The sequence below is a fragment of the Pan troglodytes genome, chromosome 20 (assembly GCF_028858775.2).
Source record: "Pan troglodytes isolate AG18354 chromosome 20, NHGRI_mPanTro3-v2.0_pri, whole genome shotgun sequence".
Taxonomy (NCBI): domain Eukaryota; kingdom Metazoa; phylum Chordata; class Mammalia; order Primates; family Hominidae; genus Pan; species Pan troglodytes.
Genome location: NC_072418.2, coordinates 22641399 through 22702346, shown reverse-complemented (window position 1 = coordinate 22702346; position 60948 = coordinate 22641399). Strand labels below are relative to the sequence as shown.

At 42.6% G+C, this 60948-nt stretch overlaps 1 protein-coding gene across 4 annotated transcripts; it reads left to right on the top strand.

The window, feature by feature from the left end:
• The first annotated feature begins 3869 nt into the window (after positions 1-3869).
• Positions 3870-41328, top strand: ZNF682 (zinc finger protein 682). 4 transcript variants are annotated; one of them, XM_063801434.1, is made up of 5 exons: positions 3870-4061; positions 21593-21719; positions 22893-22988; positions 29862-29930; positions 38465-41328. In XM_063801434.1, the coding sequence occupies exon 5, from the start codon at positions 38467-38469 to the stop codon at positions 39733-39735; it is 1269 nt and encodes a 422-aa protein (XP_063657504.1). In that variant the 5' UTR covers positions 3870-4061; positions 21593-21719; positions 22893-22988; positions 29862-29930; positions 38465-38466; the 3' UTR covers positions 39736-41328. The 4 variants fall into 4 exon arrangements, with proteins under 4 accessions (XP_063657504.1, XP_016792592.2, XP_003953469.3 ...); XM_016937103.4 differs by lacking the exon at positions 29862-29930; XM_003953420.6 differs by lacking the exons at positions 3870-4061; positions 29862-29930 and adding an exon at positions 4148-4230.
• Positions 41329-60948: the final 19620 nt, after the last annotated feature.

The window sequence follows — 60948 nt, the reverse complement described above, 5'->3', positions numbered from 1 at the left end:
CAGGCACCTGCCACTGTGCCTGGCTAATTTTTGTATTTTTAGTAGAGACGGGGTTTCACCATATTGGCCAGGCTGGTCTTGAACTCCTGACTTCGTGATCCACCCGCCTCAGCCTCCCAAATTGCTGGGATTACATGCGTGAGCCACTGTAACCGTTCCTATATGAAAATGTTTTATTGTGAGGGAGCATTTCTATGAAAACAATAGTAGGAATTTTGCCAATTTGCATTATTAAAATAATAAAACTTTTTGGTGAGTTTATATTTTTCTTAACCAAATGCTCCTACAGATAGCATATTGCACAGATGTTTTGATTTGTCCTTTCACCTTAGGTCAATTTTTCTTAATTTTATTCATCCAATTGTATTTACTTTAGATAAAAGAGACTCTGTAGTTACCATGTGCTCTATGGATCCGTACTTTGTTAGAAATATGAATTCTCAGTCCAAACTCAGACCTATTTTATAAAAATCTAGATTTTAAATAATACTTTGAGGTAACTTATGGGTACATTAATGATTGTTAAGTGGAGTAATTCTGTTCTTAAAAGAGGAGATGTTTATATGAGTGAGTTGATTTGTCCAAAAGGTACAGTTAAGATCGTACCTTTCAATGTATATACATTTTATCTTAAAAAAAAACTAAAAAATTAATAAAGGGATGGGAAATGGGTTGAAATATCAATGAAACAAAAATGGCACATGTCAAGTTGCTGTTAAAGCTGGGTGACAGGTCTATTATACACCTTCTTTGTATTTTGGATATGTTTTTAATGCTTTATAATAAAACACTTCTACAAAATGACAAAGTTGATCTACACTTAGCTCTTAAGCTCTTACTTTTGTGAAGAGAAGGAGAAAGTGACTGTCGGGCATGAGCAAGTCTGATTCTATTTCTTGGTTACACGAGTTTGGTCTGTAATAATTCATCAAGTTTTCCATAAATGTTTTGCACATATATTTATGTATGCATGCTATACAGCAATCAAAATTTAAATATTACATGTTTGCATAATAGTTATAAATTAATATTTGAGAATAATAGTAATGCTTTATTTTGTTTTCTTTTAAAGGCAGACACGTGGCTGGGTGCAGTGGCTCACGCCTGCAATCCCAGCACTTTGGGAGGCCGAGGCAGGCGGATCACCCAAGGTCTGCCCAACGTAGTGAAACCTCGTCTCTACTAAAAATACAAAAAATTAGCTGGGCGTGGTGGTGCATGCCTGTAATCCCAGCTGCTGGGGAGACTGAGGCAGGAGAATCGCTTGAACCTGGGAGGCAGAGGTTGCAGTGAGCCGAGATCCGCGGCACTGTACTCCAGCCTTGGCGACAGAGCAAGACTCTGTCTCAAAAAATAAAAATAAAATAAGGTAAGATAAAATAAAATAAAATGGACATGTGTGCTTAGGGCACCATCAGATGTATATTAATATTCCAAGTTATTGATTCATGTTCTAACCTTTGGGTGACCCCCTAGGTCTTTTAATTTTCACCTCAATTCGGTAAGTAGCATGGTTTTTTGTTTTTGTTTTTGTTTTTTTTTTGAGACGGAGTCTCGCACTGTCGCCGGGGCTGGACTGCAGTGGTGCAATCTCGGCTCACTGCAACCTCTGCCTCCCAGGTTTCAAGGATTCTCCTGCCTCAGCCTCCCAAGTAGTTCGGATTACAGGCGCCCGCCCCCACGCCCGGCTAATTTTTTGCATTTTTTGCATATTTAGTAGAGACGGGGTTTCACTACGTTAGCCAGGCTGGTCTTGAACGCTTGACCTCGTGCTCCACCCGCCTCGGCCTCCCAAAGTGCTCCGATTACAGGCGTGAGCCACTGCGCCCGGCCAGTAGCATGATTTTAACTTTTTGGGATGTGATTTTGTTTTCAGCAAGGTTCTCCCCCGAGAATGATGCTCACCGGGACCAGGGCACACAGCACAGTGCCCTGTGCATAGTATGCACTGAGCACACATGGAACCAGGTTCAATCAGGAACAAAGCGAGTAGCAGAGGTTGGTTCTGCAAAGTATAGTAAGTGGGAAATGAGTTAAGATTGCAAGGTCACAACTCAGTAGCAAACGTTTTTACATGCATTTGAAAAACCATTTATAACTAATTCATCAAAACTGTTGATGAAGGCCAGGTGCGGTAGGTCACACCTGTAATCCCAGCACTTTGGGAGGCCGAGGCGGGTGGATCACGAGGTCGAGAGATCGTGACCATCCTGGCCAACATGGTGAAACCCTGTCTGTACTAAAAATACGAAAAGTTAGCCGGGCGTGGTGGCAAGCGCCTGTAATCCCAACTATTTGGGAGGCTGAGGCAGAAGAATGGCTTGAACCCGGGAGGCGGAGGTTGCAGTGAGCCGAGATCGCACCATTGCACTCCAGGCTGGGCAAAAAGAGCAAAACTCTGTCTCAAAAAGAAAAAAAAAAAGAAAAAGCTGTTGGTGAAAAGCAATAGTTTGGGTACTTGGCTACACACTGTAATCACCCTGAGAGCTTTAAACCATATTGTTGCCCAGATCCAACTCCAAGGATTCTAATTTAATTGGTCTGTTGCAACTTGGGCTTCAGGGATTTTAAGTTTACATCCTGCCCCGCCCCTCCAGTCATTCTCCACACCCCCTGCCGCCACCACCACCCTCCCCACGAAGTCTCACTCTGCAATGGCGCGATCTCTACTCACTGCAACCTCTGCCTCCCACGTTCAAGCCATTCTCCTGCCTCAGCCTCCCGAGTAGCTGGGATTACAGGCGTGTGCCACCATGCCCGGCTAATTTTTGTATTTTTAGTAGAGATGGGGGGGGGTTTTCACCATGTTGGCCAGGCTGGTCTCGAACTCGTGACCTCAGGTGATACGCCCGTCTCGGCCTCCCAAAATGCTGAGATTACAGGCGTGAACCACCGCTCCCAACCCCGCAGGTGATTTTTTATTTGCCAGGGGTAAGAAGCACTGGATCTGATGAGGAATGCATTAGCTGTGAGTGATTTTCATGTATGCTGCGGGGATTTGCCCCATGGCAACTCTGGAGACTGGGGTTTTAGAAAACATCCTTGCCCTGTTAAAAATTAGAAGATGACTTCAAGACATACTCAACTGCTTGGCTAAATTGCAGAAAGAGAAAATGCCTTCTTCAGAGATCTTTTTTTTTTTTAACTTGGTTTCACTCTGTCACCCCGGCTGTAGTGCAATGGTGTGTGATCGTGGCTCACTGCAGTCTTGGTCTCCCAGGGTCAAGTGATCCTCCCGCCTCAGCCTTCTGAGTAGCTAGGACTACAGGCGTGCACCACCAGACTTGGCTAAATTTTTAATTATTTTTTGTAGAGATGGGATCTCGCTATGTTGCCCGGGCTGGTCTTAAAACTCCTGGCCTCAAGTGATGCTCCCGCCTCAGCCTCCCTAGTAGCTAGAACTACAGGCACAGGCTACCACGCCTGGTTTCTTTTTTTAAATGTGGCTACTAGAAAATGTAAAATTCATATGTGCTTCACAGTTTATTTCTTAGAGAATTGTCTCCCTGGCGACATCTTAGGCTGCCTGCTCAAAAGACTGGAGGCTAGGAAAATGATGAAATCTGAGATTTTAAAATAATTGTCCTTATATTGTTTCCATTTGTGAATAACATATGTATACTATTCACAAATAAAGATAACTTTATATACAAAGTTAAATGCAAATGTTCCCCAGGAAGGGCCAGTTTCCAATTCAGGAAGGAAGCGCGCCAGAAAAGGGTTCACGAAAAACCTGTAACTCTTGCCTTATTCAACGCATTCTCAGATCACGCCTCCTGTCACTTATGACCTGAGGGGGCGGGGCATGGAATTGTATCCAATCATGGGCGCTGGAGTGGGAACTGTCCAATCAGGTGCGCAGCCAAGGTAGAGGGGGCGGTGTCCTGGAGCTGGCGGGGCCTTTGTCTCGCTCCAGCCAGAGCTCAGGGTCCATCTTCATTGCTTAGTATCCTCTGCTCTAGTAGGTCCCGGTGACTGTCGCAGCCTCTGTTGCCCTCTGACTTGCAGATGCTGTGAGATCCAGAGCTAAGACTCCAGGACATCCCGGAAGCCGAAAAATGGTGAGTGTGCCAGGCCGCGCATCCCGAGGTGGGGGCAGGGCTGGTTGAAACCGGCCGGAACCGGCAGTGACGGGACCGGGGCCTCCCAGCTGTCAGCTCCGGAGTCTGCGGACTGGAGTCCCGGCAGGCACAGCTCGGCCCTCGGTCACCTCCGGGCACAGGATGCGAGGTGGGCCAGCAGCCGGGACCCTGGGCGGGCATCCCGTTCCGTTCTCCCGCTTCCCGCCCGGAGCCCACCCTGAAGCGCCCCGCGCGTTCTTGCGTCTGCCCCGACTGCGGGGACAATGGAAGCGTCCTCAGGGCAGAGTCCAGACCCCGTGTGTGGTTTGTGCGTGGGAAGTGCTGTGATCCCGGGGGTCCTCAGTCTTTTCCTTCTCCTGTTTAAAAACAATGGGAGTCACCTTTAAAATGGTGAAAACTTATTGAAGTTAACAGTGATTCATGCTCAGAGAGCACCCAGCCACGGTTTGTGGTTGGGGGTCCAGCCGAAGGGCTTGAAGGAAAGTTTTTTATAAAGTGCAGGATGAAGCAAACCGAATTCAGTAACTGACTCGTTCCAGTTATGTAGTCATCTTATTTAGACTATTCAGGTTGTCATTGCCTGGTTATGTAATCAGAAGTTAATTGAAGGTTTGTGGTTGCTTAAATCTGAAAAATCTGAATTTTGTTTCCCCCTAAGGTAGCAATTTACAAGAAATGTATTTGCCTTTGATTTTTTTTTTTTTTTTTAATGTAGGAACTCAGGGCACTAGAGCCACCTCAGTCTAACTGCCTGCTATTTATTTAACACTCCACAGAAGTGGTTTTCTCTTGGATTTTCCAAATGTGTGACAAACACAATCTCAAATCTACCACTTTGTTGCCCCAGCCTAACTCTGACTTGCAGCTGAATTTTAAATTTTCAGTTCTTTCCTGACATTCTTCAACACCAACTTCCCCTCTCTAATTCACAACATTATCAACTATTAGTCCTTTTTTGTACATTTCAGATAGTATTTTGATTGATCATTATTTCAAAGAGCAGCGGATGGCACTTTTTAGAAAAAAGAATTGTTTTTCATTTGCAAACATTTTACAGGAGATGAAAGCAGAGAATAATCCCAACACTCCACCATAAAAAAAAAAAAAGACCAAAAAACAAAAACCTTTGTGCCAATCTCCCTTTAATCTTTCCTAGGCACAGACACCTTATCAGAATGTTTTTGGGTTGAGGTTCCACTTTGGAAACTTCACAGGGCAATGTATCCTCAGCCACCCTGTGTTATTTTCCTGGTTTTGAGTTTCAGAACTGTCTGGGGATGACATGAGATGCCCACAGTGGCTGTGTCTCCTGAGGTGTCTAGTGAATATCAGCCCCTGGGCCATCTCCTCTCAGGGGCAACCCTGCGAGGTATGGGAATGTGGCCTCTCTGTGGAGTAGTTGGTGCATTGTGCCTGGGAGAAATCAGGTATACCTTTCCTCTGAAAGCAAATCCATTAGGACATTAAGATTTTCTTCCCCAACTCCCAGTTTCCATTTCTTAGAGATACAGTGCTGGCCAGGCAATTTGGATGCTGGTATTGAGGAGAAAATTTTCTCAGATTGGTGAAGAGAGAAAAAAAATATCCCCAAGGACAAGGAACACCCAACCCAGTGAGGCAGTGCAAAAACCTGCAAAGCAAAATGCATCTAAGGGACACAGTGGGGCACAGCACAGTGGCTCTTGGTAGAATGGTTATTGTCCACTTCAGTGAGCAGGATGGGGGCGGGAAAATGTCCCAAATGATAGAATGGCTTGACTTGACATCTGAGTCAGATATGTCTGTGTTCCAATCAGCATTCCGCTTCCTGAGTTTGTCACCTTGGAAAGATTTCTTTGCTTATTTTAACTTCAGTTTTTAATTAAGTGTAAATTGCATTTTATCAGTAGAGCTTGAAAGGTAGTCTGTACTGGCAACCTGGTTTTTTCACCAACCCAGGCTTCTGTGCCACCTGATTATAGTCTCATCTGCCTGCATGGACACAGGAAGAAGTCAGAGCATAGCCTCTCCTGGGACACAATCTATAGCATGAACCAGTCCTTCCCTAACCCTGCACTGTCCCACCCATGGCTTCTAGATAGCAACTTTCCCTCGTTTGCCTTTTAGTTCCCCCACAAACCCTTTTTTTATGTGCACACAGTGTGCCCAACGCCACCCCTCAGTTGTCAGATGTCCAGTAGTTCAAGACCATGGGCCTAGACCTACCTTTTGCAGAAGCAAATACAAATTAGAAATAAGGGGCTTCATTCCCCCACTTGAAAATGAGGGAAGACATTTTGTTCTTTTGCCTTTTCCTGAAGGATATAATTTAGAAAACTTTTATTATTGATTGATTGATTTTTTTGAGACAGAGTCTCACTCTTTCACTTAGGCTAGAGTACAATGGCATGATCATAGCTCACTATAACCTTGAACTCTTGGGCTTAAGCAGTCTTGCTACCTCAGCCTCCCAATTACCTAGGACTATAGGCATGCACCAATTTGCCTGGCTAATTTTTTTTTTTTTTTTTTGATAGAGACAGCATCTCATCATGTTCCCGGAACTGGTGTCAAACACCTGGCCTCAAGTGATCCTCCTGCCTTGGCCTTCCAAAATGCTGGGATTACAGGCATGAGCCACCATGCCCGGCCTAGACAACTTTTATATGTACCATTTTTCTCTGCTTCTTCAAAATATATGTAAATCTTTTTTTTTTTTTTTTTTTGAGATGGAGTTTCACTCTTGTTGTCCAGGCTGGAGTGCAGTGGCACAATCTCGGCTCACTGTAACCTCTGCCTCCTGGGTTCAAGCAGTTCTCCTGCCTCAGCCTCCCGAGTAGCTGGGTTTACAGGCGCCTGTCACCACACCTGGCTAATTTTTTGTATTTTTAGTAGAGACAGGGTTTCACCATGTTGGCCAGGCTGGTCCTGAACTCCTGACCTCAGGTGATCTGCCCACTTCACTCCAGCCTGGGCAATAGGAGCAAAACTTTGTCTCAAAAAACACGAAGGATAGGATTTAATTCAGCAATCCAGAAAGCTAAAGGGTCACAGATACAGAAGGGTATCTCTTCAGTATCTGGAGAGATAAAAACGATAGGTGTTTTCAATAGAAAACTGCTGCTCCAAGGTAATTACTAATATGTGCAGGCTGAAGGGCTTATGCTGCGATAGCAAGACCAGCTCAGAGTACGCCCTGTACCTTGGTTTCTATTTATATTTTAAGAACAGTTGGCATAGTTATATGTACTCTTGTGTAGACAAACTGCATCCATTTAAATTAAAGAGTATTTTTTCGGCTGGGTGCAGTGGTTCACACCTGTAATCCCAGCACTTTGGGAGGCTGAGGTGGGAGGATCACCTGAGGTCAGGAGTTCAAGACCAGCCTGGCCAACATAGTGAGACTTCGTCTCTACTAAAAATACAAAAATTAGTTGGGTGTGGTGGCGAACGCCTGTAATCCCTGCTACTTGGTAGGCTGAGGCAGGAGAATTGCCTGAACCTGGGAGGCAGAGGTTGCAGTGAGCCAGGATCACACTACTGCACTCCAGCCTGGGCAAGAGAGTGAGACTCCATCTCAAAAAAAAACAAACAAACAGTATTTTGTACAATAGTGTGAATATAACAGCACAATATTTATTTTGGACAAACTGCTTTAAAATAATGATTTTAATATTCTGTAATCTTTTGAAATATAAATTATTTTAACTGAATTAATATTACAGATAATTTTCTAATACTACGTACATTATGACTAATATGTTAAAATTGTTTATCCTAAGATATTTATATCTTATATCAAAAGAAAATCGGCCAGGTGCGGTGGCTCACACCTGTAATCCCAGGAATTTAGGAGGCTGAGGCGGGTGGATCACGAGGTCAGGAGTTCGAGACCAGCCTGGCCACCATGGTGAAACCATGTGTCTACTAAAAATACAAAAAGTTGCTTGGCGTGGTGGTGGGCGCCTGTAATCTCAGCTACTCGGGAGCCTGAGGCAGGAGAATTGCTTGAAACAGGAAGACGGAGGTTGCAGTAAGCCAAGATCATGCCACTGCACTCCAGCCGTGGCAACAAGAGCAAAACTCCGTCTCAAAAAAAGGAAAAAATATAGTAACAAATTGTTACAATAGATATTAACCCCACCTCTGTCACATCAATTAATATGCTTATTAATTAATCCAACAGGTATGATTATAGGTCAGCATGATTTTAGTGTCTATATGTATATAAGTATTTGAGACAGAATTTCAGTCTGTTGCTTAGGGTGGAGTGCAGTGGCATGATCTCCGCTCATTGCAACCTGTGCCTCCCAGGTTCAAGCGATTCTCATACCTCAGCCTCCTGAGTAGCTGGGATTACAGGCACGCACCAACATGCCCGGCTAGTTTTTGGATTTTAGTAGAGACAGGGTTTCGCCATGCTGGCCAGGCTGGTCTCGAACTTTGGACCTGAGGCTATCTGCCCGCCTCAGCCTCCCAAAGTGCTTGGATTACAGGCATGAGCCACCGGGCCTGACCTTATTTTTTCTTTTCTTTCTTTTTTCTTTTTTTTTTTTTGAGAGGGAGTTTTGCTCTTGTTGCCCCAGACTGGAGTGCAATGGCACAATCTTGGCTCACCGCAACCTCTGCCTCCCAGGTTCAAGTGATTCTCCTGCCTCAGCTTCCTGAGTAGCTGGGATTACAGGCATGCGCCACCAAGCCCGGCTAATTTTTTTAGTAGAGAGGGGGTTTCACCATGTTGGTCAGGCTGGTCTCAAACTCCCAACCTCAGGTGATCCGTCCGCCTTGGTCTCCTAAAGTGTTGGGATTACAGGCGTGAGTCACCGCGCCTGGCCCTATTTTTTCATTTTACTAACTTAGGCATGCAGCATTTACAGAACTAATAAATGCAACGGATGCAGTCACCCACCCATGGATATAATAGCTCTTCAGTTAGCTATGCCGCAAGCTCAGATATAATTCCAATATGTGAACAACGTTGGTTTCCTATTCCTCATCAAAAGATGCCGGTGGCAGCCACCCCATCCAGGAGGGAGGTGGGGGTCAGCCCCCACAAGGCCAGCCGCCCCGTCCGGGAGGGAGGTGGGGGGTCAGCCCCCCACCCGGCCAGCCGCCCCGTCCGGGAGGGAGGTGGGGGGGGTCAGCCCCCCGCCTGGCCAGCCACCCCGTCCGGGAGGGAGGTGGGGGGGGGGGTCAGCCCCCTGCCCGGCCAGCCGCCCCGTCTGGGAGGTGAGGGGCGCCTCTGCCTGGCCGCCCCTACTGGGAAGTGAGGAGCCCCTCTGCCCAGCCAGCTGCCCCGTCCGGGAAGGAGGTGGGGGGTTTCAGCCCCCCGCCCGGCCAGCCACCCCGTCTGGGAGGGAGGTGGGGGGGTCAGCCCCCTGCCAGGCCAGCCGCCCCGTCCGGGAGGTGAGGGGCGCCTCTGCCCGGCCGCCCCTACTGGGAAGTGAGGAGCCCCTCTGCCCGGCCAGCCGCCCCATCCGGGAGGGAGGTGGGGGGGTCAGCCCCCCGCCCGGTCAGCCGCCCCGTCCGGGAGGTGAGGGGCGCCTCTGCCCGGCCGCCCCTACTGGGAAGTGAGGAGCCCCTCTGCCCGGCCAGCCGCCCCATCCGGGAGGGAGGTGGGGGGGGTCAGCCCCCTGCCCGGCCAGCCGCCCCGTCCGGGAGGTGAGGGGCGCCTCTGCCCGGCCGCCCCTACTGGGAAGTGAGGAGCCCCTCTGCCCGGCCAGCCGCCCCATCCGGGAGGGAGGTGGGGGGGGTCAGCCCCCTGCCCGGCCAGCCGCCCCGTCCGGGAGGTGAGGGGCGCCTCTGCCCGGCCGCCCCTACTGGGAAGTGAGGAGCCCCTCTGCCCGGCCAGCCGCCCCGTCCGGGAAGGAGGTGGGGGGGTCAGCCCCCCGCCCGGCCGCCCCTACTGGGAAGTGAGGAGCCCCTCTGCCTGGCCAGCCGCCCCGTCCGGGAGGGAGGTGGGGGCGTCAGCCCCCCGCCAGGCCAACCGCCCTGACCAGGAGGGAGGTGGGGGGGTCAGCCCCCCGCCCGGCCAGCCGCCCTGTCCGGGAGGTGAGGGGCGCCTCTGCCCGGCCGCCCCTACTGGGAAGTGAGGAGCCCCTCTGCCCGGCCAGCCGCCCCGTCTGGGAGGGAGGTGGGGGGGTCAGCCCCCCTGCCCGGCCGGCCGCCCCTACTGGGAAGTGAGGAGCCCCTCTGCCCGGCCAGCCGCCCGGTCCGGGAAGGAGGTGGGGGGGTCAGCCCCCCGCCAGGCCAGCCGCCCGGTCCGGGAAGGAGGTGGGGGGGTCAGCCCCCCGCCAGGCCAGCTGCCCCATCCGGGAGGGAGGTGGGGGGGTCAGCCCCCCGCCCGGCCAGCCGCCCGGTCCGGGAGATGAGGGGCGCCTCTGCCCGGCCGCCCCTACTGGGAAGTGAGGAGCCCCTCTGCCCGGCCACCGCCCCGTCTGGTAGGTGTACCTGGCAGCTCATTGGGAATGGGCCATGATGATAATGGCGGTTTTGTGGAATAGAAGCGGGGGAAAGGCGGGGAAGGGATTGAGAGATCGGATGGTTGCCATGTCTGTGTAGAGGGAGGTAGACACGGGAGACTTTTCATTTTGTTCTGTACTAGGAAAAATTCTTCTGCCTTGTGATCCTGTTGATCGGTGACCTTACCCCCAACTCTGTGCTCTCTCAAACATGTGCTGTGTCCACTCAGGGTTAAATGGATTAAGGGTGGTGCAAGATGTGCTTTGTTATACAGATGCTTGAAGGCAGCATGCTCGTTAAGAGTCATCACCACTCCCTAATCTCAAATACCCAGGGACACAAACACTACGGTAGGCCACAGGGTCCTCTGCATAGGAAAACCAGAGACCTTTGTTCACTTGTTTATCTGCTGACCCTCCCTCCACTATTGTCCTATGACCCTGCCAAATCCCCCTCTGTGAGAAACACCCAAGAATGATCAATAAAAATAAATAAATTAATAAAAAAAAAAAAAAAAAAAAGATGCCGGTGGATGTTGTTAGATGGCTTCCAATATAAATCCCTAGTCCAATGGCCAGCGGATGAGACAGCAGCAAAGATGGAAGAAAAACCTCTAGAAATTCTAGATAGAATATGTATCTGTTCTTAAGAATGCGTGTGTTTCTCATGCTGAGAGTAGCTGTGCACTTTGGTTCTTTAAAGAGAAACATTGGGGGGAATTTTTTCTTGCTCACTTAACCAATCCCGTATCTAATCTGAGTATTCCTTCAATATGCTTTCAATTTCTTTCTTTCTGTCAATATAATCTTCCACAGACTAATAACTGTTTTTCTCTCCAATGCCTTGGGTGTTTCAGAAGCTCTGTTGGTTCCTTGTGTCTGTGAGTGAGATGGGCTGTCACGGTGACAACTCGTGGAGCAACTCCATCCAGACTTCTTGCTGGGCATCCAGTAGTACTTTTTCCGTGTCATCGTTGTCAGTAGAAACTGAGGCTGGAGGCCGGGCGTGGTGGCTCATGCCTGTAATCCCAGCACTTTGGGAGGCCAAGGCAGGAGGATCACTTGAGGTCAGGAGTTTGAGACTAGTCTGACCAACATGGCAAAACCCTGTCTCTACTAAAAATACAGAAAATTAGCCAGGCGTGGTGATGGACGCCTGTAGTCCCAGCTACTCGAGAGGCTGAGGGAGGAGAATCACTTGAACCTGGGAGGCGGAGGTTGCAGTGAGCCGAGATCACGTCACTGCACTTTAGCCTGGGTGACAGAGCGAGACTCCGTCTCAAAAAGAAGAGAACCCCAGAAACTTAGGCTGGAACACCACTTTCATTTCCATTATTGTGAAAATACAATTCTAACCAGGAGTGCTCCAGGCCCTCCTCCTGCAGCCCAGGGCTCTGCTCTGTGGCATGGTGCTGGAGCGCAGATGCAGCAGTGAGGGTCTGTGTGGGCTGCAGGCTGTAGGCTAAGCTTCACGGGCAGAAGCACCATGGCCCAGTACTCTGAGTCAGGAACCATTGATTTAATATATAAAGAGCCAAGAACATAGATCCCTCTTCCACAGTTTCTTTTTTCTTTTTTTTGAGACAGAGTCTCCCTCTGTCACCCAGGCTGGAGTGCAGTGGTGTGATCTCGGCTCACCGCAACCTCCACCTCCCAGGTTCAAGTGATTCTCCTGCCTCTGCCTCAGCCTCCCAAGTAGCTGAGATTACAGGCGCCCACCACAATGCCTGGCTAATTTTTTGTATTTTTAGTAGAGACGGGGTTTCACCACGTTGGCCAGGCTTGTCTCGAACTCCTGATCTCAGGTGATCTGCCCACCTCGGCCTCCCAAAGTGCTGGGATTACAGTAGTGAGCCACCGCACCTGGCACCACAGTTTCTACAGAGAAGTAAAACCCTACCTTCAACAGGTACCTGAATTTGGCTCCAAGTTGCAAAACTACCTCCTGTCATGAAGATGTGGGAAGTTTATCTTTCATAGAATATAATCAACTGACCTCCCCAATTCCCAGGTGGGTTTAGGATAAACTACCTACGACAAGTGAGTGCTGTCACATGGTCTTCTTGAGGACTAATTATGACAACCTTCTTTCTATCTTTGCAATCTCTTAGCAAATTGCCTGCAATTAATGTCACATTCTGGCTTAATTGTGTAATCATATGGTTTTTGCTTTGTGTTCTGCCATTGTGGAGAGTTTTTCTGGGGTTGGAGATGATTGTACTTTTAATTACATTTTTGAAAACACTGTCTGAAATGACCAGGTATGATACAAACATGTAAGGTACCCATCAGACCTCACCCTAGAGGGTCTTTCCCTCTTGGGCTTCAAGTCACAACCCACAATTGTGCAAACCCCAGATTGCAGGCAAAATGGTCTCTCTGCCTATTTGTGATCTATAGTCCCTTGTAGAGCAGTCAGATCAGATTTCTACAAAAATAACCTTACAGGGCAGCAACCAACCATTCCACCTCTTTCAGTGTCCCTGGCATCTTCAAATCTGAAATGAATTCAGAGACAAACCCTGTCAGGGTTACACATATGCATTGATTAGACCTAAGAATTTAAAATGTTCTTTTCCTCCTCCTGTACAAATGCCTGAGAATGTGCAGAGGGCACCTGCTACTTTCCCATACCTCTGAAACCTAAATCTGAAACCCCCAAATTTGAATCCAGGCCCTGGGATTTGAGAAAGTAAAAGAACTTTTATCTGAGGGATGCAAGTTCTGTTAGTTATCAGGCTCAGAGAGACATTAAAATGAATCCAGAATTATGTCCTACTTCTCCTTTGAGCAATGTATTCATCTCTTGAAACTGCTTGTTACTGCCACACATAGCTATAAATTAATCTAATAATGCCACACAGGACACTATAGCCCACACCTTCTAGCTTAACCCTGTATGGCCAATCACTAATCAATGTTATTCCTGTAAACTAATGAGAATCCTTGACAAAGAACTTTTTATCAGCCCACTTTCTATTCCCCTTTTTTACCTTTAAAAATCTACCTCTTGACTGGGCGCAGTGGCTCACGCCTGTAATCCCAGCACTTTGGGAGGCCGAGGTGGATGGATCACTTGAGGTCAGGAGATCGAGACCAGCCTGGCCAACATGGCGAAACCCCGTCTCTACTAAAAATATAAAAAAAATTAGCCAGGCATGGTGATGCATGCCTGTAATCCTAGCCACTCAGGAGACTGAGGCAGGAGAATTGCTTGAATCAAGGAGACAGTTTGCAGTGAGCTGAGATCATGCCACTGCATTCCAGCATGGGTGACAAAGTGAGACTGTCTCCAAAAAAAAAAAAAATCCGTTTCTTATTGCTGCCATTCAAAGTGTACATTCAAGCCAACTTGAATCTATGCTCCTGGGTTGCTATTCTTGCTATTCTCAAACGTGGCACATATAAACTCTCTCTACTTATATTAATTTTACCTCTTTCTTTTTTGGTTGACATATCATTTATTTATTTTTATTTATTTATTTATTTTTTTGAGACAGAGTCTTGCTGTTGCCCAGGCTGGAGTGCAGTGGCGCAATCTGGGCTCACTGCAGGCTCCGCCCCCTGGGGTTCACGCCATTCTCTTGCCTCAGCCTCCCGAGTAGCTGGGACTACAGGCGCCGGCCACCTCGCCTGGCTAATTTTTTGTATTTTTAGTAGAGATGGGGTTTCACCGTGTTAGCCAGGATGGTCTCGATCTCCTGACCTCGTGATCCGCCCACCTCGGCCTCCCAAAGTGCTGGGATTACAGGCGTGAGCCACCGTGCCTGGCCGACATATCATTTATAATGTGTTAGAGCAGTCTCCATGACAGGATCTCTCCTCTGGTTTTGCGCAGCGTGCTATAACACCCAATAATGCACAGCCAGGTTGATGTCACTAGAATCTGCATATAAGCACTGGCTTCTGGGACTCATGAGACAGGACCTGAGTTTGGATTGAGAATGTACAGAAAGCCCATAGGAAACATTTTCTGCATCGTGACAGGTCAACATCGACATTTTAGAGCCCCACCCTTCAAAGTGTGGTCCTTGAAAATTTCCAGATCTTGTCCTCTGACCTGCTGCAGTTGTGTGAGAGGCTCTTGGTGTAAATAGAATCTGATGGCAGAATCACCCCAGCAGTGGGGGGTCCAGGCCACAAAATATCTACAGCCATGACCGTAACAACCACACCTACCTGTAAGCTGTGATACTGGAGTAAAATATTCCTGTCATTCTCTTACCCAAGCTAACTGATTAAGGACAGGTGATATCACATATGGGTTTAGGATCTGAAGCTCTACCAGGGAAGTTCCATTGTCTATTCTGTTCCCACAGAATCAGTCTCAGTGTTTCCTGTTTGCATTGCCATGGGGACATCAACCCAGAGTGACTGTAGACCCTCTTCCCAGCACCTGAGAGTCTTTGAGACATTTGAGGTTGTTGTGTGCAGACTGGGGTGAGGCTGACAAGAGGGTCTAATTCTGCTACCATCTAAGAGGGAGGGGAATAAGTCATTCAGTGTTTCTTCTCTTTGTCACAAAAATAATCTCTTTGGTTGGTTCCTAGATGGGAGTTGTTCCAGTTTTCACTTGGGTGAAAAACAAGGAGAGCTGGAGACTGATCAACCAATTACTTTCATTTCATATGGCGATTAGAAAAACAGATGAGGCAATCATAATCTCTGCAATCCAGGAACTGTGTCTGTGGCAAATAAATAAATGGCTGAATTTCACACCATGGAGTCAGTACAAAAAAGGGACGTGTGCAGGGGATTTAGGGCCACTTTCCTTATGTTGGGAACTCTGATGTCACCATCTGAAGGGCCACTCATGAACAGAAGAGTTGTTATTATAGTTATTTTTTCTTTTCTATTTTTTGAGGTGGAGTCTTGCTCTGTTGCCCAGGCTGCAATGCAGTGGTGCAATCTTGGCTCACTGCAAACTTCGCCTACCGGGTTCTAGTGATTTTCTCCTGTCTCAGCCTCCTGAGTAGCTGGGATTACAGGCGTGCACCACTACGCCCGGCTAATTTCTGTATTTTTAGTAGATATGGGATTTCACCATATTGGCCAGGCTGGTCTCGAACTCCTGACCTTAGGTGATCCACCCACCTCGGTCTTCCAAAGTACTGGGATTACAGGCATGAGCCACTGCGCCCAGCCCTATAGTTATTATTTCTATTGCTTTTACCTTGTGAAGACTAAATATTTAGCTTCTAATATACATGTCCTAGAAAACACTATGCATTTTGGTTAAATTCCTTGTTACTGTATGTTATAAAATAGACAGGGAATTGGGTGAAATAGATTAAAATCACACAAACTTGGGGAGTCAAGTTTCTCTTGGGCAGGCTTAGAAAACACAGAATTGGAAATACCCCAGTGACACAGAGATCAGAATTCTACCTAGGGCCCTCTCCCTGTCCCAGCCTTACCCACATTTCACCTCTTCTGAGGCCTCCTCCAGGTCCGGCTCCACCTTGGAATCTCCATACAGAATTGGTTAAAGGAGATCAGAGTTTGGCTCCTGCTGCCTCTCCAGAGTGGTTGTTCACAATTCTTCCAAACCCAAAAGCAGATAAATGGAAGCAAATAACTAAATATTTTTGGTCTTTAATTTTTTTTTTTAATTAAAACCAGTGTTTCTAGAGGCATACCACCTAGCAAACCATTTTCTATTCCTGCATATCCAGCAGTTGCTCCAGGAATCACAAGAAAGTAAATATAAACCCAATGCTGAGAAATCCCTTTGAACTACACTTAATTTTCCCGTTCTGTATTTCATTCTTGGGTCTATCTTCAGCTTTTATTTCAAGCTTTTTTATTTTTTTTAATTTTTTTTTTTTGAGACAGGGTCTCACTCTGTCACCCAGGCTGGAGTGCAGTGGTGTGATCTCTGCTCGCTGCAACCTCTGCCTCCCAAGTTCAAGCAGTTCTCCCACCTCAGCCTCCCAAGTAGCTGGGGCTACAAGTGTGTGCCACCACACCCAGCTAATTTTTGTATTTTTAGTAGAGATGGGGTTTCACGATGTTGGCCAGGCTGGTCTCAAACTCCTGACCTCAGGTGATCCACCTGCCTTGGCTTCCCAAAGTGCTGGAATTACAGGCATGAGCCACCGTGCCTGGCCTATTCCATGCATTTAAAAAAAAAGAAAACAAAAGAAAGGCTGGGTGCGGTGACTCACGTCTATAATCCCAGCACTTTGGGAGGCCGGGGCATGGGCAGATCAACTGAGGTCAGGAGTTCGAGACCAGCCTGGCCAACATGGCGAAACCCCATCTCTACCAAAAATAGAAAAATTAGCTGGGCATGGTGGCAGGCAACTATAATCCCAGTGACTCAGGAGGCTGAGGCAGGAGAATTGCTTGAACTGGGGAGGTAGAAATTGCAGTGAGCCAAGATCATGCCACTGCCCTCCAGCCTGGGCAACACAGCAAGACTCTATCTCCAAAAAAAAAAAAAAAAAATCAGTGATAGAACAAGAAGAAATTTAAATGCTGGGCTTTTCGTATAAATCTAGGGAATTATGGGACAGTTAGTACCCACCTCCCAGGGTGTTATGAGGATAAATTCACATTATGTCATCTTCCCAGCACAATGCTCTATAGTGTGCTTCTGAGCACACAGCGCATGCTCCATAAATATCGCATTAATGCATGTGCGCATGTTGTTTTCCAAATGCAGACTTACTCAGACATGAGCTGCCTCTGGAAACTTTAAAGGACCAACAGAGAATGCCATGTTTTAGAATAGTGATTGGTGGTTTTTATTTTGGACCAAAAGCATTTGTGTTCTAAGAAGAGTGTAGGTATAAGGGACTGTGTGCTGTGGCACTTTGTCTAGTTGAATGCTGTTATAAGTGATCTAGGGCAAGCAGGGTCAGCATTAGCTGTGAATGAAGCCAATCCATGGACCCCTTTCAAGCCTGCAGAATTGGCTGGGCACGGTGACTCACACCTGTAATCCCAGCACTTTGAGAGGCTGAGAAGGGCGGATCACCTGAGGTCAGGAGTTCAAGACCAGCCTGGCCAATATCGTGAAAGGCCATCTCTACTAAAAATACAAAAATTAGCCACCCGGGCATGGTGGCATGTGACTGTAGTCTCAGCTACTTGGGAGGCTGAGGCAGGAGAATCACTTGAGCCTGGGAGGCAGAGGTTGCAGTGAGTCGAGATCACGCCAGTGCACTCCAGCCTGGGCGACAGAGTAAGACTCTGTCTCAAACAAACAAACAAAAAAACCTGCAGAATCAAATTAGTCTGGGGCTTGAAATACCAGATGATTTCTCCGAATATTAAAGTTTAAGAGGCAATTCTTAGCTAAGTGATTGTCAGCTCATCACATTCTAGTTAGGATTAAATGGCCAGTTTGAAGAAATACCCTTACCTGTGTCCTCTCGACGGATTATGTTGGCCTGGGTGGAAGCATCCATATTGTTTTAATTAAGTGTCCCATGTAATTGTAAGATAAAGCCAGAGGCAATCATGAGGGCTCCCAGACATAATGTGAGAATTGAGTTCAGCCTTTTTGTGTGTGTGAGACAGTCTCACTCTGTCACCCAGGCCCCAGGCTGGAGTGCAGTGGCGCGATCTTGGCTCACTGCAACCTCTGTCTCCCGGGCTCAAGTGATTCTCCTGACTCAGCCTCCCCAGGCTTTGTTTTTTTTCGTTTTTGTTTTTCTTTTTTGTTTTTTTAGATGGAGTTTTGCTCTTGTTGCCCAGGCTGGAGTGCAATGGTGCGATCTCGGCTCACCACAACCTCTGCCTCCTGGGTTCAAGTGATTCTCCTGCCTCAGCCTCCCAAGTAGCTGGGATTACAGGCATGCGCCACCACACTCGGCTAATTTTGTATTTTTAGTAGAGACAAGGTTTCTCCATGTTGGTCAGCCTGGTCACAAACTCCCGATCTCAGATGATCTGCCTGCCTTGGTCTCCCAGAGTGTTGGGATTACAGGCATGAGCCATAGCGCCTAGCCCCCAGGCTTTGTTTTAAAGAGAGGTCATGGGGCCTGCTGTGCTTGGTTTTCATGGGAGCAGGGGAGTGGGGCCCTATGGGCCCTTTGCTGCAGCAGAAATTGCTGCCATCTCTGGCATGGAAGGGCATCTAAAGGCAGGAAACTGGAGACTCACATTTTAGTCTTTAGGTAGAAGCTCACTGTTCCTGAAATTCTCCTGTGACAATGACAAAGGACAAGCAAGTGTGGCCTTTTCTGTGCCTTTAAGGTACATCTGCCTGTGGGTGTGGTGGTAGCAGGTGAAGGGGTTTTGCTGATGCTTTAAAAGGCGTATTCTCAAGTTACAGATGTGATTTTCCAGATAATATCACCTGAGAAGGAATCCCAAAGGAGGAGCAAGAGGAAGAAATGGCTAGTTCTCAGGTGAATGTGTCCCAGCTCAGGGGTGATGTTCTCTTTTCGTTCTTGAATGTCTTGGCTTTAGAACTTACAAACTTTTACTTCTCTACTTCTGATGTTCCTACCTAACCAGTTTGTTTTAGATACTTTTTTTCCTCCTTTTCTTCTTATAAATATTACTTCTTACTATAGTAGTTAAGAGGCGCTGAAAAATACTTCTCTTTTATATATCAGAGCCTTCTCCTTTATTCTTTGTATCCAGGCTTCTTACATACCATGACCGGTTCTCACCATCGAGTGTATGACCTGCAAGAATAAAAATGTTCTCTTTGTGACTGGGCACAGTGGCTCATGCCTGTAATCCCAGGACTTCGGGAGGCTGAGGCAGGAGGATCGCTTGAGGCCAGGAGTTTGAGACCAGCCAGAGCAACATGGCAAAACCCTGTATCTACTAAAAAAATCCAAAAAATTAGCCAGGTGTGGTGGCACGTGCCTGTGGTCCAGCTACTTGGAAGGCTGAGGCAGAATCGCCTGAACCCAGGAGGCGAGGTTGCAGTGAGCCGGGATCATGCCACTCACTGCACTCCAGCCTGGGCGATAGAGTGAGACTGTCTCAAAAATAAATAAATAAATAAATAAATAAAGTTCTCTTTGTGTCACATCAATGTGGAAAGGTGTAGATACCTAAGATCTCTATTAGGGATGGTATAGGGTCCTCAGATATTAGTGAAGAGGGGAATGTGTATTGTTTAGGTTCCATCTGGATGTTCCATCAGCTCTATGCAGAAACAGGATGGTTTTTTTTTTTGAGACGGAGCCTCGCTCTGTCGCCCAGGCTGGAATGCAGTGGCACGATCTCGGCGCACTGCAAGCTCCACCTCCTGGGTTCACGCCATTCTCCTGCCTCAGCCTCCCGAGTAGCTGGGACTACAGGCGCCCGCCACCACACCTGGCTAATTTTTTGTATTTTTTAGTAGAGACGGGGTTTCACCATGTTAGCCAGGATGGTCTCGATCTCCTGACCTTGTGATCCACCCGCCTCGGCCTCCCAGAGTGCTGGGATTACAGGCGTGAGCCACAGCGCCTGGCCAGAAACAGGATTTTAAAAATGCACATTTAAAGAGGATGTCACTAATTGCCCAGAATAACTCAGAAGATTGTGGAAAAGAGAATAGTTAGATAAGACTTGCTCTTTAAAATGCTGAGGAAAGACTATTTAAATACATTATTAGAGGTTATAAAACCTGGGAGATATCTGTAGCTTGAACTTTGCATAAAGATGTTTCTTTATGCTTAGATTCAGGTTATAATTTACTTTTTGTTGCCAATAATATCATAGCTCTGATGATTGTCTGCCCATGTGTGTTGACACCGTACATCAATTTGTTCTATTGTAGTTCATGTTAATTTCTTTTTTTTTTTTTTTTTTTTTTTTTTGAGATGGAGTCTCGCACTGTCGCCAAGGTTTGAGTGCAATGGCACAATCTTGGCTCACTGCAATCTCTGCTTCCCACGTTCAAGCAATTCTGCTGCCTCTGCCTCCCGAGTAGCTGGGATTACAGGCACGTGCCACCATGCCCAGCTAATTTTTTGTATTTTTAGTAAAGATGGGGTTTCACCGTGTTAGCCAGGATGTCCTCAATCTCCTGAGCTCGTGATCTGCCCACCTTGGCCTCCCAAAGTGCTGGGATTACAGGTGTGAGCCACCGCGCCTGGCCCAATTCATGTTAATTTCAATCACTTGGTTAAGGCTCTCTGTGACAGATTTTTTTAAATTATAAAGTTAATTATTTTTATCTTTATTATTCGTAAGTACCTTGGGAGATTTACTGACTGATGTACATAAACCATCACATTTAATCTGCAAACTTCCCTTTCTTTTTAGATTCTCTTTGCTTAAAGCTTGCTTTGGAAAATGAAGGCTCATCTTTGTTTACTAGTCAGATAAACTGGGGCTCAACCACTTTGTGTTTGACAAAATATTCTTGATTCGGACGCCTTGGTATCACTGGCTAGCTTGTAGAAATTCAGAAACTCAGGCTTCACCTGACATCACCTGGATCAGTCTGCATTTTAACAAGATCTGTAGTTCATTGTTACATACATTAAAATTTGACAGATACCTTCTAACCCATCATGACTTCTCTGTATGAATTATATTTACAACTTATTCTATAATCTGTAGACATAAACTCAAACTGTATATGCCTGTGTTGATGCCCTTAATTTTATAGTGATTATTTAGAAAAGTATCTACATTGGTTTTGTGGATTCTGTTTTCCTTTTTGTTTGTCGCCCAGGCAGGAGTGCCATGGCATGATCTCAGCTCACTGCAACCTCTGCCTCCTGAGTTCAAGTGATTCTCCTCCCTCAGCCTCCCAAGTAACTGGGATTACAGGCGTGCACCACCACACCCAGCTAATTTTTGTATTTCTAGTAGAGACAGGGTTTCACCATGTTGGCCAGGCTGGTCTCAAATTCCTGACTTCAGGTGATCTGCCTGCCTCGGCCTCCCAAAATGATGGGATTACAGGCGTGAGCCACCGAACCTGGCCACGTGGATTCTGTTTTCTTTCCTCAGTGTTAGAGAATACATCAGAGAATATTTTTGTTAAAAATACCAGATTGAATAATTCCAGTAACTCTCATAAGTCACAGCAATTCTCTCTTTTCACATGGAGTCAAGAACTCTGCCCATTGACAGTTGGTCACTATGTTTTGTTTTGTTTTTCAGGAACTGTTGACATTCAGGGATGTGACCATAGAATTCTCTCTGGAGGAGTGGGAGTTTCTGAACCCTGCTCAGCAGAGTTTGTATAGGAAAGTGATGCTAGAGAACTACAGAAACCTGGTCTCTCTGGGTGAGAATAACTTCAATACACAATTTCTATTTCACACAAAAGATTTTATTTTCTTCCTCTGTAGAATGTTTGGTGGGGATTTCTGCTTTGTATAAATGAGTTTTAGATCTCTGCTTTCAAGGAAAACTTGGGGTTTTGTTGGGATAGAGAAGAAAATTTTCAAGATGTTTTATATTTACATTAACTTTCTTCTACCTTGAGGTGATGGGCATTTTTCACTCTAGTTTAGTGGTAATTCTATTTTTTTATTTTATTTTATTTTATTTTTTGAGACAGAGTCTAGCTCTGTTGCCCAGGCTTGAGTGCAGTGGTACAATCCAGCTCAGTGCAACCTCCACCTCCTGGGTTCAAGTGATTCTCCTGTCTTAGCCTCCTGAGTAGCTGGGACTACAGGTGCCCACCACCACGGCCAGCTAATTTTTGTATTTTTAGTAAAGAGGAGGTTTCACTGTGTTGACCAGGCTGGTCTCGAACTCCTGACCTCACGTGATCCACCCTCCTTGGCCTCCCAAAGTGTTGGGATTACTAGTGTGAACTACCCTACCCAGCCTTTAGTGGTAATTCTTGGAATTCCATTATAAAAATTCCTTTATAAAATATTATTGACCAGACCTTAAAATCCAACTTCTACCACCAATTTTTGATTAAGTAGTATTGGGTAGGGAAGCTAAAGACCCACAAATATAAAATATTCTAAACTTTCTGTTTAGAAATATTTTGTTACTAATTTTCTTTTCTTTCTTTTTTTTTTTTTTTTTTTTTTTTTTTTTTGAGATGGAGTCTCGCTCTGTTGCCAGGCTGGAGTGTGCAGTGGCGCAATCTTGGCTCACTGTAATCTTTCTTTGCCTCCTGGGTTCAAGCGATTCTCCTCCCTCAGCCTCCCAAGCAGCTGGGATTACAGGCACGTGCCACCACACCTTGCTCATTTTTGTATTTCTAGTAGAGATGGGGTTTCACCATGTTGGCCAGGATGGTCTCGATCTCCTGACCTCATGATGTGCCCGCTTTAGCCTCCCAAAATGTTGGGATTACAGATATGAGCCAACGCGCCTGTCCTTATTATTAATTTTCTAGAATCATCTATAATATTCTCTCTTCTCTACAGAGCACAACACTAGGTTGGTAATTGGAGAATCCCAGCAAGAATCACATTACTTTTTTCTAATAAAACAGGTCTTACTGTTTCTAAGCCAGAACTGATTAGCTGTCTGGAGCAAAGACAGGAGCCCTGGAATGTGAAGAGACATGAGACCATAGCCAAACCCCCAGGTAGGTTGGATGAATGAAACACATGCCACAGGTGAAAGCTCCAAAGGCCAAGAAGGAAGACAGACTTCAAGAGTTATTTGAGAAGCTCTGCTCCAATGGAGATGATTTTTGAGGAATGTGATTGTTTCTTCTTGCTCTTGTACAGAGGCATCTTCTGTCTAATGATCCTAAATTCTCTAAAAAGTAACCTTCCTTTGAGGTTATAGTGAGAGCCAAAGTCCTCTTCATGGCTTATAAGAGACTTTATTATCTGACTGCCCTTTCATTGTCTTGGGGCATACAGAAATATATGTGTATTTTTGAGGAACTCTATGTTAAACTATTTTTTTCTTTTTTTTTTTGAGAGAGAGTTTCGCTCATGTTGCCCAGGCTGGAGTACAATGGCTCAATCTTGGCTCACCATAACCTCTGCCTCCTGGGTTCAAGCGATTCTCCTGCCTCAGCCTCCCGAGTAGCTGGGATTACGTGTGCCACCACGCCCAGCTAGTTTTGTATTTTTAGTAGAGATGGGGTTTCTCCAAGTTGTTGAGGCTGGTCTTGAACCCCCGACCTCAGGTGATCCACCCACCTCAGCCTCCCAAAGTGCTGGGATTACAGGCATGAGCCACCATGCCCGGCCTTTAAACTATTTTTTAAGGTTTTTGTTTTGTTTTGTTTTGTTTTGGTTTTGGTTTTTGTTGTTGTTTGTATTATGTCTGAAATGTGTGAGAGTATTCGTGATAATGGTATTTGGTTCCAAAATCCCAGTAACACCACAAACAGATGTGGTGTATTTTCTGCTTTATGATTTCTTATGAAGTTTCTTTCTTTCTTTTTTTTTTAATAATTTTTTTTTTTTTTTTTTTTTTTTGCGACGGAGTTTCACTCTGTCACCCAGGCTGGAGTGCATGGCGCCATCTTGGCTCACTGCAACCTCTGCCTTCTGGGTTCAAGCAGTTCTCCCACCTAAGCCATCCAAGTAGCTGGTATTACAGGCGTACACCACCATGCCCAGCTACTTTTTGTATTTTAGTAGAGACGGGGTTTCACCATGTTGGCCAGGTTGATTTGGAACTCCTGACCTCAGGTGATCCACCCACCTCGGTCTCCCAAAGTGCTGGAATTACAGGCGTGAGCCACCGTGCCCAGCCCCTTACGGAATTTTCAAATGTGATTCTACAAAAATTCCTACTCAGTAATTTTGTTATAATGCTAAGCATCTCCCTAAATATAAGAAAATCTAATGTTATTTTATTTCTACATTTTATATTTTTAGTGTGAACTAAAATTGGTAATTTAAACTTTATTTTCCCAGATTCTTCAACTATATTAGTTGAGGTGTGTATACATATACACACAAATATACCCACACATATACGTGTGGGGACCGTGTGGTTACTTTTCACAAATTAAAAGTATATAACTATTTATTATGTAAAGTGTAATGATTTTGTATATGTAAACATTGTGAAGTGATTAATACAGTTAAGTTAATGAATGCATCTGTTACCTCAGAGTTTTTTGTTGTTGTTGTTTTTTGTTTTCTTTCTTTTTTGAGACGAGTCTCACTCTGTCACACAGGCTGGAGTGCAGTGGCGCAATCTTGGCTCACTGCAACCTCCGCCTCCCAGGTTCAAGTGATTCTTGTGCCTCAGCCTCCCAAGTAGCTGGGATTACAGGCTGGTCTCAACCCCCTGGCCTCATGTGATCCACCCTGCTTGGCCTCCGAAAGTGCTGGAATTAAGCCACCATGCAGAGTTTTCTTTTGTAGTGAGAACACCAAAGGTCTGCTGTCTTACTAAAATTTAAGCATATGGAGCACGTTTGTCCAACTCATGTCCTGCTGGCTGCATGCAGTCCAGGATGGCTTTGAATGTGGCCAAACACAAATTTGTAAACTTTGTTTAAACATGAGATTTTTTTAAAGCTAATCAGTTATCATTAGTGTTAGTGTATTTTATGCGTGGCCCAAGACAATTCTTCTTCTACTGTGGCCCAGGGAAGCCAAAAGATTGGATACCCCTGATATAGAGCATTATGATTAACTATAGCCATGATGCTATGCATTAGATCCCCAAAACTTATTCATTTCAGGACTGGAAGTATGTACTCATTGAACATCTTCCCATTTTCCCCACTTCGAGACTGGGTCAACCAGCTTTGTACTCTCTGTTTCTATGAGTTCATCCTTTTTAGATTACCCATAGAGCTGAGGGTCATGAGTTATTTTTCTTTCTGTGTCTGGCTTATTTCACTTAGCATAATGTCTTCCAGGTCCATCCATGTTGTTGAAATGTTGGCAGGATTTCATGATTTTTTTATGGCTGAATAATACTCTATTGTGTATATATGTCATATTTTCTTTATCCAGTCAGTGTCCACAAACATTCAGGTTGTTTTCATGTCTTGGCAATTGTGAAATGAACGTGGAGATGCAAATATTAGAAATACTGATTTTATTTCCTTTGGTTACATACACAGAAGTGGGATTGCTGGATTATGTGGAATTTTTTTAAAATTTAATTTAATTTAATTAATTTATTTATTTTTGAGATGGAGTCTCACCCTGTCACCCAGGCTGGAGTGCAAAGGCACAATCTCAGTTCATTGCAACCTCCGCCTCCCAGATTCAAACAAGTCTGCTGCCTCAGCTTCCTGAGTAGCTTGGATTACAGGCGCCTGTCACCACGCCCAGCTAATTTTTGTATTTTTAGTAGAGACAGGGTTTCACCATGTTTTCCAGGCTGGTCTCGAACTCCTGACCTCGTGATCCACCTGCCTCAGCCTCCCACAGTGCTGGTATTACGGGTATGAGCCACTGTGCTTGGCCTAATTTTATTTTTTAAAGAACGTCCATACTGGTTTTCATAATGACTCTACCAGTTTACAACACACCAACGGTGTACAAGATTTTTTTCTTCACAAACTTGTCAACACTTGTTATCTCTTTTTAAAAATGTTTTTATGCTTAAAATTTCCTTTTTTTTTTTTTTTTTTTTAAGAGAGGAGGTCTCACTGTGTTGCTAGGGCTGGCCTTGAACTCCTGGGCTCAAGCAGTCCTCTTACCTCAGATTCCCAAAATGCTGGGATTACGGGCATGAGCCACCATACCCAGCCCTATTCTTTTTGTTTGTATGAATTTGTGGGGTACAAGTGCAACCTTGTTACACAGATAGATTGCATGGTGGTGAAGTCAGTGCTTTTAGGGTATCCATCACCCAAAAAATATAAGTGTCTCTTGATAATAGACATCCTAACAAATGTGAAGTGATATTTTATCATTGTTTTAGTTTGCACCTGCCTGATGACTGGTGATGTTGAGGTCCTTTTCTCATACCTGTTGGCTCTTTGTCTTCACTGGAAAAATATCTATCCATTCAGTCTGTTTTTCAGTTTGGTTCTTATTATCATTCTTATTATTGTTTTGCCTTTGGTTTGTATGAGTTCCTTATATATTCTGGATATTAACTTCTTATCAGGCGTATGGCTTGCAAATATTTTTTTCTATCCTGTAAGTTTCCGTCTTTTATTTTCTTTGCTGTGCAGAAAATTTTCAGTTTGATGCAGTCCCACTTATTTATATTTGCTTTTGTTGCTGTGCTTTTGGTATCATACCCCAAAAAATAACTGCCAAGAACAGTATCAAATAGGATTTTCCATGTTTGCTGGATTATATAGTAATTCCATTTTTAATATTTTGAGAAACCTTCATAGTATGTTTTTTACAGTAGCTGCATCATTTTTGCCTACCAGTGGCTCAAAAGGCCTCTCAATTTTCCATATCCGTAACAATTTTTTTTGGGGGGGTGGTTACAGTTGTTAATGGCTCTCCTAATGGGTTTGAGGTAATATTTTACTGTGATTTTACTTTGTGTTGGTCTAAAAGTTAGCAATCTTGAGCATCCTTTCAAATGCTTACAGGCTATTTATGTATCTTCTTCGGAGAGATGTCAGTTCAATTATTTGTCTGTTTCTTAATCAAGTTGCTCACTTTTTATTGTTGACTTTTAGACATTGTTTATATATTGTGAAAATTAACTCCTATCAAATATGTGATTTTCAAATATTTCACCCATTTCTTAGGCGACATTTTCACCCCACTAAATTTTTCCTTTGATGTGCAGAAATTTTGAAGTTTGATGTAGTCCCATTTCTCTATTATTTGTTCCTTATGCATTTGATTTCAGAGCTAAGAAAGTGACATCAAATTCTTGGTCTTTTGTAACAAGAAATTAGTGCGAAGTCCAATGTCATATTTTCCCCCATATACTTATCTAGGAAGTTTGTTATATTTTTGTGTTCAAGTATTTAATCCATTTTAAATACTGTTTTTATATGGTGCATGTAACGGAAGGGCTCAACTTTATTTTTTTCATGTAGATACTCAGTTTTCAACATCATTTGTTGAAAAAACTGTTTTCTTCCCCATTGTGTGGCCATAGCAATCTTATGTAAGGTTATTTGATTATGTACACACGTGCTTAATTCTGAGGTATTTTGTTTTATCATCCATTTATTTTTCTTTGTGCTAATACCACATTATTTCTATCTTTATAGCTTTGAGTAATGTGTTATAAAACCAGGAAGTGTAATACCTCTTTGTTGTTCTTTTTAAAGGGTGTTTTGCTAGTTATAGCTCCTAAAAGAATTTGAGAATCTTAAATATATTTCTGCAAAAAAATAAAAATAAAAACTACCATGAAGATTTTGATAGATATTACATTGAATTTGTACGTGGCTGTGCATGTTGACATCTTAACAAAATGAAATTATCTGATCCTTGAGCAAGAATATGTTTGAGTGGGTTTAATTTCCACATTTTTTGGATTTACGGTTTTACTTCTGCTTCTGATTTCTAGTTTCATTCCATTTTGGTCAGAAAATATACACTGTATGATTTCAGTCTCCTTAAATTTATTAAGACTTGTTATGTGTCCTAACAGAATGCTCTGTGTGTAATTGAGAATATTATGTATTCTGCTGCTTTTAACTGGAACGTTCTGTATATGTCTCTTAGGTCTAATTGGTCTGTAATGTTTTAAGTTTTTTATTTTCTTATTGATCTATCTGATTTTTTTATATTCATGATTGAGAATGAGGCCGTGAAGTCTATAATTATTGTGCTGCTGTGTATTTCTTGCTTAACTTCTGTCAATATTTGTTTTATATATTTGAGAGTGCTATGTGTTATAGTTATATAACTGTTATATAACAGTTATATGTGTTATAGATTCCCGGTAAATGGATCCATTTTGCCATTGTATAATACCAATCTTTATCTTTTGTAACAGTTTTTTACTTAAAGTGGATTTTGTCTAACTATGGCCACCCCACCCACTTGAGCTTACTGTTTGCATGGAATATATTTTTGTATCCTGTCACTTTCAGCCTGTTTGTCTCCTTAAAACTAAAATGAGTCCCCTAAAGACGCATATTGTAAGATTTTGTTTTTAACTCATTCCGCTATTTTACTTTTTTAAAGGGTTCAATCTGTTCATATTTAAAATTATACCAGAAAGAAATAAAATTACTAGTTGCATTTTGTTTTCGATTACGTTCTGTGCTTGTCATAAATACGTTTTCCTTCATTTCCTCTCTTACTGCCTTTGTTTTTGTTTTGTTAATTTTGTAGTGGCATACTTTGATTCCTTTTTCATTTTCTTTTGCATATCTTCTATAGGTATTTTTGTGATCACCTTGAAAAATGAGAGTTTATGAAACATAACAATATGCTTAAATCTCATCTTTACTTCAGTTGAATATAAAACTATACCTTTTTACATCCTTTGTTATTAGTGTCACATTATATCATTTCGTATTGCGTATCTATTAACAGATTTATGCAAATTTGTGTTTTGGTTTATTAAATTCTATTGCAAGATTTTCAGTTTTATGCATTATTATTATAGTAGAGAATTGTAGATCTGTGTATATATTTACTTTACCATTTCTTATAGAACTATACACATGGTGACAAAGACTGACAGCTTTTGTTTATCTTATAAAGTCTTTATTTTTTATCCTTATTCTAGAGGTAAATTTTTCCAGGTAAAATTTTCTTTGTTGGCAGTATTATTTTGCTTTTATGACTCAATATTTATAAGTGGAATGTCTTTAATTTGCTGATACCATCTATTACCTCATTAAGTTATCTGTTGTGGCTCTGTAATAATTTTTTTAACTTAGTTATTGTATTCAGTTCCACAATTTTTGTTTTTTTAAAAAATACTTTTAATAGTTTTTTAAATCTCTGTTGATATATCATTTCCTCCTGCACTATTTTCTTGATTCTGTTTAGTTGTCTACATTCTATTTTTGCTCATTGAACATGTTTAAAATGATTATTTTGAATCCCCTGTCAGATAATACAAGGATCTTCATTTCTCAAAAATTGATTTCCGAAGAATCATTTTATTCCTTTAAAGGAATATTATTTCCTGTCTTCTCTCTATGCCCTGTGATCTCTGGATGACATTTGGAAATTTATAAAATAAATATTTATAGACTGGCTCTATAGACTGACTCAGCCCCCCAAGTAGCTGAGAGTACAGGCGAGTGCTACCACGCCTGGCTAATTTTTGTATTCTTTCTAAAGACGGAGTTTCACCATGTTGTCCAGGCTGGTGTTGAACTCCTGAGCTCAAGCGATCCACCCGCCTCAGCTTCCCAAAGTGCTAGGGTTACAGGCATGAGCCACCATGCCCGGCTTAGTTTGTATGATTAAGTTGCCTGCATGTAAAAAGCTTTCTTTGCATTTTCATCTATATTCCTCAACGTTTATCTGAATGATAGCATAATTTATTCCTAATTCATAATCAGTGTTTTATACCGTATTTTACAATATTTATATTGTTCTTACAGTAAAAGATGTAAGTCTTTTCTTTGCTTCTGCAGGCTAGATTACAGCCTTACCATTTTGTGTAAAAAGAAGAGCAACATATTAATAAGTTTCTCTAGTATTATGTAAGTGCTTATTTCTTAAAAATTATTTTCTCAAAGCTTTTTATGAATAATTATAATGGGGTTTCTGCGAAATATTAATGCTCTAACTGTATGCTCTTGATTCAAAAATGTATGCTTTTTATGGATAGCCAGTCATGGTTGAAAATTGTAGCTATCTAGAAGGATTCTTCATCAGTACTCCACTATGTTTATTCAGAATTTTATGGGTTACAGTTTCTTTTAATTTTGCTTTGCAATTTTATGTTTATTTGTTACAGTTTTTATAATAGGCCATTTGACATTCATTATATTTTTTAGTTTTTATTCATATATTATAATTTTGTATGACAGTATTCAGCTCTGTACATTTTAAGATAGTGTGAGGCAAAAGTCAGATATGAATCAGCCATATGTTTATTACCAATTTAATTATCTCTGTGTTTAACTGAATAAGTATTACCCCATTTTGTTTGTGACTCTTATATTTACATTTTTGTTGGTCATCAATGATGGTTTCATCCTGTTTAGATGAGGAGTCATGAGAATTGTTGTAAATTCAACATCTATTCATTGGTGAATGTATATTTTCTTTTTGTGAGAGAAACACTTGTGATTTGAAGGTAATTTTTGAAAAGCTTTATAACTTTATTTTAGGTGTAATTGTTTATTTTTAATTGTGCAAAATACATAACATAAAATTTAGAATCTTAAATATTTTCAGTTATACAGTTCTGTTGTGTTGAGTATATTGACATTGTCGTGCAGTGTATCTCCACATGTTTTTATCTTGGGAAACTCAAACTCAACATACATGAAACTACTCATTTTCCCCCTTGACTGACCCTTTACAAACACCTCTCTATTTTGTTTCTGAGTATAACTACTTTAGATGTCTCATATAAATGGATTTATACAATCCTGTCTTTTTATGGCGGGCTTACTTTACTTAGCATCATGCCATCAGATTTATCTTTATCGTACATGTTAGAAGATTTCCTGCTTTTTTTTTTTTTTTTTTTTTTTTGAGATGGAGTCTCGCTCTGTTGCCAGGCTGGAATGCAATGGCGCAATCTCGGCTCACTGCAACCTCCACCTCCCAGGTTCAAGCGATTCCCCTGCCTCAGCCTCCCGAGTAGCTGGGACTACAGGCACGTGCCACCACGCCTGGCTAATTTTTTTTTTTGTATTCTAGTAGAGACGAGGTTTCACCATGTTGGCCAGGATGGTCCCGATCTCCTAACTTCATGATCCGCCCACCTGGGCCTCCCAGAGTGCTGGGATTACAGGCATGAGCCTACACGCCCAACCCAATTTTCTGCTTTTTAAAAGCTGAGTATTATTCCATTATTTGTATATTATAAATTGTATTTTTCTATTCATTTGGTGAGAGAAGTTTGGGTTTCTTTCACCTATTGATTTTTGTGAATAATGCTACAATTAATATGGGTGTGCAAGTAACTATTTGACCATATACATGAAAGATAATATCTGTGCTACATTCTTTTTCATTGGTCTAATTGTCTGCCTTTATGCTAGTACTAAACTGCATTTATTACTGTAGTTTTGTCATGTGTTTTGAAATCAGGAAGTGTGATGTTTCCAACACCTTTCTTTATTTTAAAGATTATTTAGCTCTTCATGGTCTCTTGAGATTTTATTTGATTTGGGCATTGCTTTTTTATTCCTGCGAAAAATGAAATTGGGAATTTGAAGGGGATTGCATTGAATCTGAACATTACTTTGGGCACTGTAAAGACGTTGTACAGTATTAATTCTTCCAATCCTTGAACATGAGCATGCTTAAGATTGTGTTTAATTTCCATATATTTGTGGATTTTTTTCTATTACTAATTTTTAGTTTCATTCCATTTTGGTCATAATAATAGTCTATAAGATTTCCATTTTTAAAAGTTTGCTAGGCCAGGCGTGGTGGCTCACACCTGCAATCCCAGCACTTTGGGAGGCCGATGCAGGCGGATCACCTGAAGTCGGGAGTTTGAGACCAGCCTGACCAACATGGAGAGACCCCATCTCTACTAACAATACAAAATTAGCTGGATGTGGTGGCACATGCCTGTAATCCCAGCTACTAGGGAGGCTGAGGCAGGAGAATCGCTTGAACCCAAGAGATGGAGGTTGTGGTGAGCCGAGATCGCGCCACTGCACTCCAGCCTCGGCAACAAGAGCGAAACTCAGTCTCAAAATTTAAAAAAAAAAAGTTTGCTAAGAATGGCTTTGTGCCCTAACAAGTGGTATATCCAAGAGAATGTGTTATGAGCTATGGAGAAGACTGTGTATTCTGCTGTTGTGTGGAGTGTTTGCTATATGTCCGTTAGGTGTAATTTTTAGAGTGCTTTGAAGTCCTCTGTTTTTATATTTAATATTCTACCTTGCTTTATAACTTATTACTGAAAGTGGGATATTGAAATATCTTACTATTATATTGCTGTGTATTTCTTCAATTTTGTTAATGTTTACTTTATATATTTGGGAACCCTGATGATAATATATATGTTATAGTTTTCTATAACATATATAAATTAATCTTTTTATTATTATATAATGTCCTTCTTTGTCTCTTGTGAGAATTTTGACTACAGTATATTTTATAACAGGGTTTGACCTAAAATGTATTTTGCCTTATGTAATTTTGACCTAGTTTCTTCTCATTTGGTTAACATTCTAATAGAATGACTTGTACCATTCTTCTTTTAGTCTATTGTCTTCTTCAGATTGAAAGTGAGTATCTTGTAAAAAGAATGTAGTTGAATCTTGTTTTCACACCAGTTTATGTCTTTCGATTGGGAAGTTTATTCCATGAACCATGAATATTTAGTTTTCTGATAGAGAAGGGGTTATTATTGCCATTTTATTGATTGTTTTGATTTTTGTTGCTGTTTGTCCTTCTTTTTCTCCCTTTTTAATCTCATTTTTTCATGTTTCTTGGCTGCTTTTATGTCTTTTGAGAAATGACCATGTCCTTTGACCACTTTTTAATGAATTATTTCTGTTTTTCTTGTTGATTTAAATTTCTTTTTTTTTTTTTTTTTTGAGACGGAGTCTTGCTCTGTCGCCCAGGCTGAAGTGCAGTGGCGCGATCTCGGTTCACTGCAAGCTCTGCCTCCCGGGTTCGTGCCATTCTCCTGCCTCAGCCTCCCGAGTAGCTGAGACTACAGGCGCCCGCCACCATGCCCCACTAATTTTTTGTATTTTTTAGTAGAAACGGGGTTTCACCGTGTTAGCCAGGATGGTCTTGATCTCCTGACCTCGTGATCCACCCGCCTCGGCCTCCCAAAGTGCTGGGATTACAGGCGTGAGCCACCACGCCTGGCTTGATTTAAATTTATTATAGATTGTGAACATTAGTCCCTTGTCAGGTGCGTAGTCTACAAATACTTTTTCCTAATAGGTTGTCTGTTTAGTCTATTGATAGTTTGTCATTTTTGATTGTGCTTATTGGATCCTTTTTTTTCTTTGTTAACTTAGCTAGTGATCTAGTGATCTTGTTTATCTTTCAGAAAAATGTATTTTTTTGATTATTTGAATGTTTTTCTTGGTTTCAATATTATTTTGTTCTGCTCTGATTTGAATTATTTCTTTTCTTCTTCTAGCTTTGGATTTACTTTATTCTCGTTTTTCTCATTTCTTTATGCATGGTATCAGGTTGTTAACTTGAGATCTATCTTCTTGATATAAAAGTTTAGCACTATAAACCCTCCTAACACTGCTTTTGCCACATTCCAAGGTTTTGTTACATTTTGTCACTGTTTTTTTTTTTATTTTGAGATGGAGTCTCACTCTGTCACCCAGGCTGGAGTGCAGTGGCGCAATCTCCGCTCACTGCAACCTCTGCCTCCTGGGTTCAAGTGATTCTCCTGCCTCACTCTCCCAGGTAGCTAGGATTACAGGCGCCTGCCACCACGCCCGGCTAATTTCTTGTATTTTTAGTAGACACGGGGTTTCACTATGTTGGCCAGGCTGGTCTTGAACCTCTGATCTCGTGATCCGCCTGCCTCAGCCTCCCAAAGTGCTGGGATTACAGACGTGAGCCACCGGGCCTGGCCTCGTCACCATTTTTATTTGTTTCAAATAAGTTTCTGATTTCTGCCTTAATTTCATTGTTTACCCAAAAGTCATTCAGGAACAAGTTTAATTTTCTGTATTTGTGTAGTTTTGAGGGTTCCTCTTGCTATTGATTTTTGAGTTTATTTCACTCTGTTTCAAGAAGATGATTTCAATTTTTCTGAATTTTTGAAATCTGTTTTGACTGAGCATGTGGTCAATCTTAAAGTATATTCTGTGCGCAGATGAGAATGTATGTGTGTCTTCATTAGATGAATTATTCTGTAGATGTCTATGGTCAAGTGCTGAGTTTAAGTCCAGAATTTCTTTGTTAGTTTTCTGCCTTGATGATCTGTAATGCTATCTGTAAGGTGTTGTCTTCCGCTATTATTGTGTGGCTGGCTAAGTCTTTTTTTTAGGTCCAGTAATAATTGCTTTATAAACATGAGTGTGCCAATGTTGAGTGCATACATATTTAGGATAGTTAAATATCGTTGATTTATCTATTTATTTATTGAATCCTTTATTATTATGTAATGTGTCTGTCTTTTTTACTGTTGTTGGTTTAAAATCTGTTTTATTAATATAAGAATAGTGACCACTGCATTTTTTTGTTTGTTTTTTTCCCATTTGTGTGATAGATGTTACTTTTTCCCTTTACTTTGAGTTTATGGGTGTCATTATACGTGAGATGAGTTTTTCAAAGCCAGCAGAAGGTTAAGTCTTGGTTTTTTTTAAATCTGATTTGCCACTTTGTGTCTTTTTTTTTAATTAAAAAAATTTTTTTTTCTTTTTTGAGACAGAATCTCACTCTTTTGGCAGGCTGGAGTGAAGTGGCACGATCTCGGCTTACTGCAACCTCTGCCTCCTGGATTCAAGCAATTCTCCTGCCTCAGCCTCCCTAGTAGCTGGGACTACACGTGCACACCACCACGTCCAGCTAATTTTTGTATTTTTATTAGAGACGGGGTTTCACCATGTTGGCCAGGATGGTCTCGATCTCTTGACCTCGTGATCTGCCCGCCTCGGTCTCCCAAAGTGCTAGGATTACAGGGGTGAGCCACCGCACTGGCCAGTTTTTTAAATTTTTTAATATATTTTTTGAGACAGAGTCTCTATCTGTCACCCAGGCTGGAGTGCAGGCGTGATATCAGCTTACTGAAACCTCTGACTCCCAGGTTCAAGTGATTCTCCTGCCTCAGCCTCCCGAGTACCTGGGACTACAGGCATGTGCCACCACTCCTGGCTAATTTTTGTATTTTAGTAGAGACGGGGTTTCGCCATGTTGGCCGGGCTGGTCTCAAACTCCTGACCTCAGGTGATCCACCTGCCTCAGCCTCCCAAAGCGCTGGGATTACAAGCATGAGCCACTGTGCCTGGCCACCATTTTGTGTCTTTTAAGTGGAGCATTTAGACTGCTGTGTTCAAGGTTAATATTGATATCTTAGTTTTTGTTCCCTTCATGCACTCTGTAGTCTTGATTGTACAGTTGCTTTGTAGGGTCTGTGGGCTATGTACTTATGTGTGTTTTTGTGGTAGTAGGTATCATTCTTCCATTTCCATATTTGGAACACTCTTAAGCACCTTGTGATGCCAGTCTAGTGGTAGTTAATTCACCTAGTGGTTGCTTGTCTGAGAAATATTTTATTCCTCCTTTGCTTATGAAACTTAGTTTGCTGGAACATAAAATTCCTGATTGGAATTTCTTTCTTTTTTTTTTTTTAATCTCTTTTTTTGTTGTTGTTGTTGAGATGGAGTCTCGCTCTGTGGCCCAGCCTGGAGTGCAGTGGTGCAATCTCAGCTCACTACAACCTCCGCCTCCAGGGCTCAAGCAATTCTCGTGCCTCAGCCTCCCGAGTAGCTAGGACTACAGGTGCACGCTACCATGCCAGGCTAATGTTTTGTATTTAATAGAGGCAGGCTTTCACCATGATGCCCAGGGTGGTCTTGAACTCCTGAACTCAGGTGATCTGCCCACCTTGGCCTCCCAAAATGCTCGGATTACAGGCGTGAGTCACTGCACCCGACCTCTTTCTTTAAAAATGTTAAAAACAGGCCCCTAATATCTTCCAGATTGTAAGGTTTCTGTGGGGAGGTCCACTGTTTGATAGAATTCATTTTTTAGGTAATATGGCCCTTTTCTCTAGTTGCTTTTTATTTTTTTATTTCATGTTGACCTTGGAAAGTCTGAATACTATGTGCCTTGAGGATGGTTGTCTTGTATAGTATCTCAAAGGAGTTCCTTGAATTTCTTGTATCTTTGTGTCAACCTCTCTAGCAAGATGGGAAAAATTTTCGTAGATTATATCCTTAAGTATGTTTTCCAAGTTGGTTACTTTTTTCCTTCTCTCTCAGGAATACTAATGAGTCATAAGTTTGACCTCTTTACATAATTCCATATTTCTCAGAAGCTTTGTTTGTTTGTAGTGAATTCTTTTTTCTTTACTATCTTCTGACTGGGTTGATATAAAGGAGCAGTCTCTGAGCTCTGAAATACTTTCATCTGCTTAGTCTATTCAGTTTTTAAGGCTTTCAATTGTATTTTGAAAGTCCTGTAGTAAAATTTTCAATTTTTAAAGTTGTGTTTGGTTCTTTCAAAGGAACTAGTGAGATCCTTTTGAGGTAACGAAACACTCTGGCTTTCTGTATTGCCAGCTTTCTTTCGCTTTCACATCTGAGGGAGCTGGTGCTTCTTTTCCTTTTGAATTTTCTGTCATTTGGATGGGGTGTTAAAATTTTTTTCTTTTTTTCCTTGAGGGTTTGGCTGTGGTGTATGTTGTGTATAATCAGTTGGTGTCATTTAAGGTTGTTTTCAGAGGGCAGAGGCTCTGTCTAGGTCCCTTGGTTGTAGATAAGTTCCTGCAGTGGATTTCATAGAGTGCTTCATGTTGAAGCAATGTATTCTTGTTTGGTGGTGTAATTCAGGCTGCAGTCCAAGTAGATGGCACTTAAGAGTGCTCTGGGGAGGGAAGATAGTGTGTGAGAGATTATTTTCTTTCCAAATTTATTTTGGGGCCTTGGTGATATTCCCTTCAACTGCTGGCACTGCACCCAATTCCTTTGCTCCAAGGAGGGCTTTGGTGGTCTGTGCTTACCCTTCCTTAGGGACAGTTCACACTTTTAGGTCACCAGGAGACCCATGTTTATCAGGGGTCCTGCTGTTCTCCTTTGCTTGCAAAAGTAAGGATGGGTTATGGAATGTGTCTGTGAGTCGTTTGGTGATGCCGTGGCTCGAGGATGGAACACCAGGCAGGGCAATTGCACCATGGGTTTGCAACCAGTATTGCACCTGCAGCCCAGGATTTTTAGTCCAGCAGGTAGTTGTGGGGCCCACCCAGCTTGTGGTCCCCCAACTCAGCAGGTCTGTCTCCAGTGTCTTCCCTGGGAGCAGGCTGAATTGGCTAGGCTTGTCCCAAGCCATCTGCATTGAAATTGCTGAGTTCTTCCAGATGTTCTATGCTGCTAGGCTTCCTGGGATGGAAACCATGACTGGTCATCTGGCCACACCCTTCCCAGTTTATTCATGTGAATGAAGGGGAACTCAGCTCCCATGCTGGCTCATGATCCCATGCCACACTCTTCTCTGTGTGCTGACAGTGTGGGCTTCTACCCCACTTAAGCTCAGACCACATATATCAGCTTGATATTATCAGGCAGTGTGCTGAAGACCTGGGCAGTTGGCACTGGGCCCATGGATTTGTCCTCTGGCCCTTTGGGGTCAAGCACCATCTGTGATATAAGTGGATGCCGTGCTGTGGGCACCCTTCTGCAGGACCAGCCAGGTAGGTCATCTTGGACGGTGCCAGCAGGCAAAGTGGTGCATGGATCAGATTCACCTCAGCCCCATGATAGCTACAACCCTGCTCTCTCTCAGCCTGGCAGACAGCAGCAGATGGATCCCCTCAGTGCAAGATGCAGAGCCTCGGAGGATGGGCACCTGTGGTCAGCTGCAGCTGCATAGCACAGTGAAAACTGCAGATTTCCACAAGAGTTTAAGCTGTGCCTCTGCCTATTCTCCAGGTGGCTCCCCCTGCCAGTTCACAGATGTATAGGGATCATATGAGAGTCTATAATCAGGAGCTCAGACTAGATTAAGCTGGGAAATGCCTTTCAAGGAGAAGGAACCAAAGTGAGAATCTCAGAGGTCCATGGCTAGACTGTGTTGCCATGGGGTTTCTTCACATATCCCTTCCATAAGCCTGGTCTGGATCTACGAGCCAGTCCTGGTGCCCAGTGACTTTGAGCAAGCTTCCCATCTTCCTCTTCAACCACAGTGTCTGCATTACCTCTGAATTAAGCTTTTTCTCAAAAGATCTGTTTAAAGTATGATGTTTTACTCAACATTTTGTTTTCTCTCCTTGGAGTGAGTGTTTCCCAGCTGCATCTAGTAAGTCATCCTGTCCTTTTCTTAATTTTCTATGTTAGATTTGTAAAGTATATGTATCTGAGTCTGAAAATAACAAGTGGGATATTTTGTTAATTTCATATTTCAGCTATGTCTTCTCATTACACTGAAGACCTTTTGCCAGAACAGGGCATGCAAGATTCATTCCAAAAAGTGATACTGAGAAGATATGGAAGCTGTGGACTTGAGGATTTACACTTAAGGAAGGATGGGGAAAATGTGGGTGAGTGTAAGGATCAAAAAGAAATTTATAATGGACTTAACCAATGTTTGTCAACTCTACCTAGCAAAATTTTCCCATATAATAAATGTGTGAAAGTCTTTAGTAAATCATCAAATCTAAATAGAGAAAACATAAGACATACTACAGAGAAACTTTTCAAATGTATGCAATGTGGCAAAGTCTTTAAATCTCACTCAGGCCTTTCTTATCATAAGATAATTCACACTGAAGAGAAACTCTGCATATGTGAGGAATGTGGCAAAACCTTTAAGTGGTTCTCATACCTTACTAAACATAAGAGAATTCACACTGGAGAGAAACCATACAAATGTGAAGAATGTGGCAAAGCTTTTAACTGGTGCTCGAGTCTTACTAAACATAAGAGAATCCATACTGGTGAGAAACCCTACAAATGTGAAGAATGCGGAAAAGCCTTTCACTGGTGTTCACCCTTTGTTAGACATAAGAAAATTCATACTGGAGAAAAACCCTATACATGTGAAGACTGTGGCAGAGCGTTTAACCGGCACTCACATCTCACCAAACATAAGACAATTCACACTGGAAAGAAACCCTACAAATGTAAAGAATGTGGGAAAGCCTTTAACCACTGCTCACTACTTACTATACATGAGAGAACCCATACGGGAGAGAAACCCTATAAATGTGAAGAATGTGGCAAAGCTTTTAACTCATCATCAATTCTTACTGAACATAAGGTAATTCATAGCGGAGAGAAACCCTACAAATGTGAAAAATGTGACAAAGTCTTTAAGAGGTTCTCATACCTTACTAAACACAAGAGAATTCACACTGGAGAGAAACCCTACAAATGTGAAGAATGTGGCAAAGCTTTTAACTGGTCCTCCATCCTTACTGAACATAAGAGAATTCATACTGGAGAGAAACCCTACAACTGTGAAGAATGTGGAAAAGCCTTTAATCGGTGCTCACACCTTACTAGACATAAGAAAATCCATACTGCAGTCAAACGCTATAAATGTGAAGAATGTGGCAAAGCTTTTAAACGGTGCTCACATCTTAATGAACATAAGAGAGTTCAAAGAGGAGGGAAATCCTGCAAGTATAAAAAATGTGGGGAAGCTTTTAATCACTGCTCAAACCTTACTACGTAAGAATTTTTACTAAAGAGAAATCCTACAAATGTAAAGAATGTGGCAAAGTCCATAAATCTTGCTCAAGCCATTGAAATCACAAGATAGTTCATACTGGAGAGAAACACTACAAATGTGAAGAATGTGGGGAAAGTCTTCAACCATTGCTCACAGCTTATTGCACAGAAGAAAATTCATGCTGAGAAAAATTCTGATTTTAAAGAATGTGGCAAAGCATTTAATAACTACTATGAACTTACTCATCAGAGGTTTTGTGCTAGATAAAAGCAATATAAGTGTAATGATACACATTACATTTATCTGTGGAAAGATGTCACTAAATAAAAGCCTTAGAGTACACAAGGTGTAATGATAGTGATACATTACATTTGTACATGGAAAGACTTCAAAAATATAAGCCTTAGAGTACACAAGAGTTTTTATACTGAAGAAAAACATTACAAATACAAAGATTGGTGCAATACTTTTACTTATGTTACAGATTTTGTTGTACATAGAATTTATACTGAAAGGTAACCCTCTAACAGTTGCTCAAATTTTATTTCATTTTAGAGAATTTACATTGGAAAGAAACCCTACAACTGTAATGAATATGAAAAAAATTGTTTAAAAAGTACACCTTAGAAAACGCTAGTTTAAGGCCGGGCGCGGTGGCTCACGCTTATAATCCCAGCACTTTGGGAGGCCGAGGCAGGCGGATCACGAGGTCAGGAGATCGAGACCACGATGAAACCCTCTCTCTACTAAAAATACAAAAAATTACCCGGGCATGTTGTCGGGCGCCTGTAGTCCCAGCTACTCGGAGAGGCTGAGGCAGGGGAATGGCGTGAACCCGAGAGGCAGAGCTTGCAGTGAGCCAAGATCGCGCCACTGAACTCCATCCAACCTGGGCGACAGAGACTCTGTCTCAAAAAAAAAAAAAAAAAAAATAGAAAACGCTAGTTTATATGAAAGCATTTAACAGATGCAGTAAATATAAAAAATTAAGTCTAAATGAACATCAGAAGATTCACAGTAGAAACCACTAAGACGCTAACACTTTCAATGTTATTCTGAATCAGGGCATTGATTATAAAGAGTAATTCAAGGTTAACATAATTTAGTTAGCCTAAACAGGAATAGGAGATTAATATTTTGAGACTTAAACAATTATATTCAAAGTACACTGTTTTTGCATTGAAAGAATTTTAGATTTTTACAAAGGCAAATTTTGATGTAATTGAACTCTCAAATTACTTGATGCTGTGTCTTTGTTCCTAGTGTCTGTATGAAAGCATGTGGTCAATTTCTGCTGCTCGGGGTTTGAGAAGTTCTATATTAGGCTGTCATTTATATACTTTCAACAGAAGATCGAGGACACTGAAATATGAGGTGTGTGAAAAAAGTACACAGAAACTTTTGTGGTTGACTTATAAAACTTGTAAGTGCTGCATGAGATAGATGTTCAGAGTAATAGTCTTGTGCATTATTCAAATTTTAGTAAATTGTTTTACCAATTGCACATTAGATAGTATAGTGGATTTTGTAATGCTTTTCTTAGACTGTGTGAACTTAATTTGTTTCAATAAAACAAAATTATTTTTAATGTGTTAAGACAGTTGTGCATTGAATTAGGTGTTATCCTGCCACCAACATTAACCTATTTTACCTTACTCAAGTCTCTAGGTAACAGAAGGTAACAACATACTATTCAGTAATACAGTGGAATGGCATCTCTAGTGATTCTTATCCTTAGTGACTTTAAACTCCAAATACGTTAGAGAATATTGTTTCCATAGGTTACATTTTTTATTATTTTTCTTCTAATTATAGAGTCATTAAGATGGTTATTATGAAAATTACACAGGCATATAATCAAAAGCCATATATTTCTGAATCTTAAGTGAGTATGTAGAAGATGTTATCTCACATTTTTCTTTGAACATGCAACCTCTGTGGCCTTCCAGACACACAGACTCTTTAAGTTTTCACTTACATGAAAGTTTAATATACAAATATGTTACTCTAAAGTGTAAGAGAATTATGAAGCAAGTAATTGTATTTGAATGTGGATGTGTACCTATTTTGAGAAGAAAGAAAATATGTTAGAACAAACTGGTAATTTTTAAAGTGTTGGTAAGTTACTACCAAACTAGAAACCTCAAACAATTTCAAAGCAAATCTATTTTTCCCATTTGTATTGAATTCATTTTTTCAGAATCTTGTGGTTCCTAGTTCAGAATCTCCTTAAGTAAATCCAGGTTTTACTTGCCTGGTATTGATAGTAGACCTAATGCATAATTTTCTTTTTTTTTTTTTTTTGAGACGGAGTCTCGCTCTGTCACCCAGGCTGGAGTGCAGTGGTGCAATCTCTGCTCACTGCAAGCTCCACCTCCCAGGTTCACGCCATTCTCCTGCCTCAGCCTCCCCAGTAGCTGGGACCACAGGCGCCCACCACCACGCGCAGCTAATTTTTTTGTATTTTTAGTAGAGACGGGGTTTCACCATGTTAGCCAGGATGGTCTCGATCTCCTGACCTCGTGATCCACCTGCCTCAGCCTCCCAAAGTGCTAGGATTACAGGCGTGAGCCACCGCGCCCGGCCAGTTTTCTTGTTCCAAAGTTTATAAAGTATTCTTTATATAATCTGCTCAGGAATTATTGGAATAATTTTTACAAAATTTAATGGTGCTTGCAAAATAATTTGAACATGTAATTTCATAGTAAATGTATTGTAACATTTTATTTAGTACTTTTTTTTCAATTGGAGAACTCTAAGCCAATTTTTCCTTTGTTGCTCTTTTAATTTTTTTTTTTTTTTGAGACGGAGTCTTGCTCTGTCGCCCAGGCTGGAGTGCAGTGGTGCGATCTTGGCTCACTGCAAGCTCCGCCTCCCAGGTGCACGCCATTCTCCTGCCTCAGTCTCCCGAGTAGCTGGGACTACAGGCGCCCACCACCACGCCCGGCTCATTTTTTTGTATTTTTAGTAGAGACGGGGTTTCACCTTGTTATCCAGGATGGTCTCCATTTCCTGACCTCATGATCCGCCCGCCTCAGCCTCCCAAAGTGCTGGGATTACAGGCGTGAGCCATTGCGCCTGGCCTTGTTGTTCTTTTAATTTTTATAATTAACATTGAGTTTATTGATCTTATTGGGTTAATTTCTTTAGGTGAACACTAGGGAGATGTCATCAGTCTGGTAGTGTTTGTTTCTTTTTTTACCAACTCTTATGTCTCTACATCAGACATGGTGTTGTTTAGACATAAATGAAGTGAACAAACACAGAAAAGCACTACCATGTGTAATACACACTCCGTAATTAGTGTTCCAATTGGAGTGAGTTGGTGGCTCCAGGAGATTAAAATTGCCGTGAGGACATCACCATTTAATATTCAGTGGACATCCTGTTAATATTTACTGTGTTTAACTCTTCAGATAGAATTGAGGCCCTGTGATTATCTGCTTTCTTCATTGAATTATGCCAAGCAGCTACAAAAGGGACTGCGCAAGTTAAGTGCTTAATATACATGTATTTAGTGAATGGAGCCTAACCACAGCCTTCCAAAATATCTAAGTGGGCCTGAGGCCCGTCTTTCAGCACCCAGGGACCTCTGTTATGTCTGTGTGAAGGACAAAGATCAGCTAAAAGAATTGCCTTGGGAGGCCGAGGCGGGCGGATCATGAGGTCAGGAGATCAAGACCATCCTGGTCAACATGGTGAAACCCTGTCTCTACTAAAATACAAAAAAAAAAAAAAAAAATTAGCCAGGAGTGGTGGCACACGCCTGTAGTCCCAGCTACTTGGGAGGCTGAGGCAGGGGAATCGCTTGAACCTGGGAGGCAGAAGTTGCAGTGAGCCAAGATCACACCACTGCACTCCAGCCTGGGCAACAGAGACTCCACCTTAAAAAATAAAAAAGAAATAATAACTATAATAACTCTTCTGTTCATAAGTGGCCCTTCAGATGGTGACATTAGAGTTCCCAACATAAGGAAAGTGGCCTAAATCCCCTGCACACCTCCCTTTTTTGTACTGACCCCATGATGTAAAATTCTGCCATTTATTCATTTGCCACAGACAAACTTCCTTTACAAAGGCAAAAAGAGCATTGCTTCAGATTGTGAATGTATTTGGACATAGGGTCATTAAAGAGGTAATTAAGGTTGTGAGTTCATTGGCATGGGACCTAATTAAATATAATGGGTTCTTATAAGAAGAGGTAGTAAAGACAGAAGCACAAGAGAAGATTCTGTTAACACAGAGTTAGAAGACAGCCATCTACAAGCCAAGGAGAGAGGCTTGGAGAAGTCATTCCACCAACATCTGTTAGATTTCTAATTTCCAGAACTGCAAGAAACTAAATTGCTGTTTTTAAGGCCCTTCATTCTGTGATGCTGTGTTATGGCAGTCCTAGCAAACGATTACAGCCTATTAGTACACACACACAGTATTCCCTGCAGCATGACTGACATGGAAATAGGATGTTATACCAGGCTGCATCAGCACTGAAAGACTAAACCACGGTGGGGAAGAGCCTCCCTTATGGAATATTGTAAAGACATGTGCATGCACACCTCCTTCCCTGATGGGATATGGGGATCAGTTCTTGAGATGACACATTGCAGGAACATGCGTAAAGTAGTCTCACCTCCTTTTTTGGTACAGCACATTCCCCCATTTTTGCATAAAAACTTCCCTAGTCATAGTGTTGGCTTTTAAGTTTTGGAGAAGTTCTGTAGGACTGAAGCTGCATGCCACAGGAGATGCCTGGGTTGGGGAGTTAAAACAATACAAACTGTAGCAACATGCAAAAATGCTCATGGCCTGATGTAAAGTGAAAACAAGATGAAAGCCATTTCTCTAATATTTCTACAAGTATGTGAACAGAGACTTTCCACCTAACCAAGTTGCCACTGGGACGAATGAAGGCCAGATTGTATTGAAACAGGACTATGAGTCACTCCTGGGAAGGCCCTAGGACAGAGGTCAGAGAGTTTCCATATTTCAGTCTGGGACCTGGGCCTGTCCTGATCTTCTCAGGTTCCTAGCTATAGAGACCTCTAGGTGACTGCTCTCACCACAGCCCAGTGCTGGCCAAGGTTAGTGGTGTAGGGCACCTGCTCTTTTTCCAAAGAGATGGAGGAGTTAGACTCATCAAACAGCTCCTCATTAATCTGAATGCGGCTCTGTAAACAGTGCCCAGCAGCCAAGCTAAAAAAGATTGATTGCCTGCCTTGTTTTTACCATAGATGACTCCTCTATTGAAATTTTGCTCTTCAGATCAGGCACATAGGAACATCTGCATAGATCTTCAGCCAGGAAGGAAACCAGAGGACAGCTTAAAGTCTTGGGATTCACATCTGAGTAGATAAACTTCGTCCCCATTTTGCCAGCCATGACCTGGGTATGAAAATGACAGACCCACAAGAGTTTCAACATTTGACAACCTGGTTCTGTCCAGGAAGAATGCCCTCACCTCTTGATGCCCCTGCAATACATGGCAGTGGGGGGTGGTGTGGGGCTGTCTAGATGAAACGACAAGAGAGGACTGGCCTGGATCTGTTCTGGGTTGCCCTGTTATCTGTGGGTGCGCCTCATTAGAAATGAGGGCTAAGTGGACATCTGCATTATCGGAGAAGGCTTTTACTTTGAGCCTTTGTAAGGCTAAAACTCAGAAATGTAAGGATACCATGGAAGAGCATGTTACTCTCTTGAGCATCTCTCACCAAAGAAGCTGGATACAGAGTTGTCTCTAGGAGGTGGGGTCCTGGTTTCCTAAGTTCTGTTGGGTTCCATCACCAAGGAAGTATGTTAGACTCTTCAAGGTTCCATCCACTGGGCCCCTTCTTTCTATAAGACCTATCCAGAGGCCCCGCCAGGCTACTGATTACTCAGCCTCCTCTCCCATGTCAGGCCTCCATTTGTATGTAATTATGAAATCACACCTTCCCCTTAATTCCCTGGGAAGACCTAAATGCAGCCTTGGTTTTATAATAGAAGAGACAGCTGGGTCAGAACCTTGTTTATCTTACCATTTCTGTGACTCAGTAAAAGCCATTGTCTATTTTCAGGCTTCCCCAGCCTCCTACCATACACAGTGGGGATTATGCTAGCATCTACCTCCTAGGGAATTTATCAGGTGTATATAAGACAAAACTTATAAAAATTATGGTGTAGGCTGGGTGCAGTGGCTCAAGCCTGTAACCCCAGCAATTGGGAGGCCGAGGCGGGCAGGTTGCTTGAGGCCAGGAGTTCGATACCAGCCTGTCCAACATGGTGAAACCCCATCTCTACTAAGAATACAAAAGTTAACCAGGTATGGTGGTGTGCACCTGTAATTTCAGCTACCCAGAAGGCTGAGGCAGGAGAATCACTGGAGCCCAGGAGACAGAGGTTGCAGTGAGCCGAGATCGTGCCATTGCACTCCAGCCTGGGCAACAGCGAGACTCCGTCTCAAGAAAAAAAAGAAAGAAAGAAAAGAAAAAGAAACATGCAATGACAATTTGGGTCCTGACATCAGCAAGCTTATTCTTCACAGGCTTCTGATGGCCATATTAGTTCCAACCAACTTCAGCCCATTTTTAAAAATCTCTTAAGCAAAGGAAATTTCAGTGTTTCAACAAGTTGTTTCTTGTCATTAGGAAAACCCAACTTATTTTAGTCATAGGTTTTGTTTTGTTTTGTTTCAACACTTTGGGGACAAAAATTCAGCTTCTGTCCAATGGAGTACAGAATGATAGGGTATCATTTTTGTCGCAGTTCAGGCTGCCATACCAAAGAACCATGGACTAGGAAGCTTATAAACAACAGAACTTAATTTCTCACACTTGTAGGGGTTGGAAATGTGGGATCAGGGTGTCAGCATGGCTGAGCTCTGGTGATGACTCTCCTGAATTGCAGACTGCACACTTCGGGTTTTATCATCTGGCAGAAGGAGGGAGAGAGCCCCCTGGGGTATCTTTTTTAAAGCCAGTAATCCCAATTATGAGGACCCCACCTTCAGGACTTAATGATGCCCCATCTCATAGTACCATTACTCTGAGGGTTAGAATTTTCACGCAAATACAGGGGGAGAAATCATAACTCTCAAGATTATATATATATATTTCTAAAAGCTGTCATTTTCTTCCTACTTGCTCCCTCAGTCTTTTTGTGTTTTTCTGTTTAATTATCTATTTCTGTACTGTATTCCTCAAACTGAAAAGGCAAATTCCAATGATACGAGATGCTCTATGTACAGACCCACATAAAAAGAACTGAGGGAGTGCTCAGGCCAATAGATGGAAGAAACGTGGGCTCTCAGGTCACACAAAGTCTTGCCAATTTCCACATGAGTGAGTTTAAAGCTGATCCTTCCCCAGTCCAGCTTCTGTTGAGAAGTCCAGCTTCTTATGAGGCCTAAGCCTCCTAAAGACCTTGAGGAAGAGGCACCCCACTAAACTGTGTCCAGTTTCTGGTCCCCACAAATTGCGAGATAGTATTTGTTGTTGAAAGGTGCTAAGTTTCAGGGCAATGTTGTAAGAAAGAAGCAGATAACTAGCTTCATCTCCCAGGCCCCAAGATTCTCCATCCTTCTGCTTCTCTGTCTCAGGCTCTCTGCGGCCATAGTGGTCCCTTTTTAACTTCTGCCCAACTCACACCTGTGAGATTCTTTACTAAGGGTGGCTTCTTCTGACACATTCTTTTGCAGCGCTGGCTCCCTATTGTCATTGTCATCATGGTATAAATGTCATCTCAGTGAGGCATTTGGGTCACTCCATGTCATGATTTCCCAGCTCTTCTGTCAACATTCTACTTTATATTATAGCAGTTGCTCTTTTCTTTCATGTATACTTGCTTTAGTGTTTTTGGTCACCTGTCCTCAGACTGGTCCTCAGGGTACGGTGCAGGCATGATTCAATCATTTTCTGTACCACATGTTGGGTCCACCAGGGTAGCTGGCACAGGGTGAGTGCAAGGGAAAGACTGGCTAAGTGAATGCATGGGGGAATCTCAAATTCTCCTTCCTGCTTTTGACAACTTGATAATGTGGGGATCGTTAATAATAACTCAAGGTGCATGACCTCGGTGTGACTTCTTTGCTCCAGCTGCTCCAGCAAAGCTCAGTGGGCACCAAAAACCCAGAAGGCTGTCACTACCTACAGGCCATCATTGGCACTGCAGCCCCATGCAGGAGCCTCACAGAACAAAGCTATTTTTATGTTTGGGTCCTCAAGACACTGGCTCTCCAGGGTTCCAGGGGACAAAGGAGCAGCATCCGGAGGCTCCAAGTGCGATAAGAGTAACCTTGGAAGCCTCCGTTGTCCTCTCTTTGCCTCCACCTTTTGGGGTGTGCTCTTTACTCATGAGGGACAACCCCTCATCCAGGGAAATTATTTTCTACCACTTCCAAATGATCATCTCAAGAACACAACAGGAACTAGTATTTTCCCTGGGCTTCAGACTCAGAGTCCAGTTATATGGTACATTTCGCTCTATCCCACCTTTATCTACCCAAGATGCCTCTGGGGTGACCATGCCTCACTCTGAAGGACTTCCAGGGAGTAGAAGCATTTTTGCAGTCTCAGAGCAAAGAGTCTTGGTTCACCAATGAAGAACCAAGGCCAGCAGACACTTATGGATATGTGAAACCATTGAGGTCACCCACTTCAAGTACTCTTATTTATGAGGTATGAAAAGGCTTTGCTGTAGCCATTGTCTATGCTAGGCTGAGATGGGGACATAGCTCATTTCCATTTCAGGTACCTACAGAGTTGGACAGTAGGACCCCAGTCCTGTCCTCTTGAAACTGACCTGGAGATGACCCCAGCTGATGGAGAACCCTGGAAACCTGGAGGATCCTCCTGCTCGTTCTCTGTGCCCCTGGACACGTAGCTAGAGGAGTGCATGCACTGGCTTATAGCAGAGCTGCCACTATTCTGGGTTTTTTTTTTTTTCCTTGTCTTATGCCTGGTTTCTGTCTGCCTCTTCTCTATCCTCACTTCCATGATCTTTCCCTGAGAAGTGTTTCTGTGTGTGTGTGTCTGTGTGTGCTTATCTGAGAATATGGAGACAAAAATAGTCCATGTGGAGAAGGAGAGCACAGGGCTTTCTATTATTTAGGGGCTGTAATTTCCAGCCTCTTTTGGGGCCTCAGTTTCCCAATTTTAAAATGAGAAGTTGGGATGGTTTTTCTTTTTTTTAATTTCAATAGGTTTTAGGGGAACGGGTGGTGTTTGGTTACATGGCTAAGTTCTTTAGTGGTGATTTCTGAGATTTTGGCACACCCATCATCTGAGCAGTAAACACTACCCAATGTGTAGCCTTTTATCCCTTACCCACTCCCATTTTTCCTCCCTGAGTCCCCAAAGTTCATGTATCATTCTTATGCCTTTGCATCCTCATAGCTTAGCTCCCACTTATAAATGAGAATATATGATGTTTGGTTTATCATTTCTGAGTTACTTTACTTAAAATAATGGTCTCCAACTCCACCCAGGCTGCTGAGAATGCCATTATTTTGTTCCATTTTATGGCTGAGTAGTATTCCATGGTATACCTGTGCTACATTTTCTTTATCCACTCAATATTGATGGGCATTTTGTCTAGTTCCATATTTTTGCAATTGCAAATAGTGCTGCTATAAACATGCATGTGCAAGTGTCTTTTTCATATAATGACTTCCTTTCCTCTGGGTAGATAGCCAGTACTGAGATTGCTGGAACAAATGGTAGATGACCTTTAGTTCTTTAAGGAATCTCCATACTGTTTTCCATAGTGGTTGTAACTGCAGAAGCATATGCTCATCAAGAACATGGATTCAGACTCCTCAATAGTTGATGAAATATTGGGGTGGGATGGGTTTGTGTGCCCATGGGTGCTCAAGCCTCCTTACGTCGCTAATGCAGATGGACATAGAGCTTGAGGCAGCAAGGTCTCTTTTCCTGAGCTGGCTGATTTCAATACAATGAACCAAGGTCTCTGATCTTGAAGCTGGTCCCACAAGACACCCCACCTTCAGCCACCATCTGCTCTGTGCCTCCCATATCCTGTGGGGCCTATGGCAACCCCATGACAATGAGGGAGCACAGGGCACTGGAACTGTGGGCCTGGGGAAGACACAAACACTTTTCTATTTCTCCCAAACTTTCGAGTGTGTTGTCAGATACTTAATTTTGATTATGACTGAGATGATATGTTCATGTATTTACAACTGTTTAAATGTAATATATTTTGCAAACTGTGGGATAATGTCTTTCACTTTTTTTTTTTTCCTCTTCATGTGTTCACAGATGGGTGGCCAACTCTGGAGTCCAGCCTGTTACTGCCCACTCTGGTGGTGAATCCTCCATAGTCTGGTATGGAGGTAAAGTTAAATATTAAATTTGAACTTAATTGAATCTGGGCACAAACAATGGTCACAAAGTCCTGGAACAGGTTGTGTGAGCCCCTTGAGGCATTCATCCCGCGCTGTTTCAGAGAAATCTCTAATTCAATCTATTCCTATACATTCGTTATTGAAAAACAATAGTCAAGCACAAAAACAAGTTGACCTTTTTGTGTTCCTTGAGCCCATTCGTAAAAGGCCGTCATGACTAAGCCTCATGCCAAAAAACTCATTACAAAAGAGCTAGGGTCCCAGATAGCGCCAAAGCTTCATGAGACCTCTCCTCATCTGTGTGCGGATGAGTGGCCGACTCTGGAGCCCAGGTTGTTTCTTCCCAGTCTGGTGGTGTAAATATATACAGTCTGGTGAGTGTAAACCTTTTCCATTCTCCTCTTCCCATTGCAATTTGCTTATTATATCTGCAATCTGCTTATTATATTGATTTGCTTATTATATTATTTGTTTATTATATCTGCATTGCCATTTACATGGTATAAAACTTCTTACCCTTAAAAGTATTGTGTGTGGGTCTTTTCTTCTCCCCTCGCGGGTTTCCTGCACAGAACATTTTTGGTGTCACAAACAGTATTTGGAAACAAAAGTATGCCGCTTTTTGGCCAGAAGGATGGGGCTGGAGGCTCAGGGACTTCCCATGTCTCAGGATGGGAACTCCCCCAGTTTTCCCCCTTGGCAACTGAATGTTCAAGGGGAACTGGCCTTTGTGAGAACTGAGAATCTAAATTAGTGCAATTTAAACCTTTGACTGTGCGGGAAGTGCTGCAGGAGATTCCAGTCAGCAAAGGAGATGCTGAGGGATCTCCCAGAGTGGATGGTGTTTGCTTACTGCTTATAAGTTAATGTGTCAAGATACGGGCTGGTTGCTATAAGAGAAATGTAAGTTGGAAAAGGAAAATGCCAGTGTGATTTCCAGACTGGCCCTGGCCCAATGCCAGGCCTATATCTTGACTGATCAGGCTCAAAGCTGTCACCCTATTGCTGAAAAAAAGCAGCTGTCGGAATGACTCGGTCAGGTGAAAACTGAAGAACTACTTTGCTGGGGCTTGGAGCAGGTAAAAACCCAGCTCCTATCTCAAGGATGGGAAATTAAGCTTAGCAAAATTCAAGGACCTGCACAAACTGTAAAATTCCTTGGCATCCTATGGAATGCAGAGATATAGTCCATCTTACAAAAGGTAAAGGGGCTAAAATACTAGAATTTGCAACCCCTACCACTAAAAAGGAGGCCCAGACATTTATTGACATCTCTGGATTCTGGAGACATCATATTCCTCACTTGAGTAACATTTTACAACCTCTGCATGCAGCCACTAGAAAACACTATGACTTTCATTGGGGAGAGACAGACAGCATGGCTTCTGAACAAGATAAACAAGCGGTGCAACTGGCCCTGGATCTATGGTCCATACAGGATGGGCCAGGAGAACTGCAAGTAACTGTCCTAGATCAACAGGCTAATCGGAGCCTTAGAAACAAGAAGAGAAGAGGGTACCTTTCAGGTTTTGGACCCAGAAACTGCCAGAGGCCAGAAAAGCTTATACCCCTTTCGAGAAGCAATTGTTAGCTTGCTATTGGGCTTTGCTGGAAATGGAACACCTCTGCTTCAACCATGATGTCTTTATGAGGCCCGAAATTCCTATTATGACTTGGGACTTGAGTTCCCCCAAAACCCATCAGATAGGACATGTCCAAGAAAGTAGCATCATAAAATGGACATGGTACATACAAGACCAGGCTAAGTCAAAACCAAAGTGAGTATCACTTTTACATAAGGATGTACAAAATCTCCCAGCTCAGGAAACCACCGAGCAAGTCCTGCAGATAGGGAAGGAAACCTCCCCCACCCAATGGGGCAAATCCTTTAAAGAACTAAGCCCAGAGGATCAGAAACATGCTTGGTTTACTGATGCATCCACCAAATACATTGGTGGGAATCAATGCTGGAAGGCTGTGGCTTATAATCCTGTTAAAAACATAAGCATTTCTGATGAAGGAAGGGGTGGGAGCAGCCAGTTAGCTGAACTAGTAGCAGTTCCCCTGAGCTATTCAGAAGGAGACCAGAGGGATTTTTCACTTCTATACCAACTCTTGGTCAATACCAAATGGTCTTACTACCTGGATGCCCCAGGCAACAAAGCAAATGGTTAATTGGGAATAAAGAGGTTTGGGGAAAACAATACTGGGGAGATATCTCAATCCTAGCACACTACCATTATCACTGGTTTTTTGTTTTGTTTTGTTTTGTTTTTTGTTTTTTTTTTTTTGAGATGGAGTCTAGCTCTGTCACCATTCTGGAGTGCAGTGGCACAATCTCGCTCACTGCAACCTCTGCCTCCGGGGTTCAAGCAATTCTCCTGCCTCAGTCACCCAAGTAGCTGGAATTACAGGCACGCACCACCATGCCCAGCTAATTTTTGTATTTTTAGTAGAGACGGGGTTTCACCATGTTGGCCAGGATGGTCTCGATCTCCTGACCTCGTGATCCACCCACCTGGGCCTCCCAAAATGCTGGGATTACAGGCGTGAGCCACCGCACCCGGCCCTGTTTTCCATATTGATGCTCATGAGTCTCTGCTTTCTCTTGACAGACTACTTAATCAGCAGGAAGAACAGCAGGCCAAAATTTCCACCATAACGGTAAACTTGAATGCGGATGAATGGATTACAACGTGTTCAAGCCTTGCAATGAGAGGCATTATAATGTATGGTGCTATAATTGATAGCGATTACCAGGGAGAGTTAAAGGTCATTTTATACACTCCAGATTCTTTTGCTCTAAAACCACAAATGTGGGTTGCTCAATTGTTAGTGGTACCTTGTCAACAACCCCTGAGGAAATCTCTGCCCCAACAGAGGCTAAATACAGAACTGGGGGATTCGGATCCCCTGGTACAGGTAGCTTAAATCCTGGAGCCAAAGTATGGGTACAGCGTCCATCAGATCCTGACCCTAAGGCTGGTGACTTTGTAGCTATGAAAGCAGGAAATGAAGCCATAGTACAATTTCCTGGAGATTAAAAACAATATCTTGTTCCCCTCTGTTTTTGTTATTACAAGAAATAATCTATCTACTACTCGTCAGCACCTGTGTCTTTGTGTCTGAAGCCAAGAATAAATTCATCAACTTGGTAGCCACTGCTGCAACTGAAGCCAACCGCAGTCAATGTTGGCTATATGTTGAGTTGCCGGAGGCCGCCTGTAATGTGCTACCTTGCAGAATTGTCCCTGACAACATTTCTGAATGGCTATATTGTTACCAGTAGGGCCACAACAACAACAACACTTGCAATCCAACCTGGACTTCCTTTCACCACACTAAGCAATCTATCTTTGCCAAGTCAGACAAAAGATGAACTCCACCCTCACCTTGCATCAAAAGCCTTGGTATCCTGCCCAATAATCCTAGAATGGAATATACTGAAAACCTGCTGTGCTGGTGGCCGGATTCCATACAGTTCCCACTCTGTCTGGAGACCTTAAATGGCTCCTCTAATGTTTCTTTGGGGTTTCTTCAGACATTTGTCAACACATACTCCAAATCAACAACATTGCCCCCAATGAACCACAATCTCTTTCCTATTTTAATAAGAGATTAGTACACTATGATTACAGTAGATCCATTGCTGTCCCCTGGGGGGCCCTCTGGGTATGCAGATCCTATGGGTGGTGATACCTGTCCCTGCATTGGATGGGGAGATGCACTTGGGGGTGGCCATTAATTACATTCACCATCCAGGTTAATATTCCCCTCCCCAGTAATCTAGATGCTTACAAACATCGCTGGTTACCAATGCGCTGGACTCCCTGGTGGTGGTACCCTATCACAGTATTCTCCCCTGCCGCCCGTACAATCTTGCTTCAGCAACAAATTAAAAGATTTACCTTACATGTAGAAAAAGCTCTTAATGATAGTAGCACTGAATTTATGTTGTTATCAGATGAATTTGCTCATCTGAGTACTGTTGTGTTGCAAAATCAAATGGCATTAGATATGCTTACCGCAACCCAAGGAGGTGTTTGCACCTTACTGCATACTGAATGTTGTGTGTATTATCTCTGGCAGTTCTCACAATATGACTCTCCTTGCAAAGCCATGGTGGGTGTGGTTTTTATTAATTGTGCTTTTAATTCTCTTGTCCTTACCCTGTGTCTGTAATCTATATCAATTATGCCTTCCCCTTGTATCTATAAGGGTATTTTCCTACAATTGAGTATCCAATTGAGGCCGAATGTAGAGGAAATGTTAAATATTAAATTTGAACTAAATTGAACATGGACACAAACAATGGTCACCAAGTCCTGGCACAGGTTGTGTGAACCCCTTGAGGCGTTCATCCAGCGCTATTTCAGAAAGAATCTCTATTTCAATCTATTCCTATACGTTAGTTATTGAAAAACAATAGACAATCACAAAAACAACTTGACCTTTTTGTGTTCCCTGAGCCCAGTCGCAAAGGGCCCTCATCACTGGGCCTCATGCCAAACAACTTGTTACAAAAAGAGACAGGGTCCAAGACTGCACCAAGGCTTCAAGAGACCTCTCCTTGTTTGTGCACGGATGGGTGGCCGACTCTGGAGCCCAGGCTGTTGCTTCCTAGTGTGGTGACGAATCCCCCATAGTCTGATGAGTGTAAATATATCTGATCCTTTTGAACAAGGTACTTTGCTATTCCTTTTATGACCCCACCTCCTACCTCCAGCGAAAATGTCCTTGGCACTGTCTCTTCAAACATCAGAGAGAGACGCCACTTATGGTGGTGTGATGGGACACATGTTCCTGGTGGTGGCACCAGCATATATTAGACGTGCTTGGGCTTAACACCAAAGAGTTACAACAGGCTGTTAAATGGAATATTATGAGGACTACATATTTTTAAATAGGGTGAACTATGGACCACATAGTTTGATTTTGTACATTTATTTACGTATTTTCCCTTCTCCCTTTCCCATTGCAATTTGCTTATGATATCAATTTGCTTATTATATCTGCATTGCCTTTTAGGAGGGATAAAGCTTGTTTACCCTTAATGGTATTGTGTGTGTGTTTTCTTCTCCCCTCATGCATTTCCTGCCCAGAACACCATAGTTCTCAGAGGCCTTATTTGTTCCTTTTTATTCTTTTTTCTTTAATCTTGTCTGCATGCCTCATTTTGGCAAGGTGGTCTTCAAACTCTGATATCCTTTCTTCTGCCTGTCAATTAGGCTATTGATACTTTCGTATGCCTCATGAAGTTCTCATGCTGTGTTTTTCAGCTCCATCAGGTCATTTATGTTCCTCTGTAAACTGGTTATTCTACTTAGCATTTCCTCTCACCTTTTATCAAGTTCCTTTGCTTCTTTGCATTTGGGTTAGAACATGTTCCTTTAGCTCAGCGGAGTGTGTTATCACACATCTTCTGAAGCCTACTTCTGTCACTTCATCCATCTCATCCTCTGTCCGGTTCTGTGAATTTGCTGAAGAGACATTGTGATCATCTCTAGGAGATAAGGCCTTTCAGGGGGTTTTGGTGATTCTTTCTCATCTTCATGAGTTTGTCTAATTTCAACATTTTGAGGCTGCTGACCCTTGGATGAGTTTTTTGGTTTGTTTGTTTTGAGACAGAGTCTCACTCTGTCACCCAGTATGGAGTGCAGTGGCACAGTCTTGGGTCAATGCAACCTCTGCCTCCCACGTTCAAATGATTCTCATGTCTCAGACTCTCGAATAGCTGGGACTACAGGCATGCACCACCACACCTGTCTAAGTTTTGTATTTTTTAGGAGAGACTGGGTTTTGCTACATTGGCAGGGTGGTCTTGAGCTCCTGACCTCAAGCAATCTGCCCGCCTCAGCCTCCCAAAGTGTTGGAATTACAGATGTGAGCCACTATGCCCAGCCTTGGATGGGGTTTTTGTGGGTATGCTTTTGTTGTTGATGCTGTTGTTGTTTCTTCCTGTTTGTTTGTTTTTCTTTCAATAGTCAGGTCCTTCTTCTGTAGGGCTGCTGCAGTTTGCTGGGGGGGTCACTTCAGGCCCTATTCATCTGGTTTACTCCTGTACCTGGAGATGTCACTCAAGGAGGTTGGAGAACAGCAAAGAATGGTGCCTGCTCCTTCCTCTGAGATCACTGATGTCAAGAGGCACCAACCTGATTCCAGTATGATTGCTCCTGTATAGGGTGTCCAACAACCCCTATTGAAGGGTCTCACCCAGTTGGGTGGCATGGGGAGCAGAACCCATTTAATGAAGCACTTTGACTGTTCCTTGGTGGAGGGGGGTGTTTTGATGGGGGGAAACCCAGTCATCTGGGCTGCCTGAATTCCACAGAACTAGCAGAAAGAAAGGCTAAGTCTGCTGGTCCACAGAAACTGCAACCACCCCTCCCCCTAGGGGCTCAGGCCCAGGGAGATCACAGTTCTGTCCCTGAGCCCCTGGCTGGAGCTGTTGGAGTTCCTGGAGGGAGGCCCTGCCCAGTGAGGAGGGATGGGTGAGGGTCAGGCCCGAAGAGACATTCTGGCTGCAGTCAGCCACAGCCGGTGTGTTGGGCTGTGGGGAACACCTCTTGAGACCAAGCTGTCCAGCCTCCCTGGCTCTAGCAGGGGAAAAGTGTGGTCGGGAGCTATAGATATGGCTGCTGCCTTTCCCCATCCAGTGATCTTAGCCTGTTAGGCAGTTGTGAGTCCCAGTGCTGGCTGCTGTCCCTCCCCCAAGGAGCTCAAACAGCTTAGACAGCAGCCAGCCACAGCTGTGGTGTTGGTCACCCCTCCCCTGGGAACTTGGCAGGCTTAAGCAGATTCTAGCTGAGAGGCTGTTGAGAATCTGCTTAGCTCCAGGGTTGTGTCAGGCATAATAAGTTCCTCTTCAAAGGATAACTTCCTTGTTCTTTGTTCTGGAAATCAACTTCCTTGTACCTTCCTGCTCCTAGCTACCTGCTCTGTAAACAACTCTTCCAGCCAGTCCCAATCTGTAACCCACATCTCTTCTTTATTTGGAAGAATTCCTCCTCACTCCTAGTTACCTACTCTGTAAACAACCTTCCAGAGTAGGTTGTTTACACAGTAACAACAAACAGAGTAACAAATCTAAACAGTCTCGATTTAGAATAGCCAATCGAGTTAGCTTAGATTGTGTGGTCTGACTCCAGCCAATGAGGAGAGGATGCAGAAGTAGGGACTGCATTAGGGTAAAAACCCCTTCCCTCTCTTGTATGGTGTGCTCTCACAACAGCCAGATACATGAGCAGCACCTCTCTACAGAAGTAAATTTGCCTTGCTGAGAAATTCCTTGTTTGAGTGCTCGTTTTCTTTGTGACTCCAAGCTCTTGTTTCCAACAGTTGGAACCTTAGGCTCCAGTGGCGTGGGTTCACAAATTGAATCTTCTGGTCCATGGGTTTCACAGTTCCATGGAGAAAGCACAGTTTCCCAGACTGGGTAGCCTGCTCACTCACCGCCTCCCTTGGCTGGGGTTAGGGGCTCTCCAGCCCCATTTGGCTGTCAGGTGGGCTGCCACACCACACTGCTTTTCCTTCCTCTCCATGGGTCAAGCCAGCCACCTAGTCAGTTCTGATGAGAGAAACTGGATACCTCAGGTGCTGGTGCAAGATTTACATGCTATTATGGTTCTTTTCTATGGGATGCTGCTTCTAGTCAGCCATCTGGGCCCCACCCCCACCAATTTTTCTTTTAATGTCTGATAGAATTCAGCTGTGAATCCATCTGGTTCTGAACTTTTATTTTTGGTTGGCAATTTGTTAAATTATTATTCAATCTGGCTTGTTATTAGTCTGTTCAGAGTTGTTGTTTTTTTATCTAGGAGGACTGTACATTACCAGGAATTTATTCATCTCCTTTAGATTTTCTACTTTCTGCATGTAAAGGTGTTCACAGTAGACCTGAATGTGATCTTTTGTATTTCTGTGGCATCAGTTGCAATATCTTCTCTTTCATTTCTAATGGAGCTTATTTATATCTTCTCTCTTCTTTTCTTGGTTAATTCTGTTAATGGCTTAACAATTTTGTTTATCTTTTCTAAGAGCTAGATTTTCATTTCATTCATCTTTTGAATTTTTTTTGTTTGTTTTAGTTTTATTTAGTTCTGGTCTTTCTTTTCTTCTGCTAGGTTTGGGTTTGGCTTGTTCTTGTTTCTCTAGGTCCTTGAGGTGTTATTTTAACTTGTCTACTTATGCTCTTTCAGACTTTTTGATGTAGGCACTTGATGCTATGAACTTTCCTTTTAGCACTGCTTTTGCTGTATCCCAGATGTTTTGATAGGTTGTGTCATTATTATCTTTCAGTTCAAAGAATTTTTAAATTTCCATCTTGATTTCATCCAGCAATCATTCAAAAATGGGTTGATCTTAAGTTTAATGTTTTATTTAATTTCCATGTATTTATTTAATTTCCAAAATTTATTTAATTTTCATGTATTTGCCTGGTTTTGATGGTTCATTTGGAGTTGAATTTTAATTTTATTCCACTGTAGTCTTAGAGAGTAGTTGATATGATTTTGATTGTCTTAAATTTATTTATTTATTTTTTCTTTTTTTTATTTTGTTATTATTATACTTTAAGTTTTAGGGTACATGTGCACAATGTGCAGGTTAGTTACATATGTATACATGTGCCATGCTGGTGTGCTGCACCCATTAACTGGTCATTTAGCATTAGGTATATCTCCTAAAGCTATCCCTCCCCCCACCCCCCATCCCACAACAGTCCCCAGAGTGTGATGTTCCCCTTCCTGTGTCCATGTGTTCTCATTGTTCAATTCCTACCTATGAGTGAGAATATGCAGTGTTTGGTTTTTTGTTCTTGCGATAGTTTACTGAGAATGATGATTTCCAATTTCATCCATGTCCCTACAAAGGACATGAACTCATCATTTTTTATGGCTGCTGTCTTAAATTTATTGAGACTTGTTTTGTGGCCTGTCGTATGTCTATCTTGAAGAATGTTCCATGTGCTGATGAATAAAATGTATATTCTGCAGTTGTTGGGTAGAATATTCTGTAAATATTTGTCAAGCCCATTTGTTCTAGGGTATAGCTTAAGTCCATTTTTTTTTGTTATTGTTGACTTTCTGTCTTGATGAATTGTCTAGTGTTGTCAGTAGAGTATTGAAGTCCCCCATTATAGTTGCATTGTTGTATTACCATCTATCTAATTTCTTAGGTCTAGTAGTAATTGTTTTATAAATTTAGGAGCTCCAGTGTTAGGCACATACAAATTTAGAATTGTGATATTTTCCTGTTGGACTAGTTTTTTTTTTTTTTTTGTCCCTCTTTATCTTTTTTTAAAAAATGTTTTTGCTTTAAAGTCTTTTTTGTCTGATGTAAGAATGGCTACTACTGCTTTCTTTTGGGGTACATTTGCATGGAATATCTTTTTCCAACCCTTTACCTTAAGTGAGTCATTAAGTGTTGGGTGAGTCTCTTGAAGACAACAGATATTTGTCTTCTTATCCATTTTGCTATTCCGTATGTTTTAACTGGATCATTTAGGCCATTTACATTCTCCGTTAGTATTGAGGTGTGAAGGACTATTCTATTCAATGTGCTAGTCCTTGCCTGAATACCTTCTTTATTGTATTATTGTTTTATAGGCCTTGTGAGATTTATGCCTTAAGGAGGTTCTATTTCATTGTATTTTGAGGTTTTGTTTCAAGATTTAGAACTCCTTATAGCAGTTCTTATAGTAGTGGCTTGGTAGTGGTGAATTCTCTAAGCATTTGTTTGTCTGAAAAAGACTGTATCTTTCCTTCATTTATGAAGCTTAGTTTCACTGGATACAAAATTTTTGGCTGATACTTGTTCTGTTTAAGGAGGCTAAACTTAGGACCCCAATTCTTTCTAGTTTTTAGGGTTTCTGCTGAAAAATCTGCTGTTAATCTGATACGTTTTTCTTTATAGGTTACCTGATGCTTTTGTCTCACAACTCTTAAAAATCTTTCCTTCATATTGACTTCAGATAACTTGATGACTGTGTGCCTAGGTGATTATCTTCTTGTGGTGAATTTCCTTGGTGTTCTTTGGGCTTCTTGTATTTGGGTGTCTAGATCTCTAGCAAGGCCAGGAAAGTTTTCTCAATTATTCCCTCAAATAAATTTTCCAAACTTTTAGATTTCTCTTCTTCTTTGGGAACACCAATTATTGTTAGATTTTATTGTTTAACATAATTCTAAGCTTCTTGGAGACTTAGCTCATTTTTAAATTCTGTTTTGTTTGTCTTTGTTAGATTGGAATATTCAAAAGCCTTCTCTTTGGGGTCTGAAGTTCTTTCTTTCACTTGTTTGGTTCTATTGTAATTTTCCACTATATTTTGCATTTCTTTAAGTGTGCCTTTCATTTCTGGAAGTTGTGATTGTTTTTTATTTATGCTGTCTATTTCTCTGGAGACTTTTTTCATCCATATCCCGTATTTTTAAAATTTTTCATTAAGTTAATATTCACCTTTCTGTGGTGTCTCTTTAAGTAGCTTAATAATGGAATTTATGAATTCTTTCTCTGGCAATTCAGGGATTTCTTCTCGGTTTGGATCCACTGCTGGTGAGCTAGTGTGGTCTTTTGAAGGTGTTAAAAAAATTCTTGCTTTTTTATATCACCAGAATTTTGTTTTGGTTCCTTCTCATTTGGGTAGTCTATGTCAGACGTAAGACCTGAGGCTCTAGGCTGCTGTTCAGATTCTTTTGTTTCATGGGGTGATCCCTTGATGTGATGGTCTCCCCTTTTCTCTTGGGATGGGGCTTCCTGAGAGTCAGACTGCAGTGCTTGTTATTGCTCTTCTGGGTTTAACCACCCAGTGGAGCTACTTGGCTCTGGGCTGTTACTGGGGATTGTCTGCAAAGAGTCCTGTGATGTGATCTGTCTTCAGGTTT

What these genes read in the sequence shown, in the direction of transcription:
- ZNF682 (XM_016937103.4), top strand. An exon ending in CAGAAACCTGGTCTCTCTGG is followed by an intron (nt 21,720 to 22,892) that starts GTGAGAATAACT and finishes CTAATAAAACAG; the next exon opens with GTCTTACTGTTTCTAAGCCA. An exon ending in GACCATAGCCAAACCCCCAG is followed by an intron (nt 22,989 to 38,464) that starts GTAGGTTGGATG and finishes TTCATATTTCAG; the next exon opens with CTATGTCTTCTCATTACACT.